The sequence below is a fragment of the Phoca vitulina genome, unplaced genomic scaffold (genome assembly GCF_004348235.1).
Source record: "Phoca vitulina isolate PV1807 unplaced genomic scaffold, GSC_HSeal_1.0 scaffold40, whole genome shotgun sequence".
Taxonomy (NCBI): domain Eukaryota; kingdom Metazoa; phylum Chordata; class Mammalia; order Carnivora; family Phocidae; genus Phoca; species Phoca vitulina.
In genome coordinates this window covers 579,434-638,597 of record NW_022589743.1, presented here as the reverse complement: position 1 = coordinate 638,597, position 59,164 = coordinate 579,434, and the positions used below count along the sequence as shown (strand labels likewise).

Sequence of the window (59,164 nt, the reverse complement as noted above, 5' to 3'; positions counted from 1 at the left end):
GCCCCCCAACCCCACCCCCCCCCCCCCCAGCAGCTGTTCTCAGGCCTCTCGCCTGTCTGATTTGCTTGTCTGGCCTCAGGGAGGGTGAGTTGGGGGGGAAAGCTAGGCCAGGGCAGTTTAGAGTTGGGGTGAGAAGCAGAGGGCCAGGGGAGGTCAGTGAAGAGGCTGTAGACTGGTGGGGGTCTGGGTATCCAGTGTTCCTTTGCTGCAGGCTGGTCTCTGGGCGGGGACAGGGGCACAGCGGTGCTGGTCAGCCAGGCTGACCAGGGAAGTGGTGCTCGGGCCCCACTGAGAGCCAGGAAGGCCCTGCCAAGGCTGTTGGCCTGGTTCCCTGTCATCACTGCCTGGCAGTTCCTGGTGTGTCTGCAGGTAAGGGGGAGGGGGGTCATACGCAGCCAGCCCCCCATGTCCAGCTGCTTTTCTCTGTGCCTGCACTTAGGGGCCACATGATTCATGGCTTATGAGGTGCTAGGACCAGGAGCTCTGGGACTCTCTGAATTCCAGAACCTTGTGTGCTGGAGTTTGGGGTGAGAGTAGGTAGGATTCTGGGGTATGGGAGGAGGCTGGGCTCTTCCTACTCAGGGAGACATCCTTGCCCCTCCTTGGCCCTGGACAGGCAGACTTGGCAAAGGCCTCTGGAGGATGCCGGGTGGTACCTTGGGAATCTGGGATTGCCTCGGCCATAGTTCTCATCCAGCACGATACACCCCCAGCGGCCCAGGCTTTGGGCACAGAGAGCCCCCACCCAGCCCAGCTCTGGTCTGCCTGGGGTGATGGGCAGGGGGCCAGGCAGTGGGGAAGATTTGGCCAGTGGGGGCTGCCCCTGTTGGCTGGGTCACCCCCCCCCGCCCCGCCCTCTTGGAGCTGAATAACAGGAGGGGAGGAGGGTAGTAACCCGGACATAGTATTGAGGGCAGACAGACAGAGCATTGATAGGAACAGACCCCCCTTTGTCATGCTGCTTCCCCCCCAGACAGGGGGCACCCAGAGCAGTGGGCTTCCGGGGCTCAGAGGGACTCTTCTCCCTGTCTCCAGGGGTCCCCCTGCTTATCTCAGGGGAATCCCCACCTGCTCTGTTCCAACATTTGCGATTCTTCTTTGCACACCCTGCCTTGGGTCCCTAGCCAGGGGATTGTTTAGGTGGAGGAGGGGCTGTGGCTACTGGTGGGGTGGGTGAAGGAGGGAGCGGAAGCAGAGGGGGTGGGGGAGTGGCCGCTTTGAATATCCTGTTGACCCCAGTTTCCTCTGCCCCCAGCTTGTGTCCTCTTCCCTCCCTCCTTACCAGGCCTTAACTCCTTCCTAACTTGGGGGAGATGGGGCCAGGCTGCCCTGTGGGGCCAGGGCTTGAGAGCCAGGCTGACTCCTGCCCCCACCCCCCAAGCGTAGTCCTGTCTACATGCAAATGTGATGGTTTATCCTCTGATCTTTCTGGTTTTGAAGGTGGGGTCCTGGGGGAGTAGGCAGAGTGATGGAGTGCTGGAAGCTCCATGGGCAGCTCATTGTCCAAGTCTGGCTGAGGAGTCCCAGCTTTCCTGAGACTGTCCCTGCCCCAGACTGAGAGTCCTAGTAGCAGTGGTGAGGCTGGGAGAGGCTGGGGGCGCGTTGGGAGTTCTTGAAGCAGGGTGGGCACGGGATTAGGGATGGCGACCTGGGTCTCTAACCGCCCCTCCCCTCTTCTCTCTCTAGCCATTGAGACCCAGAGCAGCAGTTCCGAAGAGATAGTGCCCAGTCCTCCCTCGCCGCCCCCCCTCCCCCGCATCTACAAGCCTTGCTTTGTCTGTCAAGACAAATCCTCAGGCTACCACTATGGGGTCAGCGCCTGTGAGGGCTGCAAGGTGAGTTGAGGGGGTCACTGGGAAGGCCAGTCCTGATTAGATAAATGGGATGCCCCCCCCCCCCCGCCTCGTCCTGGAGGATGCCGTTGGTGGGGGGGGGATGCCTCGGAAACTGCCGCTCTTGCTTCCTTCCCCGCAGAAGGTGGCAGAGCCTTGGCGGAGAGGAAGCCTGCATTAGATGATCAGGGACCCCCAAACTGGAGGTCCCCCTCCCCCCTGAGCCCCTCTCCCCGTCTCCGCCCTCCAGTAGGCAGGGCATACCCTCCCGCTCGGCTCCTGCTTGCCGCCCAGGTTATCACAGTGAGCTGGCTGCCAGCTGGCTCTTGGCCAGGGACCCAGGAGGCCTGCCCCCGACGGCCCTGCCTGAGCCTCACCACGGCGGCCTGGCGGAGGCAGGGAGGAGCCGGCGCCCCGCCTTGGCCTCTCCTTCAGGCAACCGGGCTGTGGGATCCCCAGGGTCTGACTGGCTTTCCCCGTGCCCGTGCTAGGCTCCAGAGGACAGATGTGGCTGCCACCTTCCCAGCAGCTGTGGGCCTGGCTTCTTCCCTTCTCCCCAGTGCCCGAGCCTCTGTATCGGTGTCTTCCCCAGGGACTGGGGCGCAGAAGCTGCTCGGCTTTGAGGCTTGAGGCACCGGGCTGCCCCTCAGCATGGAGTGGCTCTCCCCAGGTGTGGGGCAGAAAGCAAGGCAAAGCACAAGGCTTTGGGCTCTGTGTGTCTGTCTGTCCTGTCTGGTGGGTCCCAGTTTGTCTGGTTTGCTTGTCTCTGGTCAGCCCGCGTGTAGACCCTGACCAGCCCCGGCTGGCCTGTGATCACGCACCTTGGCCGGGTTCGTGAGCACGTGTCTTGCCGCCTCACTCCTGACCGTGTGTGCATCTCCACCTCCCCGGCCAGCCTGTGTATGGCCTTCTCTGGCCTCTTCTTCCTGTGCCCCGAGCCCAGGGCTGTGGGTTCCAGAACCCTGCCTCTCGCATCGAGTCCCGTCTGCCCCTTTTCCTGACTCACTAGCAGCCCTGAGGTCCTTTTCCCCGGGAGGGAGGAAGCTAGAACCGTGGGGATAGCCTGTGGGAAGACCGCTGCCCACCTGTCGTGTGAGGCAGGCCCTGGGGTTCTTCTGGGGCCGGCGGGGGGGCGGTATCCTTGTAGGTGGACTGTTTTCTTCACCTTGTCAGGCCCGCCCAGGTAGGTGATGGCCAAAGGCCCGGGGCAGCGGCTGGCCTGGCCCTCTGTGGCTGACCCGACTCCTTTTCCTCCGTACCCAGGGCTTCTTCCGGCGCAGCATCCAGAAGAACATGGTGTACACGTGTCACCGGGACAAGAACTGCGTCATCAACAAGGTGACCCGGAACCGTTGCCAGTACTGCCGGCTGCAGAAGTGCTTCGAAGTGGGCATGTCCAAGGAGTGTGAGTGCGCCGGGCCTGCGCGGCCTCGGAGGCCGGGGCGTGGGCACGGGTGGGTGGCGCGCCGGGCGGGAGCGTGCGCACGGCTGCGAGGGCCTGTCCGGCTGTCCCCGCGGCTGGCCAGCTGTGGTCCGTGCGCGGGCCGCCGGCAGTGTTGGCACGCGGTTGGCCGTGTGTGTCCGCTTCCAGGCCCTGCTTGGCTTTGGCCGGGGCCCGGGGCCTACCTGAGGGCCTCTGGATCGTGCCTCTGAGGGGAGGGCTTGTGCTGGGGGTGCCGGTCGGTATTTTTGTGTGTGTGTGTGTGTGTGTGTGTGTGTGTCTGGGGGTGTGGCGGGCACAGGGACCTAAAAGCCATTGTCTGGTGAAGCCAGGGCCCTAGAGTTGGAAGAGAGAATTGGGACTTCTCAGATCCCAGAGGAACTGGGGGTTTCCAGTTTGGGCTCAGCTGAGGCCCGATGGAGGGAGGGAGGGAGGAAGGGCGGGCTGGACAGGGAGACCCTCTTGTGTTGAATCATGGGTGTTGCTGTGGTGACCGGTGATTGATGATGTCAGAGATAAATGACGCTGACAGACGCCTCCTTGTCTGCGTGGCCGTTGCCATGGAGCCTGAGCCTTGGGGGATGGGGTGGGGGAGGGGGGCTGCAGGACCCCCTAGCCCTTTGTGGAGAGGGCAGTGGAAGAGGGAAGTGGGGAGGAGATGTGGGGGGGGGCACGTGGAGCCCCACATGGGAGCAGAGGGGCCCTGCAGCAAGCAACGCGCCACCTCCTGCCGCAGGAGGCAGAGGACGTGGGGTCTGGTGCCCAGGAAGTGCTGTTGAGTGGGTGACAACTTGGGACCCTTCCCTTCAGGGCCCAGCGCCGCTCCTCCCGTGGCTTCTGCCACCTTCCACTCCCAGAGCGTTTCAGTGCCGAGGGACCAGGGTGGGGACCCCCCTCCCCCCCCCACCAACTCCCCCTTTCCCTCCCTCCTCCTCCTCTCCGGCTGCTCAGTGCCCCGAGCTGAGCAGCTGCCAGTTCAATAGAATTAAAGCTTCCGAATGATAAACGTCTTGTCACAGCTGCAATTTTCTCTTCCCAAATTATCCCCCCCACTCTCCCTCTCCCTCCTCTCCCTTGCACTTTATTGAATTTGCAGAATCGACATGAGTGATCTCCAAATTATGCCAGCTCCCCCCCCCGCCGCTGCCCCCCCCCCAGCCGCTGCCCCCCCCCCCCCCCCCCCCCCCCCTTCCTCCAGCATCAGCAGCCGCCACCGCTGGTCTTGTGAGTGATTGCGTGTCTGGGATAATCGGCTGGTAACGACCCCATCGCTTCTTTAAAGCCGAGTGGTGTGTGCGGCTCAGCGCCCCTGGTGATTTGTCAGCTCCCCCAGCTAATGGGCCGAGAGATTCTGCCGCCCGGGCCCCCCGCTTTCAGGCTGGGGAGCTGCTCGGAGCCAGTCCCAGGGACCCCCAGGGAGGCTGCTGCCCAGGAGGGCTGGGGGCCAGTGGAGGCAGGAGCCGGCCGAGGGAATGGGGGCAGGGGAGGCGGAGCACAGGGGTGGGACCCTCTGCACACTTGCTTTCAGCCCCGGACCCCTGCACGCCCGGAGTGTGGGCCGGCGCAGACGCGTGGGGTACAGGGGCCGCGGGTGGCCACGGGGTGTGCGTGTGTGTGCGATGGTCACGTGCCGGGGCCGGGCTTGGCGTGGGGGTCAGGTGGGCGTGGAGGGGTGGGCCGTGCATGCACACCTTACCTGCCTATGCACTCGTATGTGCGCAGCCACACGTGCGCGCCCGCGTGCGCATCGCTGTGCGCGTGCGCGAGGCCCGGCCGGGTGACTTCGTTGGCAGCCACAGCGGCTCAGTCTGGTGGGAGGAGCTCGGGCGGGGATGGGCCGCTGCCCGCACCTGCTGTAACCCTGGCCTCTGCCCTCCACAGCTGTGAGGAATGACAGAAACAAGAAGAAGAAGGAGGCGCCCAAGCCCGAGTGCTCCGAGAGCTACACGCTGACGCCCGAGGTGGGGGAGCTCATCGAGAAGGTGCGCAAAGCGCACCAGGAAACCTTCCCTGCCCTCTGTCAGCTGGGCAAATACACTACGGTATGGTTTCCCCCAGCCTGGCAGGGCGGGGTGCCCCCGGTGCCACAGGGCCCATCCTGCCCCTCCTCACCCCCGCCTGGGCTTCGTGTCCTTTCCCCTCTTCTCCCTCCTCCTCCTGCTTCCTGATCAAGGAGCTCTCAGGAAGTGAAGCGGGTGGAGGGCAGGCCCGTGGGGGCGGCAGAGCCAGGCCGAGAAGGGGCACGTGAGGAGAAGGCCCTCACTCTCCCCCGTCCTCCCAGAACAACAGCTCAGAGCAACGTGTCTCTCTGGACATTGACCTCTGGGACAAGTTCAGTGAACTCTCCACCAAGTGCATCATTAAGACTGTGGAGTTCGCCAAGCAACTGCCCGGCTTCACCACCCTCACCATTGCTGACCAGATCACCCTCCTCAAGGCTGCCTGCCTGGACATCCTGGTGAGGGTCTGCACCCTGCCCACCCGGGCACTGCCCCCTGAGTCCTTGGAGGAGGTCCTGCCATTCAGATAGCCACCTTCCCCAAACACACATCTGGAATCGATCTGTCCAAATGCCCCCCACCCAAGTGCCCACCCTTCCCTTCCCCCATGTGACCACCTGTTCCCATAGCTCCTCAGCATCTGGATGTCCACTGCTTCACCCGTTCACCCACACACGCGTCCATCCACGCTCACCCCATCTTTCCACTGAACCTTCCACCCTACCACCCATCTGCCCATCTCTTCCGTCTAATAAAGATTCACCTAGGACCCTGTGTGGCCAGGCCTTGAGCTGGGTGTCAGGAAACAGAGGTGAACACGACACCGGCCCCTCTCTTGAGAACCTTCTGTGGGTGGAGGCAGCAGATATGTAAACAGGTTACCAGACCTTGCTGAATGCTGCTGGAGATGGGGGCGGGCTGTCCCTTCCCTGCAGGAGAGAGCCACAGCTGTGGGCCCTCAGGGCAGGCGTCCCGGAGGAGGGAGCACCCCGGGTTGTATAGAAGGGGCACGGGAGAGGGCCCTAACTTGGGGACAGGGTGTGACAGGCCCAAGGGTGTGGGACCAGCTGGATTCAGGGGACTGCAGGGCATTTGGTGGAGCAGAGGGTGGCCAGCCTAGAGGCAGGATGTGCGTGCTGGGAACTGTCCAAGTCAAGGCTGGAAGGACTCTGCTCCTTGACTTCCCTAATGGGCTCAGCCCACCTGTCCCCTCTTGGCCACTTCCAGGGTGGGGAACCTGAGAGGTGACAAGGCTGCAGCTTCCTGGTAGGGGTGGGGCGGGAAGAGCAGGGTGTGGCATTTCTGGGTAGTCCTCTGTTCCCATGCCCCAGATGCAAGAGTTTCAGCCCTGGATCAGGGTTTGAAATGGTTGGAGCTGATACACATTCATGGAGTTCTGCTGTGTACCCAGTCCTGGGGACTGGAGACCTAAATCTGCTCTGCAAATTCTAGTTTCCCTCTAGATTCTCTTCGTGGAGACCGGATGATCTAGATCTGCACTGTACAGCAGCGGCTTGCTGTGTGTGGCTCTTCAAATTTAAATGAATTAAGGTTAAATTTAGTTCAGTTCCTCAGCGGCACTAACCACATTTCAGGGGCCCAGTGGCTACGTTGGCTGGTGGCTACTATTTGCGGGGGGGCAGACCTAGAACGTTTCCATCATTGCAGAAGGTTCTATCAGACAGCACTGGTTTGGCCGCCTGCCCGGTGGTCCTGTGGGGGATGCTGGTACTGGAAGTGCTGGGGAGATGGGTCCAGTCCCTGAACTCGTGCATCCTCTGCTCCCAGATCCTGCGGATCTGCACGCGGTACACGCCCGAGCAGGACACAATGACCTTCTCCGATGGGCTGACCCTGAACCGGACCCAGATGCACAATGCCGGCTTCGGCCCCCTCACGGACCTGGTCTTCGCCTTCGCCAACCAGCTGCTGCCCCTGGAGATGGATGACGCTGAGACTGGTCTTCTCAGTGCCATCTGTCTCATCTGTGGAGGTGGGCAGGGGGCCTGGGACTGGGGAGCCAGGCCCAGGGTGGTGGGGCAGCCCCCGGAGTCTCTTCCAGGCAGAAGCCCAGGGTCAGATCGGAAGGGGGCCTCTGTTACGCCCCCTCAGAGGGGCGAACGGAGAACGCAGAGGGGCAGGGTCTGGTCTGCGGCCACACAGCAAGGGAGTAGGGGCGGACGCCTGATGTCTGTTTCCCTGTTGGTGGGTTGTGCCCCTTCCAGGGAGCTTAAGAGTGAGGGCTTGAGGGTCAGACCAGCCAGGTTCAAATCCTGGCCGGCTTGTGACCTTGAGCAGGTTGCTGAACTTCACTGAGTCCCCGTTTCTTTAAAATGGGGCAGTAAGGGTCTCCATCTCATAAAGTTGATGGGGGGTTAAGAGGGTAATAAAGAAGGCACGGTTTGCCTACAGTAAGGCCCAGTAGATGTTGGCCGCTGTTATTATTCGACTGTTAAGAGTTTTGACATACTGTGCTCGTGTCCATAATAACAGGTGGGAGTGAGACCTACCCGGGCATCCTCCCTTTGCCTGAGGATGGCACTGCCTGTCCCATCCCTATGAATTGGGCTGTCAGAGAGGGCCCAGACGACCCCCACCCCAGTTCCTCTCTGCTCACATTTAAGAGCCTCTTAGGGCCTTTCTCAACAGCACACAGACCCCAAGCACTGCCCTGTATGGGGAGGTCCCAGGAGCAGAGACGCTCAGCCTGTGGCCTGGGCAAGCGCGCCCCCCAGTGGCCGAGGCTGGGAGCGCGGCTGTGTGCCTTGCTGGTCCGGGGCAGAGCTGCTCAGGGGGCATCTGCTTCCGCAGACCGGCAGGACCTGGAGCAGCCAGACAGGGTGGACATGCTTCAGGAGCCGCTGCTGGAGGCGCTGAAGGTCTATGTGCGGAAACGGAGACCCAGCCGCCCCCACATGTTCCCCAAGATGCTGATGAAGATCACAGACCTGCGAAGCATCAGTGCTAAGGGTGAGGCTCATGCCCTGTGTGTATGCCAGAGCTGGACCCCAACACCTGGCCCAGGACCCCTGCCCGTGCCCAGAGTCAGGCCCCCCACGTGGGAGCCAACACCCCACGTCTTCGTGCCCAAGACGATGCCCCACTCATCTGGACTTCCCCGTGCCCAGGTGACCCCCTGCGTGGGAGCTCTGAGGGGGCATTGTCACCTTTGCGCGCTAGTTGAGGGCATGGCTCTGTAGCCAGACCGTGTGGGTGTGTGTGGAGCAGCTCTGCGCCTCAGTTTCCCACCTGAGGAATGGGGATCATGATGGTGTTTACAGAGCTGTGTTCGAGGCGTCAGGAGGAGAATCTGTGACGCACAGCACGTAGGAAGGGCCCCGGGTCCACCCCAGGCAGTCTGACCCCCAAGCCTGGGTTTGCAGCCACGGCTGCCCCTAGACCTGGGGGCCTAAGGGAGCTGGCTTATGTCCGAGAGCTGCGCCCCGAGTTCAGTCCGTAGAGGATGCTGATACGGGTAGAACTGGTCCTTCTACCCCTGCACCCTCCCTCCTGGAGCTTTGTGAGGCCGGGGGCCCGTGTGCTGATCTCTGCTCTTCCTTTCCGGCAGGGGCTGAGCGGGTGATCACGCTGAAGATGGAGATCCCGGGCTCCATGCCACCTCTCATCCAGGAAATGCTGGAGAACTCCGAGGGCCTGGACACTCTGAGCGGACAGCCAGGGGGTGGGGGGCGGGATGGGGGTGGCCTGGCCCCCCCACCTGGCAGCTGCAGCCCCAGCCTCAGCCCCAGCTCAAACAGAAGCAGCCCGGCCACCCACTCCCCGTGACTGCCCGTGCCCCGTGGACACAGCCCTCACCCCACGCCCTGGCTTTTCTCTGCCTTTCTACCAACCATGCGACCCCCACCAGCCCTGCCCCCCCCACCTGTCCTCCTTTTCCTCGGGGACAGGAGGGAGGAGGCGGCGACTCTTCAGAGGGAGGCCTGGGCAGGATGGACTGCCTGCTCCTGCAGCCTGGGCTGACGTCAGGGGCAAGGTCGTGAACTGAGTGAGGACCCCTGGTCCTGGGCCTCAGGATGGAGCCTGGGGGCCTTGCGTTCATCAAGACAGCCCTCTGCCCCCCTCGCCACATCTTCATCACCAGCAAATGCCAGGACCTGGCTCCCCCGTACTCAGAACCCACAAGCCATTGCCCCCCGGTCGGGAAACCCCCCCTGCCTCGGTTGGTGACAGAGGGGGTGGGCCAGGGGTGGGGGGGTCCCCCTGTACATACCCTGCCATACCAACCCCCAGGTATTAATTCTCGCTGGTTTTGTTTTTATTTTAATTTTTTTTTGGTTTTGATTTTTTTAATAAGAATTTTCATTTTAAGCACATTTATACTGAAGGAATCTGTGCTGTGTATTGGGGGGAGCTGGATCCAGAGCTGGAGGGGGGTGGGTCTTGGGGGAGGGGAGCGGCTCACAAGGGGCTCCCACACTCTCTCCATGTCCCTGCACCCCCTAGCCCTCCTCCCCAGCCTTTTTCTCCTCAGTTTTCTCTTTAAAACTGTGAAGTACTAACTTTCCGAGGTCTGCCCTCCCCTTCTCCCTCTGCCTAACCACTGGGCGGGGACAGTTTCAGGCCGCCCCCAGGAGGAGGGGGCCCGCCATGAGAGACAGGGCAGGGGGCAAAGCGAGGGGGGCCCTCAGAACATGCTCATGTGTGTTTCTCAGCCCTGTGGACTCGGCAGAGCTGCCTCTCCCTCATCTAAGCCCCCCAGCCCCCACTGTGAAGGGGCTGGCCAAGGAGTTCGAGCTGCCCCGTCCCCCAGCCTCACAGCCACCAGCACTGCCCACAGGGCCCCCAGACACACACACACACACACACACACACACACGCGCGCGCGCACACACACACACACGCAGTGGACCGATGGGCCAACGGACACACTTGGCCCGAGTTCCTCTGTTTCCCTGGCCTGCCCCCTGCTCCCCACCCCATCCCCGTGCCCCCTCCTTGCCCCGCAGGACGGGCCTACAGGGGGTTCCCTCCCCTCACCCCCTGCACCCCCAGGCTGGGGGAGCTGGTTCTGCCCTGCCCTCCTTGCCCCGGGGTTGGGGTCTCATCCCCCCAGAGCCCGCTGGTGCACCTGTTACTGTTGGACTTTCCACTGAGATCTACTGGATAAAGAATAAAGTTCTATTTATTCTACACATGCCTCAGAGCCTCACTGCCTCGCTGCCTTCTTGCCCCGTGTGGGCAGGGAGCTGGGGATGGGGGGCAGCTAGGAGCACCGGGACCAAGCTGCCTTCGGGGCCTGCCTTGCTGCGCTGGGGTCTTTGGTGGAACAAGATAGGCCTGCCCTTGGGAGGCCCTCTGTCTAGGGGTCTACATAGCCCGTGTCAGGGAGCTCTGGCTGGAGGTGGGGGGGGGGAGAGGAGAAACTGTTCCCACCTTCGGGGAGTCCCCAGTCTGAGGGAGGAAGCCAACCCCAGCTCTCTGGGAATCTTGGTCTGAGGGAGGAAGCCTGCCTCTGCCTTCAGAGAGTCCTGAGCCCTTGGAAGCCAGAGCTTGGGTCTGGGGGTCACTAAGTGGCAGAGGAGTTCTATTCCGGACTTGACCTTCAGGAGTGGCAGTTGGCATGGGTACCCAGGTCAGGAGCCCTTGGCAACCTAACAAGAACGTAGGATTGGGATGGCCTTAGAAAGCCAGCCCCTCCATCCCTGTGCGTCCAAGAAGGACTGTCTTGCCCTCCCCTGCCTACCCCTAAGCTCACTCTGTGGGCAGGAGGCAGAGAAGACAGCTTGCAAGGGAACTTGGTTGCTCCTGGTGGAGAGGATCAAGTGGGCAGGCCTGTAGTGGCATCAAAGACCAATTCTCTCCACTCTTCACACTACACATCAAGGCCCAGAGAGGGCAGAGCCCTTGCCCAGGGGCACACAGCGAATTCATCGCAGATGGGGGCCCAGTACCCAGGGTTCTCACCTCTCAGCCAGAGGTCTTTCCTGGAACCCTGATGCCCCCAAAGAAGCGTCAAGCACTGAGGTCTGAGGGCTCCAGGGAGGTGGCAGTGGAGGCTGTGTCTGGGGCGGGTTCTCAGGGCGCCTGGGCAGGAAGAGATTTCCCGGGCAGGAAGAGCTCCTTCCACAGGGGCCTGCCTGCCATTTCTATTTCAGCCACCAGGTGGCGGCAGCTCCTCACTTATCTCGCCGTCTGGGCGGCCGGAGTGTGCGCGGGGACAGAGGTTCTCGTCCTCCAGCAATTTTTTTCTAACATTTTCTTTATGTATCTGACGGAAATTTAACATAACACACCTACCCACGTGCTTTACAAAAATCACTATACTATCACACTGTAGCGTAGCAGCTGAAGGGAAAGGTCTATGAATTTCAGTGTGTTAATGCACACAGCTGCATGGCAGATAGGATATCGTCCTAATACATTGACATTTAAAAGAAGTGAGAAGAAAAAAAAAATAAAAGAAGTGAGAAGGTTGAAAGCCATTCTCTACAAGAAGCCCAGGAAACTTAAGGAATATGGGTGAATGTTGAAATAAAAGCTGACAATGTATAATAAAACCATGCCCCCCCCAAAAAAATCCACAACCCCCTAATATTTTACATGTAGAACAGAATCAGGTTTGTTTTTTTTTTAAGATTTTTTTATTTATTCATTCGAGACACAGAGCTAGAGAGGGAGAACATGAGCGGTGGAGAAATGGAGGGGGAGAAGCAGGCTTCCCGCCCAGCGGGGAGCCTGATGCGGGGCTCCATCCCAGGACCCCGGGATCATGACCTGAGCCGAAGGCAGACCATCTGAACCACCCAGGCGCCTCCCCCCCCCCCCTTTTTTTAAAGATTTTATTTATTTATTTGACAGAGAGAGACACAGCGAGAGAGGGAACACAAGCAGGGGGAGTGGGAGGGGGGGAAGCCGGCTTCCCGACGAGCAGGGAGCCCGATGCGGGTCTCCATCCCAGGACCCTGGGATCATGACCTGAGCCGAAGGCAGACGCTTAACGACTGAGCCACCCAGGCGCCCCCTCCCCCCCGCCCGCTTTTTTAAGTAAGCTCTGCATCCATCGTGGAGCTCGAACTCAAGACCCCAAGATCGAGTCACATGCTCTTCCGACTGAGCCACGGGCGCCCCCACGCGTGATAATTCTGTATTGCAAGAGGGCATCTTGGCATTTCTAGTCTGTGCCTACCAAATGCCAAGAGGGTCGCCCTCATTGTGGCGACTAGAGCAGTCGCCCCGAATTTACAGAGTGCCCCCCCACCCCGGGGTAGTACCTTTGACCCTGGGGCTTGAGGTTGCCCTCTGAGGCTCACAGTTCATTGCTGATGAGCAGTTTCTTAACCACGGCACAAGTGACATTTTGGGCCCAGGAATTCTTTGTTGGGGGGGGGGGCGCTGTCCTGTGCATTGTAGGGTGTTTAGCAGCATCCCTGGTCTCTGCCCACTGGATGCTAGTTGCACCTTCCCCCCAGCTATGACAACCTAATATGTCTGCAGACATTGCCAAGTGTCCCTGGGGGGCAGAACTGCCCAGCTGAGAACCCCGCTGTGGAGTCTGATCACTGAGGTCTGACATGTGCTTTGCACGGTGTCCGGTTCCCTCCTCCACAGGAGAGACTGACCCAAGGACGGTGACTGGGGTACAAGCTGGGGAAGGCAGTGACTAAGTCTTGGGCCTATGGGAGCGCAGGGCATTTAACCAGGCCTGGGGCAAGTTTCAGAAGGCTTCCTGGAAGAGGTGCCCCCTCCCAGCTGAAGGTCTAAGGGGAAGAGTTAGCCAGAGGTGATAAACAGAGGTGATAAATAGCTTCATGTGATCAGAAACTGTCACCAGCTCTGTGCTTTAACCATTTTGGTTGGTATGCTGGAAGAAGTAAGTTGGAGAGGCTGGGATGGGCTCGGGCCAGGTCTGGTTCAGGAGCTGGACTTGACCCTGAGGGCGACGGGAGTGAAGGATTTCAAGCCAGCCAGTGAGCTGTTTGGATTGGAACTGCAGGGAGCAGAGCAGAAGCTGTGGGAGCACTCCAGGTCACCGGGGACAGGGCTGACCTTGGGCAGTCCCCAAAGGGTGAGAGCGGATAAGGGGAGGAAATGCTTAGGTGGTAAAATGGGAGGACCAGGTGATTCACAGGACATGGGAGGCGGGCAGAAGAGAGGTTTTGGCAGTAGAGGGTGGACGTGGCCTGGGTGGATGAAGACAGCAGCACGGAGAGGGGAAACTAAGGCAGTTGGGGTTGCATTTGAGGTGCTGGTGACCCTCCCTCCTGTCCTTTACTCCACTCCAGCCACATGGGCCTCCTTGCTGGCCTCAAACAACCCTCAACGTATTCCTGCCTCAGGGCCTTTGTACTTGCCATTCCCTCCACCCAGAATGCTCTTCCTGGAGCCAGCTTCATGGCTAGCTCTTTGCTACTGTCTGTTCCAGTGTCACTCCCCAGCGATAGTAACTGTCTTGCCTTACTTTAAACGATACCTGGCAGTATATTCTATTGCCTGCCCCTCCAGTGGTTTTATTCACCACTGGAGCCCAACATCTGGATCTGCTCTGTTCAATACAGCAGTCACTAGCCACATGCGGTGACTGAGTCTTAAAAATGTGGCTGGTCCTGGGCGCCTGGGTGGCTCAGTAGGTTGGGCATCTGCCTTTGGCTCAGGTCATGATCCCAGGGTCCTGGGATCGAGTCCCACGGCGGGCTCCCTGCTCAGTGGGGAGCCTGCTTCTCCCTCTCCTCCCCATGCATGCTCTCTGTCACTCTATCTCAATCTCTCAAATAGATAAAACAAAATCATTAAAAAAAAGTGTGGCTGGTCCAAATTGAGATGTGCTCTAAGCATAAAATACACACCAGATTTTTTTTTAATATATATTTTTCAAGATTTTGTTTATTTATTTGACAGAGAGAGACACAGTGAGAGAAGAACAAAAGCAGGGGGAGTGGGAGAGGGAGAAGAGACTTCCCGCAGAGCAGGGAGCCCGATGTGGGGCTCGATCCCAGGATCCCAGGATCATGACCTGAGCCGAAGGCAGATGCTTAACGACTGAGCCACCCAGGCGCCCCAACACACACCAGATTTCAAATACTTAGTACAAAGAAAAAATAAATATCTCTTTAATACTTTTTTTTAATATCGATGATGTGTTGAAATAACATTTTGGATGCAATGGGTTAAAGAAAATATGTTATTAAAATTAATTTCATCTGTTTCCTTTTACTTTTTTTAAAAAGATCTTTATTTATTTATTTGACACAGGGAGAGAGACAGCGAGAGAGGGAACACAAGCAGGGGGGAGTGGGAGAGGGAGAAGCAGGCTTCCCGCGGATCAGGGAGCCCGATGCAGGGCTCGATCCCAGGATCCTAGGATCATGACCAGAGCCGAAGGCAGACGCGCAACGACTGAGCCACCCAGGCACCCCTGTTTCCTTTTATTTTTTAATGTGGCTACTGAAAAATTTAAAATTACACATGTGGCTCACATCCTATTTCTATCGAACAGCGCTGATCTTGAACATTGCCTGGCATATAGTATGTGCTCAACAAATATTTCTTGAATGAATACATCTGGAAAGCAGCTGGATATCCACTTCTGAGTTTGTTGGAGGTCCAGGCTTTGCACACATAGCTGACCACCATCAGAGAAATGTCGCACACCACGTGCGTGGATAAGCCCTTGGGCCTCAGGGACACCTTCAGTCCCTCATGAACGCAAATTGACGAAGCACCTCCTCTGTGCCAGTGTGGAGAGGCGAGCAATGCCATCCAGCAGGCGAGCTATGCCTGGGGAGGCAGGGGTGCCGCGGGGCGTCTAGCTCCGCCTTGGGGGTGGGAGCTGTGAGGGACAGCATCTATTTCTTCCCAAATGAGACCAAAAGGTAGGTAGGTATTAGCTAGGGTGGGGAGGGGGTTCTGCAGAGAGGCAGGCTCCTCCAGGCCAAGAAACAGCATGTTCAAACATTTGGAAGGAGATGGGTCACTGTGCCTGGCAGGAAGATTAAACTCAGTATGGTGTGGAGCACAGAAACCGTAGGAAGCCCAGGCCATGGGGCTGGGGCAGGACTGGACAGGGCGGGACTTCAGAAGCCTCATTCGGGTGCTGGACTTACCCCAATGACAGGGAGCCCCCGAGGGCGTAAGCAGGAGGACTAGGAGACAATCAGCCAGGTTGGGTGGTGGTGGCCTGCTCAGCAGGGTTGGATAAAGCCCAGGGCAGGGTCAGATGGTGGCCCCTGGATGTCACTTAGGTCCTGGGTGATCTTCGGGAGAGCAGCCCCACTGGGGTGGCAAGGGAAGAAGACAGATGGGGGCGGAGAGGAGGCAGGAAGGGGACAAGAGGAAGCCACGTAGGTTGCTCTCTGTTTTCCCCCAGGAGGGAAGATGGTCGTGGCTGCAGGGAAATGCAGGGCCGGGGGCACGTTTTGGGGCGGATTTCTTTCGAGGATGGAAGGAACTTGGCCATGTTTATGGACTTGGGGAACAGCAGCAGGGTGAGGGAGTGAAGCTAGGACAGAGTCCTGCCTTCTGACCCTACTGCCCACCCCCACTCTACTTCCAACAAAAGGGACCGCTTGGCCACCCTGCCCGGGCCACACAGTCGAGGGTGTGGATGGTGCCCACAAGCCCTCCACACCGAGTCCTGCGCAGGGTGAAGGGGCATCTCTCTCCTCCCTGTGTGGGCTCCATTAAGCGGGGAGAGCTTCCTACAATACCCCTGCAGGTAAGGGGGGAGCCATTGTGCCTGTCGCTGGCACCTTATCAGATCTCTCTCTCCCCCCCCCCCCCACGCAGTCACCCAGGGCATTCAGATGCATGCACATATAGAGCCCACACAGGGCATACACATGCACACACCGCGAGCCCACATAGGATGCACCTGTGCGTACACACATGCACACACACAGCTCACACTATACATACGTGTACACGTGTGCACACACATAGCGAGCCCGCACCCGGGCCACACCTCAGTCTGAACGAGGAGAGGCCCGCGCGCGGGAAGCTGGTATCACGATGACTTTTTTCTGAGCACCACCCGAACCCCCACTTTCCTCCCTGCTAGGTCCTCCTGTGCCCTTCCTCTCAGTCCCGGGCCTCCTTCCCCGCCGCCTGGGTCGGGGAGGGCATCCGGACCCGCCTCCGTTCATCCCCCGGCCCCTCACCCGCCCCACCGAGAGCACCCGGGAGGCGCCCGCGCAGGCTCGTGCGGCCAGTTCCCGCGGAAGCCCCCGCCGCCCGCCTCTAGACGGCCAGGTCCTGGCGGACGGTGGCCAGGGACGCCTTGCTGCGGCCGCCGCCGCCCTCGCTGTCGCCGGCGGGGGCCGGGTGCGCGTAGGCGGGCGGGCCGCGGGGGTCGGGGCGCGGGCGCCGGGCGGGCGGGACCGGGGGCGGCGGGAGCAGCTGCCGCGCCTCCTCGCGCGCGCGGTGGCGACGGCGGCCGGCGCGCGGGCGGCCCTTCCAGAGCAGGTGGCCCAGCTCGGCCACGCTGAGCAGCGCCGAGAGCAGCCCCACGGCGAAGTAGAAGAGCACGAAGACGGTCTTCTCGGTGGGCCGGCTCACGAAGCAGTCCACGGTGTGCGGGCACGGCGGGCCGGCGCACGCGAAGTGCGGGGCCACGCGGAAGCCGTAGAGCAGCGCCTGGCCCGCCAGGAAGGCCAGCTCGGCCAGCAGGCGCAGCGCCACGCTCAGCAGGTAGCAGCGGCGGCGGCGCGGGGGCGGCCCGGGCCCGGCGTCCGCGCCGCCCGCCTCCTTGCCGGCCCGGTGCACCGAGTGGATGACGAAGAGCACGGGGGGCGCCGAGAGCAGCAGGATGTGGAAGAGCCAGAAGCGGTAGTGGGAGACGGGGAAGGCGCGGTCGTAGCACGTCTGGCGGCAGCCCGGCTGCAGCGTGTTGCACACGAACTCCTCCTGCTCGTCCTCGAACACGGCGCCGCCCACCGTGGCCAGCACCAGGATGCGGAAGATCAGCATGACCACCAGCCACAGGCGGCCCACGAGCGGCGACTGCAGCTGCACGGCGTCCAGCAGCGAGCCCAGGAACGCCCACTCCCCCATGGCGCTGCGGACGCGGGGGCGTCAGAGGCCGGCCCCAGCAGCGTCCCCCCCCACTCCCCCCCAACCCCGGCCCATGGGATGAGGTCAGCTGGCCCTCCTCTAACTTTGGGGCGAGGCAGGGGCTCAGTGAGGCCTGGGTTTAGCTGGGATTTGGTGGGAACTCGGGAGTCGGGGCTGGGGTGGGGGGCAGGAGGCGTTAGGAGATTCTCCACTGTGGGTGCCCTTCTCCTTGGGACCGACAGGTGCGGGGGAGGAGCCCCACCGTCGTGCTCTAGCTCTAGACCCCATGGGCCTGCTTGGTTGGGCCGCTGGCTCCTCCAGAGTCCAGATCTGTAGGGTGTGAACTTGGACATCAGGAGGGGCAGCCACCCATCGCACTGTAGAAGCAGAAACCCAGGGGTGCCCTTATGTGCTCCAGGATGCTTTCCATGGGCAACCATGGTGCCTCCAACCCAGGACTCCAGACCCAACTTGGTACCCCTGGGAGAGCTGGGAGCCGGTAGACCCAGAGGGACCTCACCTCCTTCTTTCTCTGCCCACCATTTCTCTTGCCCTTCTTATTGCAGTGAACTCCTCTCAGAATTGGGGGGTGGACACAAAAGTAGTCCCACTTCCTTAACTCGATCCTTTGTTCCAGGTGTCCCCTGCCATCCCACCGCAGAGTGGTGGGAATACGGGCCCAGCCCTCTCCCATCTCCTCCCTCGTGTCCCTCAGCTTCCAGGCTCCCACATCTCCTGAGAACCTCCCCCAACACACACACACACACACACACTCACATGGGTCCCACAGCCCCCTGGCGCCCCCCAGACCCTCACCTGACCCCACTCACCCTGGAGCTGGAGCTGAGGTGTTAGAGCTGAGGGAGGGATCCTGGGAGATGGCTGGGACTTGTTCCTCCTAGGCCCTCTTTCATTTTCCCTTTTGGATTTGGCCAGGACGGATGACAGGACAGAATGGATGAGAGGGGCTTGCTCTCCCCTTTCTCTTAAAGGGACAGGGTGGCCCTGTTGGCTGGCTCCACCCTTGGGAACAGACACAAGGCCATGCCCCTTGCTGGGCTTTGCCAGCCCTCCCTTTCTCCCTAACCCACTCCTACCCCCATCCCACTGCTGTGTCTCCTTCTGGGAATGGGGGAGGGGGTTAACCAGAACCAACCGCTTTTGAGGGGACAGGTTATGGAAGCCCATGGAACAGACTCCCTCAAACTGGAAGGCGTAGATCCACTATCAACTGACTGCCACCTTTGAGGCTGAAGAGAGGTTTGGTGCTGAGTTGGGGGCAGCAGCTCTGTCACTGATGGCCTTGGACAAGTCACTGAGCAATTCTGGGCCAGTCTCCTGGCTTGTCAACTGAGGATGCTGGGCCATCTGACCCCCAGGTTTCCTTCCAGCTCTTTGTCTTAAAGCGAAGGTCCCAATCATATTACGGAGAACAAAGAAAACCTGTGTCCAGAAAAAAAAAATCCCATATGGAAACCATTAAGGCATCAAGAGTGGTCAGCATTGGTGGTTAAATAAAAGCTTTTTCTTTCTTTCTGCTTTTCTATAATTTCCAGATTTATTATAATAAGCATGTTATTTTATAATGGGAAAAATAGACTTCTCCTAGAAGGCTCTGAATCACATCCTATGACTCTAGGTGGCAGGAGAAGCTGTCCCTTAGGGGAAGAGTTAGGATGACTCACGCTGACCTGAGTGGCCAGGGAGGGGACGCTCCCAGGTTGAGACATTTTGTTCGTCCCCTGTAGGCCTTTCTAGGAATCCACCCAACACAGACACCATTCCCCTCCACCTGTGCACCTGGTCTCTACCAGGCTCAGTGCTGAGCCCGTCACACAAATTAGCACATTTAATCCTCTTGATGACCCTGGCAGGAGGGAAGCTGAGACTCGGAGGGTCTCAGCCACTTGCCTACAGTCACACAGCATGTAAATAGCTGGTCCCTCTCTCATGCCTGGCTTGACTGGCTGGGAGCCCATGCGCTTGAGCCCATCATGGCACTGCTCTCCCTCTAGCCTGCTTGGGTTTCCCAGGGCCCGACAATTTCCAGGGCTTTTGTTGGGTCTGGTGGGCCCAGACACTGGAAGTGGACCATGCCTGCCCGGCTCTGAGTGGGGAGGCCCAGACTCTCCCCCTCCACGACATTTCCTCTTCCCTTCAGCCATGGGGGCCTATATAATTTTCCATGTGTTGACAGGGACCCCCTGACCTGATTTCAGGAAGGGGTGGGAAACGAGCCCTTCACCCACACTGGCTCAGGGGCCCAGCCCAGCCTGGAAAAACCCTAGGTTAATGATGGATGTGCCGGGGAACCCTGCCCACCGTCATGCAGAGTTCCCTTGGGAGTGGGCCTGGCTGGGGAGACACTGCCTTGGACAAAGTCCAAAGGAAAGCATGTGCTGGGGCCCCACATTCCAAAAACAGGATGTGGGGTGGGGGCATGGCTGACTTTCCCAACCCTGACCTCTGCCTGCTCCTGGCAAAGCTGCTCCCCGACCCCCAAACCCCAGCCCCAGGTATGGGGGCTCAGGGACACACCTCATCTCTCCTGGCTGTCCAGGATTGGTCCCTGCCCTGTCCTCATGGCCCCTGCTGGGTCAGGCCACCGGCCTAGCCTGGAAAAACCCCATCAGACTGTCTGCCTGTTGGGAGCAGAAAATGGCAGAGGTGGTGGGCTCGGGTGGGGCAGGAGCATGGTCTCGCTGTGCTGCCCCCAGCCCCTGGTGCCACAGGGCCAGACACAGGAGACCGTCCAATCTCTGGGGCCCAACCTCCTGCCCAGATAGTGCTGTCCAGCCCGAGAGGAGGTGTCACTGATGCTGCCCAGGGCTGGTGACACATGGCCCCATTCTTGGCCATACTTAAGATCTGGAGCTGGGCTGAGAGGCCCATCCTACACAGGGTCACGGTCAATCTCCGCCCCAGACACTTCACCCTAGCCGGTGGGACTGTGGAGCCGATTCCCGTTCTGTCGCACATGGACACACACGGGCCGCTACTGCATGGTTGTACCCGGTAAGTGCCATCATCAAGACACGACTGTATTTTCTCTTCCCTGTGCCCCTCTAACAATTTTTAGTCTTTACAGAAATGTTGCCTTTTAGTGAGGCCTTCCCTAGCGGCCCTCACTGGAATTAACCCCCTACTTCCCGTCCCCTTTCTCAGCTTTGTCTCCTTTGCACTGATCACTACATAACATACTCGGTATTTTTTTATTTTGATTTTTTATCCTGTGTGGCACCTGTCTCCTCCATTAGCATGTCAGCTCCATGAGGGCAGGGCCTCTGGTGCTCTGTTCACTGCCCTGGGTCACCACCTACAACAGTTCCTGGCACCTGGTCTATGCTCAGAAAATATTTGTCAGGTGGATGAATGAAGTGGGGTGGGAGGGCTGCAGAGGGTGCGGATCGGCTGTGCCCCGAGACCATGAGAACGCTGGTGGGTCGCCTGCCTCAGTTGCTCACTCTGATCTCCTCTAAAGCTTGTGATCACTTAAATGGCCGATTTGGTCCGAGATCAGTAATCAGAATGTCCAGTCCTGCGTAGAAATGAAAACCCCAAAACGGGTTAATGGTACAATTCCTCCCTCACCTTCCTCCCCCCTCAGCCTGGGTGGGAACGGTGCTGGCCTCCGAGGGTGGGTGCGTTGGTTTCCGGTTACCCTGCCGCACCTCTCTACCACTCCCCACCCCTTCTGCTGCATAGTGTCTGACCCTTCAAACCCTTTCCGGGCCTGAAAAGCCTCCGGACGGGCGACCTTCTGTTCACAGGTGGTCCCCGCTCCTCTCTTCTCCCCCGGCCTTCAGTCTGCGGCTCCCAATACACCCCTCCGGCTCTGCCCCCTCACCCACGGGGACCCGCTAACCTGCTACCTCCTCCCTTGGCTCTATCATTATTTAAGATTAGGTTCGGCTGTAACAGAAACAGCAAGAACAGTGGCTTAAACAAGAGAGAAGCTTGTTTCCCTCTCATTTGAAAGGAGGAGGCCGGTGGGCTGTTCAGCGGTGGCGGGGCAGCTCTGTGCTCCAAAGTCCTTAGGGGTGCAGGCTCCTCCCCACCCCTCCCTGGGTGTGGCCCAGTTCCCCCCGATCCTGTGCGCCACACTCCAGGCAGCGCCTGGAGGAAGGGATGAAGGCGGGAGAAATTAAGTGCTGGGACGTCTCTCAGAAAGTCCCGGGAGCTGCCACGTGACCGACTGCTCACATATTATTGGCCAGGATGGCCTTCCGCAAGGAAGGCTGGGAAATGTAGTCTTTTTTTTAAAAACCCCAGGTGGCCTTGCACGCAAGAAAGGGGAATTTCACCCTCACTGTCACAGATCTGCTTCTGTTATTGGCCCTCTCCGCTGAGGTGGGGATTCAGAGAAACTCGGTTCCCTCAAGTCTGCCCCCGCCAGCTGAATAGTTGTATTCAGGTTCTCAGCGGTTTGGATGATGTTCACCCGCGTAGGTGGTGATCTTTACTCAGTCTACTGATTCAAATGCTAATTTCTTCTGGAGAGGACACCCTAAGAGACATCCCTAAGAGACATCCCTATCTGGACATTCCCCCCCCCCTTTTTTTTTTTAAAGATTTTATTTATTTATTTGACAGAGAGAGACACAGCGAGAGAGGGAACACAAGCAGGGGGAATGGGAGAGGGAGAAGCAGGCTTCCCGCGGAGCAGGGAGCCCGATGCGGGGCTCGATCCCAGGACTCTGGGATCACGACCTGAGCCGAAGGCAGACGCCTAACGACTGAGCCACCCAGGCGCCCCTGGACATCCCTTAATGCAGTCAAGTTGACACATACAATTAACCTTCACATGTTCCTCAGATTTGCAATGGTGCTGCACCTGAGTGAAAGACACCCGAGACTGATTCCTGGAGTAGTTCAAGTTCAGCGTCATATCAGAACTGGAACCCACATATTACTTTTATAACCTGAAAAAAATTATGGTTATTTTCATTTGGAAGGTAGACATGTAACATTTACTATTTTTGTAAACTATAGGAAGATGCAAAAAAGAAAAAAAAATCACCCAAATCTCATTCTCCAAAGAAAAGCAGATGACGTTTTGCAGCAACTTACAGTTGGCCTTTCATTTTTTTTTTTTTTTAAGATTTTATTTATTTATTTGACAGAGAGAGACACAGCCTCTCTTGGGAGAGGCTTTTTTTTTTTTTTTTTTTTTTTAATTCTGATGTTGCTTTTATTTTTAAAATCTGGTTAAAAATATATTTTTAACATCTTTACATTGAGAACATTATAAGTATCTGACAGTTCAGCCTGAGCTGGGCGGGTTTTAAGGCTCTAGCTTGGTGGTGCACTTGAGTGTTGAAGCACCTTTGTTTCTGCCTGGACTCATGGCCTGCAGGGCCGGGTCCCCCAGGTCAAGGGTAGATGGAGCCAGCTCACTTCAGTTTCTGACAGACCACACAAGACCATGCAGCTTAGGTTTAACAATAAACTAATTAACAAACTAATTTAAATAAACATTCTAGGAGTTTTGAAGACCCTAATCTCCTTTCCACTCCCTCAGCACTGTATCTGTAGTTCAGCAAGATCCCTAATGGATTTGTAAGTACAAGTTTGAAAATTACTGGTTTATATTTGAGCCTCACGCTGTCTAAAAGTTAACTTTTAAAAATATATTATTTTTAAAGATTTTATTTATTTGAGAGAGAGTGAGCGAGGTAGAGAGCACAAGCAGGGGGAGGAGCAGAAGGAGAGGGAGAAGCAGACTCCCCACTGAGCAGGGAGCCTGATGCCAGGCTCGATCCCAGGACCCAGGCATCATGACCTGAGCTGAAGGCAGACGCCACCCAGGCGCCCCTAAAAGTTAGCTTTTTATTGCAGTATTTATACACAATAAAATGCACCATTTTATAATATAATTCAATGAGTTTTGATATATTATATAGGATAGTTTTTGTATCTTTTTCTCCCTGCTACCCAACAGGACTTTCCTGTTGTTAAATGCTCTGGGAAAATATGACTTTTATTGACTGTAATACATGGTAAGGGTGTACCAGTTTAACCAGTTCTTCCATTGTAGGACACTTATTCTGTTCCCAGTTTTTCACCAGTGTGAATAATGCTACAATGAATGCTTTTGGACACAAACTTTTTGTTTTTTGGACTTCAGAATAATTTTCCAAAAGTGGAATTACTGAGGAAAGACACACTGGGCAGGTCAGGACAGATATCCATCATTCTAGGAGCCAAAGTTAATGACTTAAAAAATTTTTGTCTTTGGGTTTTAGGAAAAAATGGCCAGAAATCACTTAAAAAAATTCCCTTGCTGCAGGAACAGTGGGCTGCAATGTTTTGTTTTGTTTTTTTTTTTAAAGATTTTATTTATTTATTTGACAGAGAGAGACAGCGAGAGAGGGAACACAAGCAGGGGGAGTGGGAAAGGGAGAAGCAGGCTTCCTGCCGAGCAGGGAGCCCGATGCGGGGCCCGATCCCAGGACCCAATCCCAGGACCCGATCCCAGGACCCGATCCCAGGACCCGATCCCAGGACCCTGGGATCATGACCTGAGCTGAAGGCAGTCGCTTAACCAACTGAGCCACCCAGGCGCCCCTGCAATGTGTTTTAAAAGAAAAGCCTTAGTATGCTTATTGTATTATTTATCAATGGATGTATTTTGAATTTTGAATTTTCTCAATATTCTTTTGTAATTCTGATTGGTGTAATATGTATTTATCTAAGCAATGCTTCATGTGTAGGAAATAACTATTCTATAGAGGGTCTAAATGTACATAACCAGGTTTATTAGCACTAGAATTTTTATCTTCTAGAATGTTAATTGGTTTAAGGAATGAAGTCAAGAGATGTATTCATTTGGAGTCTTAGTTAACAAGTGCTTTACTGATCAGGAGCAAACTTCTACTTTTAAAAGATAAATGTTTTGGACTTTTTTCTTTCTAAAGAGGGTTTGTTTGCTTTCCTTCTATCAACAAATGTGTACTTACCAGACAGGGACTTCACCTCTGATTTGTAAACCTTCTTTCTTCACGTCAATCAATAATGTATATGATCATTCTTAAGGAGTACCTTGTATTCCTCATTGTACCAAATTTGTTTAAACTAATTTTTTTTTAAAGATTTTATTTATTTATTTGACAGAGAGAGGCACAGTGAGAGAGGGAACACAAGCAGGGGGAGTGGGAGAGGGAGAAGCAGGCTTCCCGCCCAGCAGGGAGCCCGAAGCGGGGCTCGATCCCAGGACCCTGAATCATGACCTGAGCTGAAGGCAGATGCTTAATGACTGAGCCACCCAGGCGCCCCTAAACTAATTGTTTTATCCGAGGTCTCTTGTTGTTGGACATTTAGGTTATTTTCAATTTTATTAGATACTTCAATAAGCATCTTTGCATGTGGCTTTTCTTGAGATAATTGTAGATTTACATGGAATTTTTTTTTTTTTTTAAAGATTTTATTTATTTATTTGAGAGAGAGAGAATGAGAGACAGAGAGCATGAGAGGGAGGAGGGTCAGAGGGAGAAGCAGACTCCCCGCCGAGCAGGGAGCCCGATGCGGGACTCGATCCAGGGACTCCAGGATCATGACCTGAGCCGAAGGCAGCCGCCCAACCAACTGAGCCACCCAGGCGCCCTACATGGAATTTTTTTTTTAAAGATTTTATTTATTTGAGAGAGAGAGAGAAAGAGCATGAGCTGGGGGAGAGGCAGATGGAGAGGGAGAGGCAGACTCCCCGCCAAGCATTGGAACCCCCCAAGGGGCTTGATCCCAGGACCCTGGGATCACGATCTGAGCCAGGAAGGCAGACGCTCAACCAAGCCACCCAGGCACCCCTTACATGTAGTTTTGAGAAACAAGAGATCCCTTGTATACTTCGCCCCACTCTCCCCTAATGGTAGCATTTTGCAAAATCAGGTGACTAGGATATTGAGATTTCCTGTTTCTGTGCGTTTACGTGACTTTTTACACATGTCCCAATTCTTATCTTTAAAAATTTTTTGAGAGAGAGGGAGAGAATGTGGGGGTGCAGAGAGAGAGAATCTTAAGCAGGCTTCACACCCAGTGCAGAGTCTGATGTGGGGCTCAACTCATGACCTGAGGTAAAATCAAGTCAGTCGCTTAACCAACTGAACCACCCAGGCACCCATGTCCCAATTTTTCTCTTGAACTACATTTCTTAAAGTGAGAACTGCTAGGACAGAGCTTGACCTTTTGGCCTAGATTCTGATTCAAGGGCTCATTTTTCCAGATCTTTGTCAACCCCTGGGGCTAGGTTTAGGATATCCCTCTGAAACTCAACATTACTTTTCTTTTGGTACATTTTTAAATGGTTTTGTTTTTGACATGTCTGTTTGAACTTAAACTTTGGTATAAGATGTGAGGAAGGGATTGGATTTATCTAATATTTCTTTTTTTCTAAATGATTGGCCAGTTGCCCTAACGTCATTTATTGAGATCATCAAGTAGTTGTCCTGATTATCAAAATAGTCATTAAAGGGATCATTAAAAAACCAAAACAAAACAGCACAAAAACCACGCATATTTGAAACTACTTGCTCATGGCGGGGCAAGGCCTTCTGAGTGTGAAGGAGATGAATAACTTTGTACCCATGTATAAAAACCTGGGAAAAACCTGATTGCCCTTGATTAGGTCAGGATGCTTATCTCTTAGACCTATTACTATGGCCAGGGGCTGTTAGGTAGGTACATCAATAAAATGATCAGAATTTCCCTTTCCTCAAAGGGAAGTAAAGACGGATATATTTTAGAGTAAGGAAAAGGGTATACTGCAAGGGGGAAAAAGGGTAATCAATGGGTTGCAATGTTTAGAACATTTTATTAAGGTAAAAAATTGTTGAAATTAAGTGAAATAGAAAAACATAGTAAATATTTACAAAAACACTGAAAACACCACTCAACTCACACACATGTAAAAATGCAGAAATATCATAAAAAGTTTGTAAGTTGAAAATTATGGAGATTTCTCAAAATGGATATAACCGCTCACTGCTGAGTATGGATGGCATTGATATAAGATCTTTGAATGAATGTTGTCCCCGACTTTTTTGCAATCCAATCCTCCCTAGAAATTTGTTCTTTGGGAGATTCAAACTTGGAGACAGCCCGAGGGGACAAGTCAAGAATTGAGATAGTCACAACACTAATTTTCTTCACCCTATTGACTGTGTTGAGGTTATACAGAGACAGCCAGGCTATTTTTCTTCAGCCTCTGCTAATATTCAAAAGGCTATGGAGAATATGAGCAATTTCTCATTGCTTGAGCAAAAATTCAGCACATAAAAGGCTGAGTGGGGAGTATTTGTACTAGAACTATAAAGTTCTATCTGATGGAAAATTACCTATAAAACTAAGGTAAAACAGAATTAATCATGCTCTATCTCTTATTTACTGAAAGTATGAAAAGAGGCAAAGTAGACGTTTATAACAATTTTAGCTTAATGAGTGGTCAAGAAACTATGTTATGCTGAAGTGACCACACAACTATCGCCAGAGTCCAGAAGAACTTAAAATCAGATTCGAAAGACAAAAGAAAAGACACTCCAAACATGGACAAAGCAGAGAAGAAAACAATGCCCACGGTGGTCACTACTTAGACAGTATTATAAAACGGTAATAGATACTTGGGCTCTACATACTTCACTTTGATGGTTCTGGATTAAAACTACCTTCCCCAAACAAAATTCAGAGGGGAGGAAATTAAGGGACTCAGGTTACTCTAAAACCAGTCTTGGACTCAATAAGACCATTACTTAAAATTATCCCATTTTAGAACAGATCATCTTCGTCTGATTCTTCGAGGTACTTTATAGGTTTCTTTGCCCGTCCAGATTTGGCCCGAGGAGCCACAGCTGAGTCTAAGTCCAGATGGAAGTCTTCAGTCTCCCCCTTGGATTTCTACAAGAGGAAGTCCAAGTAATTTGCACAATGTTAGTCTGACAGCAACATTTCACTGTAAAAAATATATCAACAGACTACAATTTAATGAGTTTCCCTCCTTCTAATAAGTAGTAAGAAATAGATCTAAGGCAACTCTCATTGACTAAGTGGCATATATATATTTTTTTTTTGAAGATTTTATTTATTTGTCAGATAGACAAAGAAAGAGAGAGCACAATCAGGGGAAGTGGCAGGGAGAGGGAGAAGCAGGCTCTCTGCTAAATAAGGAGGCCGATGTGGGACTCTATCCCAGGACCCTGGGATCATGACCTGAGCTGAAGGCAGACACTTAACTGACTGAGCCACCCAGGTGTCTCATAAGTGGCATGTTTTTATTTATTTTTAATTTTATTTATTTATTTACTTGCTTACTTTTAAAAGATTTTATTTATTTATTTGACAGAGAGAGAGCGAGAGAGGGAACACAAGCAGGGGGGAGTGCGAGAGGGAGAAGCAGGCTTCCTGCTGAGCAGGGAGCCTGATGCGGGGCTCGATACCAGGACCCTGGGATCATGACCTGAGCTGAAGGCAGATGCTTAACTGACGACTGAGCCACCCAGGCATCCCAAGTGGCATGTCTTTACATATAACTTTGTTACAACTAGTAAAAGCTAAATGGATTATGAGATTCACATTTCTTTCCTTTTTTTTTTTTTTTTTAAAGATTTTATTTATTTGAGAGAGAGAGAGAAAGCACGAGCCAGGGTGGGAAGGGAGGGGCAGAGGGAGAAGCAGACTCCCCAGTGAGCAGGGAGTCTGACGCGGGGCTCGATCCCAGGATCCTGAGATCAGGACCTGACCTGAAGGCAGACATTTAACCATCTGAGCCACCCAGATGTCCCTACATTTATTTTCTTAAAAATGTGTCAGATTATTAAGAGCAAATCTTGGTTATGTATTTTAAAACACCTACAGCAAAAGGACTGGCTAGGATAAATACCTTGTTTGTGACTGTTTTAGAAATCATTTTCTCAAAATTAGAGTCGGAATCATCAGAAGTGGATGGCTTCCTTTTGCGGCGAATTTTGGTTTTGGGGGGATCAGGCTTTTGAGGCACATCAGAATTCAAGCCTGGATCCTTTTTGGTTCCTTTTGGTGCAGCCCTTTTTTTGGCACCTGTACTGGAGGTGGAAGACTGACCTGCAAGTCAACACAGGCATTCATCATGTGTCCACTCAGATGAATTTTTCTCACTGTGAACTTTTTTTAGCAAGCTGTTGATTGCTTCTATTTAATACAGGAAAAAATCTAATACAGCCGAAAATACATTAGAGAATCAAAGTATTCTTAAGCATCTAACTTTTTTATAGGTTTATGTTTTACATTAAACTTCCGCACTGTTTATAAACCCTGTCCCTGTCATAGAAATGAGCTAGCTAATGCCTTGCATTTTGAGAAATATGCTGATTTTAAACCTTTTGACCACCAATTTTGATTATAAAGATCTAAATATTTGCTTCCATTTGGAAAAGGCTTAATTCCACTATTAATAGTAACTTTTGAGAGTAAAAAAATTGAAATCGACTTGTGGCAGCCAGCTACTTAATCCTAATACGAACCCATCTCAAAGACTGAAGCTCACTTTTTGCTGCCGTCTTCTTCACTGCCACCTTCTTTTTAGAAACCGGGTTTAGGATTTCAGTGTCCGCTGAGAAATCAGCAGCAGGAGAGCCTGCAGGAAGTGGTGCACTGTCCTTGGCCTCAGCAGCGTCGAGGTCCATTACTTCAAACGGGAAGGAAAATAGTACATATAAGCAACACAGAAAAATCTGTTTCCTGCTCTAAATCCCCATTTAAACACCAAGTCCGTGACTCTTCTAGAATATTTAAAACATACTCTTATAACTTTGATCTAATTTCTGGATTCTGCATCAGCAGTTATTTTTTGTACCTCTAGCACTCAGCACAGTAAACAGCAAGCACGTGATGACTTTCAGTATATTAAGTGTAGAACCCCTTTCTGTGCAAAACTAACCCTAATGAACAACAGCAATATAATGCTAATAAGAACCCACATTTATCTTCCAAAGCAGGACTTAGATAAGGTAGTCAGATTAGAACCCAGCTGGACCCGTTGGTCCCAGTGAAGCAGACATCTCACTACTTTTACTTAAATACATACCTGACATGGCACTTTTCTGCAGCTTCAGTTCTTTGGTAGTATGTCTAGAATAAAAAAACCAAAAAACATCCTGACAACCAATTCTAAATGTGTCAAGTAACAAAGACTATGTCATTGACTACTGGCAACAATCATGATAAAATCCACATTAGAGAAGATACTCACTTCGGGGAAGCTTTGGTCTTAAGTGGACTAACATCTGATGATGGGACAAAATCCTCATCTTGAATTTTTTCATCAAAATCTGAGAAATCGTCATCTGAATCCAAATCCACTGTGAATTTGGTTTTTGCTATAAAAAACATACATAGACAAAGAATAAAAGAGGGTAACAGAAATATTTAATCCACAGATTGATACAACATTTCATGAAGATTTAAGCTTTAGTTTAATCTCCTAAAAGATGCTTTCGTTTTTCAAAAACTTAATAATAACTGCTCTAAGATATAACAATTTCTGGGATTAATGCCTTGAAATACACTGGCCACTCAGATCTTTCAACACATTCAGCACTTTTCCTTACTTGCTGCTCTCCGCGGCTCTATCTCTCGTGGAGGGACATCAAAGTTACTTTCGTCACTGCTCATATCTGATTCTGAATCAGACCAGGGGTTTCTCTTCTTTCCTTTTTTGATTGGTTTAAATGGCAATGTAGTTTGCTTCTTTGTCTTGGTACCTAGAAGCGAGATGGGAATGAACCAACTTTACATGTTCTTTGACTCACTTTTCTCCATCTATCATCCATCTGTCTTTCAAATATTTATTGAGCTCTGTGCTAGTATTGAGAATACAGTGGTGAACAGAAACAAACATAGTCCCTCTTCCTGTGGAGTTTATAGCTTGGTCATCTAATCCCATAAATAAGTTGTTGTCACCTCTACAATGTACATGCACCCACACTGATCTCACCTTTCTCTCAGTCCCTACAATGGCTAGTATATACTGCTTTAATTTTTGTTCTTTTTACATTTATTTATTTATTTATTTATTTATTTATTTATTCAACGAGAGAAAGCACAAGCAGGGGGAGGGGGAGAGGGAGAAGCAGGCTCCCCACTGAGCAGGGAGCCCGATGCGGCACCCGATCCCAGGACCCTGGGATCATAACCTGAGCCAAAGGCAGACGCTTAACCATCTGAGCCACCCAGGCGCCCTTAATTTCTGTTCTTCATAAACCTCTTGAAGGTAAAATGCCATGCTCTCCCACTTCTTGTGCCCACACATTATTTGAGAGTAATCAAACTCATGGGAACATGAAGGCTCAAAATACTCAACTGATTCATTGGTTTTATATGCTAAAAGATCACTAGCTGGGTTTAAAGTTAAAGGTGTGCTGCATTAGAAGGTCAATCTATGGGGCGCCTGGGTGGCTCAGTCGTTAAGCGTCTGCCTTCGGCTCAGGTCATGATCCCAGGGTCCTGGGATCGAGCCCCACATCGGGCTCCCTGAACTGCGGGAAGCCTGCTTCTCCCTCTCCCACTCCCCCTGCTTGTGTTCCTTCTCTCGCTATCTCTCTCTGTCAAATAAATAAATCTTTAAAAAAAAAAAAAAAAAGAAGGTCAATCTATAATTTTGCACAGTATAGCATACTTTTATTATTTCTTCAGTTTAATACTAAGATGTTTCTATTTATTTTATTCATCTTTGTATCCCCCACAGAACTGGGCACACATTATCTATTAAAAGTAGACACTCAAGGTTAGACTTATAGATCAATCAATGGAATAGAGTGGAGAATCCATAAATAAACTCTAATACTTATGGCCAATTGATTTTTGACAAGGGTGAAGACAATGTAATAGGGAAAGAAGGTTTTCAATATGGTGCTGGACAACTGGATATCCACATGGAAAAGAATTAAGTTGGACTCCTTCCTTATGCCACATACAAAAATTAATTCAAAATGGATCACAGATCTATAAGAGCTAAAACTAAAACTCTTAGAAGAAAACATAGGGTGGGGCGCCTGGGTGGCTCAGTTGGTTAAGCGACTGCCTTTGGCTCAGGTCATGATCCTGGAGTCCCGGGATCGAGTCCCGCATCGGGCTTCCCGCTCAGCGGGGAGTCTGCTTCTCCCTCTGACCCTCCTCCCTCTCATATGCTCTCTCTCTCATTCTCGCTCTCTCAAATAAATAAATAAAAAAAAATCTTAAAAAAAAAAAAAAAAAAGAAGAAAACATAGGGTAAATCTTCATGACCTTGGATTTGGAAAAAGATTAGACATGATACCAAAAGCACAAGCAACAAAAGGAAAAAAAAAAGATAAATTAGACTTCATCACAATTAAAAACTTGTGGTTCAGGGGCGCCTGGGTGGCTTAGTCAGTAAGCATCTGCCTTCGGCTCAGGTCATGATCTCAGGGTCCGGGGATCGAGCCCCGATGCCCTGCATCGGGCTCCCTGCTAGGCGGGAAGCCTGCTTCTCCCTCTCCCACTCCCCCTCTCGCTGTGTCTCTGTCAAATAAATAAATAAAATCTTAAAAAAAAAAAACAAGGGGTGCCTGGGTGGCTCAGTCGTTAAGCGTCTGCCTTCGGCTCGGTCCTGGGATCGAGCCCCGCATCGGGTTCCCCACTCCGTGGGAAGCCTGCTTCTCCCTCTCCCTCTGCCCCAACTTGTGTTCCTGCTCTCGCTGTCTCTCTCTGTCAAGTAAATAAAATCTTAAAAAAAATAAAATAAAATGAAAAAAAAACCCAAAACAAAACAAAAAAATTTATGGTTGACACTATCAAGAAAATAAAGAGATAATCTATAGGAGAAAATATTTGAGAATCATATATCTGATAAGGGACTGGCATCTCGAATACATAAAGAAATCTGGGGCGCCTGGGTGGCTCAGGTGGTTAAGCCTTCAACTCGGTTTTGGCTCAGGTCATGATCTCAGGGTCATGAGACTGAGCCCTGTGTGGGGCTCTGCGCTCAAGGTGGAGTCTACTTCAGATTCTCTCTTTCCTTTTCCCTCTGTTCCTCTCCCACTTACGTACCTGTGCTCTCTCTCTATAAATAAAATAAAAATCTTAAAAAAAATTAGAACACATAAAGAAATCTTACAACTAACTCAACAACAAAAGATAAATAACCTAATTAAAAAAATGGGCAAAGGGTCTGAATAGACATTTTTCCAAAGAAATATAAATGGCCAATAAGCACATGAGAAGATACTCAACATCATTAGCCAACAGAGAAATGCAAACCAAAACCACGAGATACCACTTCATATCCACTAGGATGGCTAGAAAGAAAAAAAGTGACAAGGAGTTAACTGTGCTGGTGAGGATATGGAGAATTGGAACCTTCACACATTGAGTGTAAAATGGGGCAGCTGCTCTGAAAAACAGTGTGGCAGTTCCTCAAAAGGCTAAACATAGAAAAAATCATATGACCCAGCACAATTCCACTCCTAGGTATCTACCCAAAAGAAATAAAAACATTAAGTCCATATAAAAACTTGTATACAAATATTCATAGCAGTGTTTACAAAAGCCAAAAAGTGGAAACAAGCCAAATACCTATCAACTGATAAACAAATAAATAAAATGTGGTATATCCATACTATGAAAAACTATTCGGCAATAAAAAAGAATGAAGTATTGATACATGTCACTATATAGATGACCCTTGAAAACATTATGCTAAGTGAAAAATACCAGGGACAAAAGACCAGATATATGATTTCATTCATATGAAATGTCCAGAATAAGTAAATCTAGAGACAGAAAGTAGATTAATGGTTGCCTAGGGGGAGGAGAAATTGGTAGGAAATGGGGAGTGACCATCAAGGGGTAGAGTGTTTGTTTTGGGGCAAAAAATGGTTTTAAAACTGTTGAGTATACTAAAATGATTGAATGGTACAATTTATTTATTTTAAAAAGATTTTATTTACTTATTTGAGAGAGAGAGAGAGAGAACAAGCAGGGGGAGTTGCAGAGAGGGAGAAGCAGGCTCCCCACTGAGCAGGGAACCCGACATGGGGCTTGATCCCAGGATCCTGGGATCATGACCTGAGCCAAAGGCAGACGCTTAATCGACTGAGCCACCCAGGTGCCAATGGTATACTTTAAATTAATGAACTTGGTATGTGAATATCTTATTAAAAAAAGTAGATACTCAGTAAGGGTATAATCAAATGGTTAGTAGAATTTTTTTTTTTTAAAGATTTTATTTATTTATTTGACAGAGAGAGATATAGCGAGAGAGGGAACACAAGCAGGGGGAGTGGGAGAGGGAGAAGCAGGCTTCCTGCCGAGCAGGGAGCCCGATGTGGGACTCGATCCCAGGACGCTGGGATCATGACCTGAGCCGAAGGCAGACACTTAACGACTGAGCCACCCAGGCGCCCGGTTAGTAGAATTCTTAATTCTATTTAATTTATTGAGTGCTACTTATATCCCAGGCATGGTGTTTAACTTTAGGGATAATACAAACATGACTAAGATGTGCTCACTATTCTCAAAAAGCTTTAGTTTTATAATTGGCTAGAAAGTGGAATTTAATAAACTGAGTGTGTTTTCTTTAGATCCCACTAAGGAATTCAAATTGCCAAATTAACAAACTATTTCAAAATGATCTCTTCTAAAATAAATCATATCCAAGGACAATATCAGGGAGGTTCAAGTAAATTTTAGACATAGTATCCCATCATGTTACTCACTAAGGACTTACTAAACATCTACGCGGAATGTACTGGGTAACAGACACAATTTTTTTTTTTTTTTAGATTTTTATTTATTTATTTATTTGAGAGAGAGAGAGAGAGAGAAACAGCATGAGAGGGGAGAGATCCAGAAGGAGAAGCAGGCTCCCCGCTGAGCCGGGAGCCCGATGTGGGACTCGATCCCAGGACTCCGGGATCATGACCTGAGCCGAAGGCAGTCGCTTGACCAACTGAGCCACCCAGGCACCCCCTAGGTAACAGACACAATTTAATCTCAACTCTATACCATTTTACTTAAAATATTTTAATACCGGGGCGCCTGGGTGGCTCAGTTGTTAAGTGTCTGCCTTTGGCTCGGGTCATGATCCCAGGGTCCTGGGATCGAGCCCCGCATCAGGCTCCCTGCTCAGCGGGAGGCCTGCTTCTCCCTCTCCCACTCCCCCTGCTTGTGTTCCCTCTCTCGCTGTCTCTCTCTCTGTCAAATAAATAAATAAAATCTTTAAAAAAAAAAAAAAAAACTTTAAAATATTTTAATACCTGGTTCTCTTTTCTGTTTTTTCTCCAACCTTTGTTTCAGACCTTCTAGTTCGATACTGTCTTCTGGAGGGCTCCCTTCAGTGTTTTCATTCTAAAAGAGAGCAAGACAAAGATGGTCAAGTTCTGCTAACTTATTATTTGGAATAATGTAAGGTCAAATATACAAATATATATCTGGTCAAAGAGTGATTTTTTTTCTTTAACTTTTGCTTAAGAGCTCTGAATAAAGGTATGGGTATGACTTTTTCAATATACTTAAACATTAAAAAAAATATATCAGGCTCACAGGAAAGCAAAGTTATGATTAGATATAGGATTCTCTAACCCTAACTGCAAACTATGGGATTAGAAATTTTATATCATTTGTTCAATTTTTTTTTTTTTTTTTTTAAAGATTTTATTTATTTATTTGACAGAGAGAGACACAGTGAGAGAGGGAACACAAGCAGGGGGAGTGGGAGAGGGAGAAGCAGGCTTCCTGCGGAGCAGGGAGCCCGATGCGGGGCTCGATCCCAGAACCCTGGGATCACGACCTGAGCTGAAGGCAGACGCTTAACGACTGAGCCACCCAGGCGCCCTCATTTGTTCAATTTTAAGCCAAAATAAGTTTTAAGTATTTATGTATAACTTTTCAAGAGTAGTACCTTAATTTTCTTTTTAATTTTCTTTTCTGCCTCTGCTTTCATCTCTACGGTCACTCGGGGGATGACTCTTCTCCCGGACGGAGAAGGCAAAACTTCAGCCATTTGTGTTTTTTTCCCCTTTGCTTTCCCCCCTTTCCCAGGAAGTCCTATTTGTTCTTCTTGTTTTTCCTTTGTTTCAACAGCCTATAAAAGGGGTAAAAGAAAGCAAGTTTATTTTTTTATTTTTTTTTAATTTTTTATTGTTATGTTAATCCCCATACATTACATCATTAGTTTTAGATTTAGTGTTCCATGATTCATTGTTTGTGCATAACACCCAGTGCTCCATGCAGAACGTGCCCTCCTCAATACCCATCACCAGGCTAACCCATCCTCCCAACCCCCTCCCCTCTAGAACCCTCAGTTTGTTTTTCAAGAAAGCAAGTTTATAAGTCAATAAAGACTACAAAATCTAGGCTACTTTATAGGAATAGAATAAAAGGCCAGTTAAACTGATTTCAATTTATTACATCTTAAGATAAATTTTTTTCTTTGATTTATGTATGTATGTAATCTCTACACCCAGTGTGGGGTTTGAACTCACGACCTTGAGAGATCAAGAGTTACATGCTCTTCTGACTGAGCCAGCCAGGCACCCCACATCTTAAAGTATATTTGTGATAAGCTGTGCCAAAACTAAGTATGCCATCAGTAATAGTGAAGATATAATTAAGGCCCACTTTGACAAGTGTGGACACCAAAGATTGGGTTCTACTCTTGATTCTACCATTTAAGCTTTCTGAAGATAAAAAGGGGAAACTGTGTTAGGGATAAAATACTTAGATACATATACACATATTTGTAAACTCAAGTAAGAAGTGAAAGGATGGGATTCCACTTGCACATCCATACCGAAGTATAATAATATAAAACTGCATGTTAAGCATTTTAGCTTAATTTATGAAATGCTTTTTCTTATCTTAAAATAGTGTTGGAAAACAAAGCATATTAGTGAGATTTAGGTAACAAAGTATCTTCTGAAACTACTGATTAGCTAGCCCTGAAGGTAAACATCTTTGTCCTTTTAGATTGACTTGGGAGACTGTGTTGGTCTTTTTCCATATTTAAGTAAATATTCTTATTCCATACTTATTCCCACTAAGTCAGAAATCAACTCCTACCCTTTCCTCTCTTTGTCCAAAAAATTCTAGGCAGTATGCTTCTGGCCATCATTTACTTTATTCTAACAATCTGTTCTTTCATGTGTTATCTTGGAATGTTTCCTTATGCCTCTTGTATTCTTTCTATTGCTAATTGTGAAATTTCTTTTTTTAAAGATTTTATTTATTTATCTGAGAGCGAGAGAGAGAATGAGCACGAGTGGGGGGAGGGGCAAGCAGACTCCCTGCTGGGCAGGGAGCTGGACTCGGGGGTCGATCCCAGGACCTTGGGATCACAACCTGAGCTGAAGGTGGACGCTTAACTGACTGAGCCACCCAGGCGCCCCCAATTGTGAAATTTCTTGACAAAGAGGTATATTGCTAGAATGTACTATTTCATTAATAAAAACTCTAACATTGGCAATTATAAACTACACACCTCCAGCTCTTCAATAAAAGCAGCCAAGTCTTCTTTCCACAAATCTGATGGACTCTTTCTCTTTAATGTTTCTAGCTCTTGCTCCTTCATAAGATAGTCAGAAAATTAAGAGTTAATTTACAGGCATAAATAGCACACAATTTTCATGAAGCACAGTTTGTCTTTCACCATTTGAATAACTGAGCAATATGTTACCCTCCACCAACAACTCACTTTTTCATTTCTCAGCTTGCACAGTTCATCCTTCTTCTCCTTGGTGAGATACCAAAGAGGCATATCAAGAAGGTAGTTGAAGGTTGGTCCAGAGTCTCTTACAGAGTCACTCTTTTCAGCTTCATTTTCATTGTCACTCTCTTCATTCTCTTCTTCATCTGGTACCTAGAGAAATTAAAATGTAGCTTTAACAGGAATTATGAAACAGAGACATTAGGTTATATACAGTCTTCAATAACATAGAAAATGCTAACCGAGAAATTACCTTTAGCTGGGCTTCTTTCCAAGCCTTCACGGGATCTGAATCATATCCCCTCTGAATCAGAACTTTAATTAATTCTTTCTTAGGCTTATTTTCTATTAAAAAATGTAAACAGAGATAATGGTTTTGAGCAATATTTTAGGAAAGGAATAGGTTTTACCATATTAATTCAAAAGATTAAAACTAAAAATTGGGGCGCCTGGGTGGCTCAGTCGTTGGGTGTCTGCCTTCGGCTCAGGTCATGATCCCAGGGTCCTGGGATCGCCCCCCAAGTCAGGCTCCCTGCTCCGCGGGAGTCCTGCTTCTTCCTCTCCCACTCCCCCTGCTTGTGTTCCTGCTCTCGCTATCTCTCTCTCTGTGAAATAAATAAATAAATAATCTTTAAAAAAAAACAAAACTAAAAATTAAACTGTCTTTGTCTTGCATAAATCTGTACATCCTGGTTTAGAGAGAAGTCTTTTTCCTAAACCACTGACAAATGTAAATTACCACAAGTGGGACAGTCAAATCACATGAAATTGTTGACCTAATTATAATCTTAAAAGAACAGAAGACAATCAAACCTTTTTTTCTGATAAGTCTCTACCTCAATTATACTCCCTTTTAAAAATTTTAACATTTGATTGGGCAAGATTTCAGTGCCACCAACCGAAACATTGATTGGGTTGCAACACACAGATTGCACCCATTCCCTTTTTCTAGAGTACCTCTCTTCCAATGACTATTGCAGTCAATTTATTACACTTTGAGGGATATTAAGTTACTAGCTACAAGATATTTCAGAATGAATTTCTGAGTACCATCTTTTACCAATTAACTTGACACAGATTACATGTTTAGGCCCTCTACATTTTTATACTCAAGAAGACTGCATAGTGCCATTATTCCTTAAATTCCTGTCAACAAGACACAACTTTTACTTTCTGTTCTTTGAAGGATGTCCATTATCACTCATTTTAGCTTTGCCTTAGGCAATAATTCTATGAAATTAAGGGGTGGTTATGCTAGTGTTATTAGTTTTAAAAAATATTCACGAATTTGAACATGTAACTATTAAGTTAAACATTTTTGTGTACGACCAGAAAATTATTCTGTGATCACCAGGAACACGTGTTGCCATGTTTTGGAATTTGCTACTATAACCCATAAGTTTGTTGCCTAGCTTTCCTAGTTAGCTCTGGCCAGGGTTGAGCTATTTTTTTTTTTTTAACTTCCTTACAACCCAGCTTTTATCAAAACTGTTTCCTTCCTGGTCACTTAAACCCTGACTTAGTTGCTTCTAGAATGTCTTAAAAAAAAAAAAAAAAATTCCAAGACATGACTCTTTCAGTCTTCAGTACACAATTTAGTTGTAATATAAGCCATTTATAATCTTCCTTCTGGCCTTTTTCTCCCCTCTCAGACTTAACATCTCTTCTCTTGATCACTTTACACAGGTTACCTTTCAATCTCTCTATTCTCTGTCTAAATGTCAACTAAATCTTGATTTATCAAGATGTTCAATCTAAGAAAAGCTATCTTTTCCAAACTGTAAATGACTGGGTATTTAAAAGAAATGCTTGTATAAGTGACCAGCTGAACTAAATGATTTTGCCCTCCCTCCCCACCATTACTCTTCCAAAATGTTTAAAGTTTGGCATAGCTGTAGTTTTAGTACAGACAGTTATTAATCCAAAAACATACCAATGATTATTTTGCCATCTATTTTCTCTAAGATAAAGCGAGCCTGATTGTTCAGTTTAGCAGATTCAGCACCAAGCATTCCTAGAAGCCATTCTTTTCTTAATCCATAATATTTAAGCCTGAGTTCAAAGAAGTCTCTTAGAATATCCAACACTGTGTCGTATTTCTTTAAACATCCTACATGGTCAAAAAGCACCTAGGAAAGAAAAACAAGATTATAAAGCCAAGAACAGATAAATTGGCTAAACTTTAATGGTTTTAGAGAAAAGACTTTATTCTTCAAAAATATAAAAGTATTCTAGGATTTCCTTTTAAAATTGATATTAAACTTTAATATAAATTGAAACATGAGTACCTCTCATAAAATAAGACATACCATAGAGTTGCATGTGAGACTAGTTTGGAGTTTGAATACTTTGTGTAGTCCCACTCTCTCTGCCTCTGCCAGTTTCTCTTCAGTCATTTTCACAACAAACTTCACAGTAGTGTCTGTATGGTATTCCCTATAATCTGTTATGAGAGGTGGTGTCTTCTCAGTTCCATTCAACATAGGTTCTAGAACCTGTTCTTTATATGTCTAAAGAAAGATATAATCCTTTTGTAAGTGTCTAAAATACAGGCTTAGGAGTAGTCAACAAGTAGTAGTAGTACAAAGTGTTTCCCCGATCACAAAAATCAAAGAAGAAATCCACAATTACTTACCTGGGTCCATGTTCTGATAGGAAGCTCTGAGATTTCAATGGTTGTGGAATTAAGAATAGCCACTTCACCACTAATCACATATTGATTTGGAGCCAGCTCTTCAATAGTACCCTTGAAGTTCTTGTAACTTGGAAGCTAAATTGGTATTTTAAAGAAGAATAGGTTTTCTAAATGTGACACTAAAAAATAGAAATCCCAACAGCATTAAACAATAAATCTAACGAACATTAAAGTATGAAATAAATTTTATATGTGTCCTCTTTAACTATATAGTCTACTGAATTGAAACCGGAGAAAAATGAAGGATGCTTATATACACAGAATAGTTACCATTGGCAAAGGTTCTTCTCCATCCATCAAACGCCTGATATTATTTACAACTTCACGAATATCAAAGTTGGGGATTTTGCAGGACCACCCAGTACCGATTCCTTCAGCACCATTTATCAGCACCATGGGTATAATAGGAATGTACCATTCAGGTTCAACACGTTGATTGTCATCATATAAAAACTTCAATGTGTGATCATCTTTTGGTGGAAATAACAACCGAGTCAAAGGGCTAAAGAAAACAATCAAAGAATGTTATTTTACAAAAATACTGACTTTGATACTTAACTTGTGAAAGGACATGTGTTATCTTATATCTATGCATGAAAATTACTTTGGCTTTACTTGCTGACTAACAGTATTTATTTAACAGTATTTAGCACTTTGTATGTGCCAGGTACCACAGACATAAAGTCTCTAAGGAGCTCACATTCTACTACAGGAGACAGACAATGCACATACATTTTTGTCAGGTGGTGGGTAAATGCTAAGAAGAAAGAAAAAATAGGTAAAAGTGATTGAATGATGGAAGGTGCTAAGGAATGGTAACACTTTCTGAAAGGATGACATTAGAGTGAAGAAATTGAGAATGAGCCACCATGTGGTTATCTGGAGAAAGGGTATTGTAAGCAGAGGGACCAGTGAGTAAAAAGCCCTGAAGAGAGAGTGTGCTTCGCGTCTCTGAATATAGGCAGAGGCCAGGTGTTTTTGAAACAGAGACAGTATGAGATGGAGTCAAAAGATATGGGGAGTGGGCACATAGATCATGTAGGTCCTTTAGATTTTACTCTAAACGAAAAAGTTGGAAGGTTCTGAACCAGAGTGATCTATTTGAAAAAAATTAGTTGGCTGCCATAAGAAAGCAGGATGGTAGACTATATTATAGTACTTTAGATAACTGGGGTGCCTCAGTAAATATTGAGAGGGTAGTCAGCTATGAGATTCAGGGTTGGAGCTGTTGAAACTAGATGGATGGGTAATCATCTACGGATGGCAAGTGAGTGTGGCTAGTGGAAAGAGAACTAATGAAGGAGCTTTGGGGCAGGCCAGTAGTTAGAGGCTGGAAAGATGAGAAGGACCCAGCATAGACGACAAATAAGGAAGAAAGCCAACAGTCTGGTATCTTGGAGGACAAATAAGAGTTTCAAGGAAGATGAAGTGATTAGCTAATGCTGCTGAAAGGTTGAATAAAATGAGAGTAGAAAATTGACCATTCATAATGTACTTTCCATAGACTTATAAAGAGTAAAATTTCAACTGTGGTATTTAGGAAGAATTAAGCTCTTCTTTACTCTGACCCCAAGTCTACAGCAGGGTTTCTCAACCTGGGCATTATTGATATTTTGGGTCAGATAATCCTTTGTTATGAGGGATATCCCATGCATTGTAGGGTATTTAGCAGTAGCTCTGGTTGCTGCCCACTAGATGTAGCACAGCTCCCCTAGTCACGACAATCGAAAATGTTTCCAGACATTACTACGTCTCCTGGGAGATGGGGTGGTGGTGCAAAATCTACCCTGGTTGAGAACCACTGCTCTGCACGATGGAAGTGAAGAAAATATAAGAAATGGAAGTAAAAACATTTAGTTTGGCAAGGAAACAATACTTTTAAGAAATTCAGGCACGGCTATCAAACTAAAATAGACTTTAGACTTTCTGCTTCTTGTAAGGAGTAGCAAAATTAAACTTAAGTGAGCTAGTTTTTAAAAAGTTAATACTGTAAGCATCTACATCAAAAGTACATTTTCTGATTAACTGCATTTTTATATTTTTTGTCAACTAAATGTCACATTAGTTCAAAATTGGAAATGGCAATTCACTAGAAATTTTTTTTAAAAGTTGAATATATTTTTTTTATTATGTTCAGTTAGCCAGCATATAGTACATTATTAGTTTTTGATGAACTCACTAGAAATTGAAGTTATACCCACCTGAGCATTGTGAAGATGTATCGAGGACTAGCAGAATCCTTGCCACCATGCAGCCTAGTACCAAACTGACCAATGGGCTGCAAGAGGTTCAGATTATTGCTACCCACAAAATTCTGAGCCAAATTGATAATGGTCATCATTAGTGACATCTGGGGGTGAAAAAGATTCGTTAATCTGATCTGTAGGCTTCTAATAATATATGTCCATTATTATGACTAAGCCTCACTATAATCCTATAAGGTTTTATGAGATATAGATGTTTATTGACTCTTCCCAGATAATTACATGGCAGATGTACCTAAACTCAAGACTTCTGGCTCCAAGTTCAGGGGTCTTGCCTTCCAATAATTTCTATCAAGTCCTATTCAACCTTGAAGGCATAGCTCTTCTCTTCACCTCAGCAGAATGAAATATTTCCTCTTTGTGTTATAACACTTTGCTCATTTCTTTCCTTTTTTTTTTTAAAGATTATTTATTTATTTATTTGTCAGAGTGAGAGAGAGCGCTAGAGAGCACACAAGCAGGGGGAAGCATCAGGCAGAGGGAGAAGCAGGCTCCCTGCTGAGCAAGGAGTCCCATGCGGGACTCAATCCCAGGACGCTGGGGTCATGACCAGAGCTGAAGGCAGACGCTTAACCGACTAAGCAACCCAGGCATCCCGACACTTCGCTCATTTCTATTCTAGCATGCATCACTTTATTCTATAGTGTGTGTGTGTGTGTGTGTGTGTGTGTGTGTGTGTGTGTGTGTTGGCTAATTAAATTGTGATTATACCTTGAGTAAGGAACACACTTGTTTTTATATACCTGGTACATGGTAAGCATTTGACAAATGTTTGTTGTGTGAACATTTACTAAACGCCTACTATGTTTTTTTTTTTTTTTTTAAGATTTTATTTATTTATTTGAGAGAGAGAATGAGATAGAGTATGAGAGGGGGGAGGGTCAGAGGGAGAAGCAGACTCCCCGCTGAGCAGGGAGCCCGATGCGGGACTCGATCCTGGGACTCCAGGATCATGACCTGAGCTGAAGGCAGTCGATTAACTGACTGAGCCACCCAGGCGCCCACGCCTACTATGTTTTGATTGAAAGCAACAAGCAAGACGATCATTACATTTAAAGCTCTAGAAACCTGTAGGCAACCTAGTTCTTTAAAATAAAATGAATGCAAAAAAGCAATTAATCAAAAAATAAAAAAGGAATATATGTTTGTATAAAATCAAACAACTCAGAAATACAAAAAATTGGCAAGTTGTCCTTTTTAACTGACAGATTTAACCAAAGTTAACAACCTGGAGCACACCCTTCTAGGTATTTTGCTTTAAGTACTGGTCTGGCTCTTTTTCTCCCCACTGACAATGGACTATGGATATTCTCAATGTTAGTACACACAGATTTACTTCAGTTATATAATTGATTCCAGGCATAGATGTGTCACAATCAACAACAATTTTCCAGTTGATTGACATCTTTAATGTCTAAATTTTAGCATCACAAAGGTATATTAAACATCACTAAATATCTTCGAACATAGATCCTTACAGACTTATGAGTCTCCTTACCAGAATATTATTTTTAGAAATAGATTTGTTAGGTTAAAGGATAAGCACATTTATAGTTTGACAGATTTTACCAGACTTCACCAAATTGCCTCTACTATGGATGAACAAGTGTTCATCTCACCAAGTACTCTGTTTGGAAAATAATTTTGCAGGTATCATTGCTATAATGCTTTCTGGAAACATTACGGATTGTGTGTTTACCTCACCATGATGATAAGAGGACATCTCAGCCACTGACCCAGCTAACTGGGCAACTTTCACCTCTCGCTTGTCATTCCGTTTGAAACAGGTAAACAAAACCTTTCTTTGACCTGGTTTCAAGCCTTCAAAATGAAAGAAGTACAAATATTAGTATACTCAACCTAACCATTTATGGACATTGATTTCTGTGTACGATAAAAACAGGCTAACATATTGGAACTTACCATCCACCATAGATGGGATAGATCTCTCGTTATCAGAATTTGAGAACAGGATAAGTTCCTTATTTATGAAGTCATTGTATGTCAGATATGTGGTAGTTTGTCCATACAAGTAATCCTGAGGGACCAAAGAGAGTTATTACATGATCTAGTTTAAAAAAGATCATTGATTTTAACAATGCTTAACATCAAAAATAAAGAAATCTTTCAGCATATCAATTCTATGATAATTCTTAAGTCCCTCAAAGATAAAGAATTATGTAGAAGTATTTTACAGGTTTTAAAGATAAAGCAAATTTAATTGCTGCACAATTAGGAAAAACTGCATTGCCTTTTTAATTTTTCAGTCCCCATACATTTATGCAGCAGTCTAGATAAGCACATTCATATATAATTATCTATTATTAAATTTTTTACTGAAGCAATTAGTCATTGTGTTGTAAGATATATAAGATTTTTTTTTTTTAGATTGAGAGAGTGAGCGAGCAAGCACGTGAGTGGGGGTGGGGAGAATCCCAAGCAGGCTCCTAGCACAGAGCCCCATGAGGGGCTCGATTTCATGACCCTGAGATCACAACCTGAGCCAAAATCAAGAGTTGGACATGCCCGACTGAGCCACCCAGGTGCCCAGATATATAAGATTTTTACCTCAGGAAGGCCAAGTAACTTCCGTTGCCTTCTATCCTCCATGAAATGAGTTAACCATTCCTTTCGATCATCTATCTGTTTCTTGCTAAAGGCCTACACATTAGAGATAAAAAAGATGTCACTGGTACGAACAATCTCCCAAAATCTCTTGTATAAAAACTAAACAAAAATAAACTCAGTTTCCTAAAACATGTCCCTTTCTCTAGGACATGCTTACTAAAAACATTCTATATTCTATAAAACATTCTATTATATAAAAATTTATATGTTTCAATTGACTAGCTAAAGTAGTGACTTACAAAACTAGAATGTATGTATGAAACAGAACTCAAACTGACCAGGCTGATGGCAGCATCATCTTCAGGACCAGAATATTTGAATTGAATACGATGTCTTTTCATATCTGCAAAGTATTCTTTAGCTTCTTTTGATGTGCTGGTGCCCAAACCTACACAACCAAGAATATCAAGTTACTCCATATAATCTTGTACAATGGTATATAAAAAATGAGAAGTTCTATATGGGTTTCCTTACAAACCTTTGTAGTACTTGACTTTCCATTTTTTATGATTTGGAGTAGAACTCTTCCATTCTTCAAATTCAGGAAGGCTATAGAACGCCATTTCTTGTTTGTTTTTAGACACCTATGGTAAAGAATATGTTGCTGTGGTTTTGCACACTGCTGAGTCCCCTGTATACCATATAACACTGGGGTTATATGCGTATAAAACGTTGAGTAAGGGCCTTAAAATATCCATTATGGTAATTTAGAAGTTAATATACCTTTACAATGGGAGTGATAAATTCTTCCAGAAAACGATGCCGTAGAAGAGAGGGCCAGTTGTGATGGATAAAATTAATCAGCAAACCTTTGATATGGGAACCATCTTGGTCCTAGAAATATGTGGAAAGCCAAAACACAAAAGAATTATTTTGAAACTAAAAAAAAAAAATTATGATTGACCTACTGGTAATTTCTCTAAAATTTTTCTTTTAAAAAAAAGAAAAAGGCTATTTAAATCCACTCACTTAACCTGTATATGTAACACACATGTGATGAATAAAGCTCCAAGTTAAGTAATTTCCTTCCACAGCAGGAAATGCAACAATTAAAACATGTTTAATTTAGTGTAACAATCTAAAATATTTGAAAGCAAATCTGACCTGATCTGTCATAATCATTATCTTTCCATAACGAAGAGTCTTCAATGAATCTTCATCTTCATAGTTTTTCTTGTACTGAAGACCCACAATCTTGATGATATTGTTAATTTCGGCATTTTCCATGATCTGAAATAGACATATACCAAAAAAGGTAATGTTTTGTTTATAAATTTGAAAAGAAATAGCAGAGTATATGTTGTTTGGGCTTTCTTGAGCTCCAGTATTTTCAGTTATTATTAGCCTATATTTTAGTCAGAAAGATCTGTTAAGATATGCTACAATGTACCCAATTTCTTAAAATAAGAACAATAAACTGAAACTTATTTCATAATGCCCAGTGAAGGGAATGAAATACAAGCATGAAATCCTGCATTATAAAACTGGGTTTAGATTTTAAAGATGGTTCTACCTGTTTATGAGAAGCTTCTCGAACATTGAGTATTTTTCCTCTAAGTGGGAAAACCCCATATTTGTCTCTCCCAACTACACCAAGGCCTGAAACAGCCAAAGTTTTAGCTGAGTCTCCCTCAGTCAGGATAAGTGTACACTCACTGGAGTTTCGACCCCCTAAAATAAAAATACACAAATTAATATTGGCACATTTAGTTCAACCTCAACTCAGACGTGCTATCAATAGTTTTGTGATAAAAACACTAATAGATATTAGAACTAATGTTCATAGTAAAAAAAAAAAAAAATCCTAGTTTCTTAGACGATCTTTTTTAAAAGACTTTATCTCCACATCCAACATGGGGCCTGAACTCACAACCCTGAGACCAAGAGTTACATATTCCAATGACTAAGCCAGCCAGGCACCTCTCTTATGCTAATTTCTTGTGACATTTATACTGTTGCTGAACACTCATTTGATCATATTATGTTAAAAATATTTGTTAGTGGGTGCCTGGGTGGCTCAGTTGGTTAAGTATCTGCCTTCAGCTCAGGTCATGATCCCACGTTCCTGGGATCGAGTCCCGCATCGGGCTCCCTGCTCAGCGAGAGTCTGCTTCTCCCTCTACCCTTCGCCCCTGCTCGTGATAGCTCTCTCTCTCAAATAAATAAATAAAATCTTAAAAAAAAATTTTGTTAGTGATGGGGTTTAGAACACACTACCCCAAAACAGGGCACTTGGCATATTGAATATTTTAAGCTGAAGGAGTTTGAGAAAATGCTAGAAGCAAGTTCTCTCTGACCTCATTCCCCAACTTTCTACCCTGAAGCAGGTCACGAGGCCCTCATGTGAGAAGTGCCCTCCATATACCACAGAGGAAGGGAACATTCTTATCTTTCAGAGTGACACTGAAAAGAATGTGAATGAACAGGCCTCACTGAGCTTCCCCCAGTTTACTATACTTAGTTCATACTCTGCCCTTATCATATCTTTCCACTCTTCCTCACACCTGACAAAAACGCTCAGGTTTAACCACTTCTTTGGGTCTTCATTTTCCTATGAAAACTCCTGTGTCAAGTAAAGTTTATATTAAATAAATTTGTATGTTTTTCATCATTTAACCTGTCTTTGTCAGTTTCATTTTCAGACCCAGACAGGAACTAAGAGGGTTAAGGAAAATTTTTCCTCCCCTACATTAGGTAATAGATCACTACATATTCTTTTTTTCTTTTTTTTAAAGTAGGCTCCACACCCAGCATGGAGCCCAAGGCAAGGCTTGAACTCACGACTCAAGATCAAGACCTGAGGTGAGATCATGAGTCAGACTTTTAACCGACTGAGTCACCCAGGCACCCTAGATCACTACAAATTCTTATTTTATACTCTTAATAGTCATCTCAACATTACTGTAACAGCCAAAAATTAGAAATGATCTAAATGTTCAATAACAGGGAATTGGTTGATTATTAACCATATAAAAACATTCTGTTGAATATTACATGTTAAGTGGGAAGTATCCACGGTATGCTGTTAATGAATAAAACAAATACCTGAACCACAAGATTTAAAGTTTAGAAGCATTATTAATGTGTACCTGCATCATTGGCATCATCGAGTTTGGGAATTCCCTTGATTCTGTTATGTTTTACAGCTGAACACTTCTTGTTTAATTGGACTTGGGCCTTAAACTTCACCCAGTTTAGTATGCTTTCCACAATACCACAGCCAGTTGCCTGAAAATGAGAAGATTCATGTTAGGGAAGAAGCATCTAGAATACAAATGAGCTCCTATAAAAATAATTCAAAGTTTTAAAGGAGGTAAAAAATAATAATAATTTTCAGACTGAGTATGAGGATGACATGTCTTCCTGTCTTAGGTTATCATAACTGAGGGAACTGGTTCCCTTGAGTTCATTCATTCAGTAAATATTCACTAACTACATATTTACGTTGTGCTAGGCACTGAGATCCATGTTGGAGATTTAGTGGTTAAAACAAATTGGTCATGGTCGTTGTCCTCATGGACTTTAACAATAAGGAAGATAGAAATAAAATGAGAAATTCTGAGTGTGATGAGTGTTATGGATAAAAGTATGCTACATCTAATAACATATGTCCAGGGAGAAGGGTAGAAAGTAAAGGCTTTCCTGAGGAAATGACATTGAAGATCTAAAGTAGCTAGCTAAGTGAGAAGCATTTCAGGCAGAAGGATTACCAAGTGGAAAAGCTCTAAGGAGGGGGAAGAGTACTAATGCTTCTGAGTAATTTGAAGGCAGTAGGACTGAAGCTTAGACAACACAGGAAAAAGTGGTACTGAGATGAGGTTGGAGATGGCAGGATCTTGTAGGCCACATTAAAGAATTTGGACTTAAAACATTTTTCTTTTTTTTAAAGATTTTATTTATTTATTTGGCAGAGAGTAAGAGAGCACAAGCAGGGAGAACAGCAGAGGCAGAGGGAGAAGCAGGCTCCCCACTGAGCAGGGAGCCCTATATGGGACCCAATCCCAGGACCCTGGGATCATGACCTGAGGCAAAGTTAGATGCTTAACTGCCTGAGCCACCAAGGCACCCAAAACATTTTTTTTTTTTAATTTTTAAAGATTTATTTGAGAGAGACAGAGAAAGAGTGTGTACAGTAGGGGGAGGGGCAAAAGGAGAGGGAGAGAATCCTAAGCAGACTCCCCCATGAGCACAGAGCCCAACGTGCAGCTCTAGTGCAGCTCCATCTCACAACCCATGAGATCATGACCTAAGACAAAAATCACAAGTCAGATGCTTAACCACCTGAGCCACCTAGGCGCCGCCCCTGAGTCATTTATTTTTTTTAAAGATTTATTTTTAAGTAATCTCTATACCCAGCATGGGGCTCAAACTTACAACCCTGAGATCAAGAGTCACATACTCCACCGACTGAGTCAGCCAGGCGCCCCTGGACTTTTTCTAAGAGTGGAAGTTACCAAAAGACTTCAAAAGAGAATGAAGACAAAAACGTGTGCTTTAAGACAAAAAGATTACTCAAGAGCATTGCAAAGAAAGGACTGAAATGTTATGAACATTAAGAATCGTTACAGTAATATAGAAAAGAGATGACCGTGAGAGGCTACTGAGGTATCCAAAAGATGAATCTTACTGATTGGATTAGAGGAGGCATGGGGTAAAGAGAAGGCTCCCAGGTTTGTTTATGCAACCTAGTGGTTGGTTGGGGCCTTTTACTAAGACCGGAAATAGTTTTGTTTTTACGGTGTGGGGAAGCTCCTTGTGTAGAGGTGAGTATGGAAAGAACTAATTCAGTTTTGGATGTGTCGACTGGGAGCCAACTTTAGGCAATGTTTAGTAAGCAGTGAAATGGGCTGAATGGTGACAAGGTAATGGGGAAATACAGGCATATGGATGGTAATTAAGGCTGTAGTAAGTCCAGTGAGGTGAAAAGCTATTTCTTTTTTTTTTTCAAAGATTTTATTTATTTATTTGAGAGAGAGAGAGAGAGATCACGAGCAGTGGGGAGGAGTGGAGGGAGAAGCAGATTCCCTGCTGAGCAGGGAGCCCGATGCGGAACTCGATCCCAGGACCCTGGGATCATGACCTGAGCTGAAGGCAGATGCTTAACCGCCTGAGCCACCCAGGTGCCCCTCATGAAAGCTATTTATTTCCTTTTCAGAGGCAGAAGACATGTAGGATGAATCTTGTTTTTTGCGGAGCAGAGAAGGGCAATGGACAATAAAGCAAGGTGCTTCTATTTCTTATTTCCCTGTAAGTATTTACAACTTTTTTTAAAAAGATTTTATTTATTTGAGAGAGTGAGCAAGCGAGAGAGAGTGAGTGAGCATGAGCAGGGGAGGAGTAGAGGGAGAGGGAGAAGCAGACCCCCCCGCTGAGGGGCTCAATCCCGGGACTCTGGGATCCTGACCTGAGCCGGAGGCAGACGCCCAACCGACTGAACTACCCAGGTGCCCCAGTACTCACAGCTTTGATGAATTTTTCACTTAATTGGCATGTCGATCCAAAGCTCTTGACTTGTAAAGTCATGTTTTCTTTTGTCTGAGAGTCAAAGGTTGGGTTTTCAATTAAGGCATTCACAAAAATCCACATGTGATTTTTCACCTGCAGGAAAGGTTGATATTACATAGCTAAAAACTTATGCTTTATTTATAGCCTTTCTCTTCTTCCTTGACTTTAGAAAAAGAAAACTGTGCTAAAATACCATACCTGATGTGCTTTTACTGCAACACCACCCTTGTTCTTCTTCTTCACAACATCAACAAGTTTAGTCACAATCTGATCAGCTACATAATCAACATGTCTGCCACCCTAATGGGGAAAAATAACAAACTGTAAAGCTCAGGATCCTCAAAATTATAATAATGATCAAATACTAAAAAATGTAATTTAGCTTTCTTTATGCCAGGGCAGCCAAATATTCAAGCTCATTGTATTTATGAAAAACAGTAACACTTCTATGTAAAGATAAATCATGATTAATACAAAAATAAAATTACCTTGGAAGTAGCAATGCTGTTGACAAAGCTAATTTGCTGAAAGCCTTTTTCACTCATTGTTAAGCATACTTCCCACCTGGGGTTTACTTGTTCGTGGATAATTTTCAATGGATTGCCAGTTTCATCTACCTTATCCTTCAAATACATATCTACATAGCTACGGAATCCTTTTACCTGTACAGGAATTAAAAGTTATGGTATTAGAAAAAAGTTATAAAAAGTATTCAATGATAGACCATGAGGATTTTTCAAAACTAATGAAATGATGTTCACTGATGGGCATAAGAGAATGGTCATTAAAGGGCACAAAAGGATTCATTTAGGAGATTGTTTGAGAAAGACATTTCTTTAGTGAGTTTAAAAGAGCTAAGTAAAAAATGTGGCATACTGTTTTCTTTTCAGGAACGTATCTGAGAAGTGGTAAAAAAAAAAAAATATGGGAGGAAAAAAAAAATCAATTTTGCCTCTGACAATGATCATATCAAGTCCCTCATTGCCCTTAACACCCTGGAAAATGCTTACTGGCAGCTTATTTCCATTGAGAAAGACTTTGACATCTTTGGTGGATCCAGCAATATCATATGCTCTTCTAACCATTAGTGCAACAATATCTTTATCTAGGCTTTGCATTTTAAACTTGGACAAGTCAGGCTGGAAGGTAATACATGTATAATCTTCCCCATTAAAGGGTTTGAGTTCCATCTCACCAGCTCTCCCCATGTTATCCATCCATGTCTGTGGAAGTAAAAAATAGGAAGATAAAAAATTCAAGTCTTTTCACAACAAACTAGAACTAAACACAAATTTATAAGTCCTAAAAAATAACCTAATTATGTTCACGAATAGTTTTCCATGATTTAATAGCCTATAAATTACGTTAAATTAAACCAACCACTAATGCTGTTATAAATTGCTAAAGTACAATTATAATTGAGGCACAAGATATTTATTTATACTTGCCTGTTTGAACATTTTCTTGTATTCTCTACTGGCTGTTTCCACAGTAAATTTGGTACTGAATATGTTACACAATTTGGCCCCATAGCCATTTCGACCACCTAAGCAAATAAATTTAAAATACTTTGTTATCACTGGAAATGCTAATCAATTATAGAGATTCATTCCAATATTTTTAACTTTTATGTCACAGTCATTTAAAAGATGTGTTTTCAGCAACAAATATGTTATTTTCCTCCATACTCTACCTGTTACTTTCTTTTCATCATCATCATAGTTACTAGAAGTTAGGAGCTGTCCAAAGATGAGAGCTGGGACATACATCTTCTCAACTTTGTGTTCAACAACAGGAATACCTTTCCCATTATTCCATATACTAATTAAATTGTTTTCCCTAAGAAAAGAAGAATGAAACTTTTATTGTAAAACAAATGGTAAACTAGTGCTTGATATTTTTTATACTTAAATATCATTATTCTTAAAATACAGAAATTCACAAGTCTCAATTTCTTTGACTCTTTTTCATACATATCTTCTGAAATTCAGCATCAACTACCTTTCCCACCATGCTTAGTTCCTGACATTCCTGAAATAGGAGCCAAGAGGGGAAAAAAAAATTAATCCTTTTCCAACACCTGGGCAGACACTGATAATGTTGAAAAAATATGGAATTTTAAAATGTTAGGATAAACAAAGGGAAATGATTTATGCCCAATGGAAAGGAAAAATTTGGAAACTATTATTTATACTGCTTTCTTTTTTGTTTTGTTTTTTAAGATTTATTTATTTGAGCACGAGTGAGCGAACGCATGCACATGAGTGGGATGAGGGGGTGCAGAGGGAGAAGGAGAGAGAATCCTCAAGCAGACTCCTTGGAGGGAGGAGCCCTACTTGGGGCTCGATCCCAGGACCCTGAGATCATGACCTGAGCTGAAATCAAGAGTCTGACACTTAACCGACTGAGCCCCCCAGGTGCCCCTATTATACCACTTTTCAGACGATCATCTATCTGTACTGTCCTAGCTCCCTTAGCTTTCTCACCCAACAAAGCACATTGCAAAATAAATATGAAAGGGAAAAACATTACCAATTGTAAACTTCCCTGCTCACCAAAAAAATGCTAAAAATTTATTTGGACTTATTTCTTAGTTATTTTAAGTTAATTCTCATAAGCTAGTATAGTTTAGTTATAACCAGACAAACACTATGGATCTTATTCCAAGTAGTGCTCAGTATTATCTACAAAAAAGACTAAAACTAGCTCAACATTTTTTTAGACTATGGTATCAAGCCCTTAGAAGCATTCAGTACATCATTAACACACTTCCCCAAAGAAGCTAAAGCATAGTTTATGTCATAACTGATCAGGCTAATAAAAAGGTGAAACAAGCACCCTGAGTACCCACAAAGGGACACCCAGCATTTATAACCAGAAATGATGGATCCAATTATTCTCTATCACCACCTGCTGGTTTACTATTTGAATAGCATCATGAGAAAAAGTAAAAGCTCTAGACTCCAGAAAGCTTAGACTGAGCAATTATTGGAGATGCTTACTGAAAAATTTAGGGATGAAGTGTCATATGTCTGTAATTTATTTTGAAAGGACTCAAAAAATATAGATGGAGCAAATATGGCAAAGCATTGATAACTTGGATCTAGGTGGTAGGTATCATAGATTGTTCATTTTAGCATTCTGCTTTTCTGTGCTTTTGCAGAATTTCATTTACTAAAAAGGCCAACGTTAGTATAAATCAAAGTAAATGTAACTAACAGTGACAATGAACTATAACAAACAAAAGACCATGTAAGAGACTTACGGGTCAATTGTGACTCTAATACAAGACATTTTTGGGTCCCTTTGTTTGTTGTCTGCAGCATTGACTGAAAGAAAATACACATTGGTAAGAAATTAAATTTAAAAAAATTAAGATATAGAAAGAAAAAAGTCATACTAACGAGGCGTGAATTTAACATTTATTCACAGTACTATTTCTAGGAAAAAATTCAACTTGTTAGACTCCAGTAAACTGCCTCACCTTGCCAGCTATTGTTTGAAAAGATAGGAGCTCTGGTTATAGAGGGTTTGCTAGAAATGATACTTCTTATGAAGGATTTGACCAGTAGATCTTTATGTGAAAGAATTTACTCACCTAGGATCTCATCAAAGATTTTGTACAACCCAGGGACAAAGGTGACTTCCCTATAGTTAATGCCAATATCTTCATCGTAAACCCACATTTGCTAGAAATAAGGCAAAGAAATATAGTTACTTTTACCCTATATTTATTCTGTTTTATCATCATTACTATAAAGTCTTCTGGATTAAATACAATATACATACGATAGCTTAGGCCAGTTCCCGTGACATTCAGAGTACATGGAATATATAGAAAATTCACCTGGAAAAGTATACATTTTAACTACTTCGTAACTGCATTTAATTACTTGGTTTTACCTGGGTCACTAATTCCACAGAGCCAATGTAGGTGTCTGGGCGGAGCAAAATATGTTCCAGTTGGGTTTTCTTTTGATAGATTCTTTCAATAGACAGTCTTTTCTTAGCATCTTCATTTTTCTTTGTTTTGCTGATTTGCATATTTTCATTTACAGGCTAGCAATTTTAGAAAATTGTAGAAAAGGGATGTTTAATCGGAGGTTTATTAAAAACTATAAACAAAACACCCACCGTAATGATTTACGCATTATGTGTCATCACACATAGTGATGTGTAATCACAATCTTTTACCAGGTATTGGTGCAGTTTACATCATTTTGTACCAACACGGCAATTTAAGTTAACTGCAGCCAAGTTCCCAGGTGTCAGTTTGAATAAACGTATATTATCTCATCCAAGTGCATGTGACATGGAACTATTTTCCTTGAATGTTTTAGATGTCATCAATAAAATACAACCCACTTCTTTCACACATTCCACAGATATTTACTGAGTGCCTGCTATGCCCCAGGTACATAACAGATTCTGGTCAGCAGCAGTTTGGGAGCCCATCGATTCAATCCTTTGAATCGTTTTGAACACAGGAAGGACATATTTTGAGCAAGTCGGGCCTGCCGGCTCCTCACTGGGAACATCGTGCCATGCTCTGCACCTTCCAAGGTCAGGGGCATTCAATCCCATTTTCCACCGGAGGGTAGGAAAGTATCTGACTGTGCTGCTTGAAGTCACACGCGGGCCATAATAAAACGGGCCAGTTGAATACTGGCCCTAGAGACAGTAAAACGGAACCCAACACCCCAGAAGCCAGCCAGCGTAGCCAATATTTCACTACTAGCACCATAAAGGGGGGCCATCCACTTCACGATCACTCCGAGCCCAGGAGACCCGGGGCGACGCGGAATACCCGCTCCCAGCCGGCGGCGAACGGACCACAGCCCGGGAGCCTAACCCTTCACCGGCAGCCAGAGGGATGCGGGGCAGCGCTGAGCCTCCACGACCCGCCCCTTCCTCGAGCTGTACCTGCAATGGTGACACCTCCATAGTGACGGTCGTGAAGGGGCTCGAGAACCCTGCAAGCGACTAAACCGGCGGGACCGTCGAGACCACCGCGTAGCAAGCCGCTTCTCCACAGACGCTCGTCGGTTAGAAGAGCTCTTCCAGTCGCAATTGAACCTTCCTGTAGCCCGCCCAAACCAGATAAGCCAATCTCTGACTCGCTCTCACAGGTTCCGTCCCGAGGAGCCAATCGTAGCTGGCTTTTTATATTCACCAATGAACGTCTGAGTTGTCCGGGGGCCTGTTTGAACAAACCAATTACGCAAAAGAAGGCGGGACTAGAAGGGTTTCAAAAGGCACCACTCGGAGTCGTCGCGGACAGACTGACAGGAAACCTGGCCAATGAGGAGGGGCTTATTTGTTCTCTCGGGGCCGACAACTCTGAAGAGACTCGCGATGGCAGCGGGAAGGGGTTTTCTGAGGTGCAGGCTGGGGCAAAAGGAGGAAGGAAAAGAATTACTCAGTAGCTGCTAACTTAGTTCAGATTCTTGAAATCTAGAAACTGTTTTCCGTCCTGAGGCTTTTTAGCGAGAGGAACGGGAGTCCTAGCTTCATTTTCCTGAGGAAATTTTTTGAGCGCCGGCTTTCTGGACTGGCAGCCTGGTGATTTGGTGTAGCGAACAGATTCTGGCGTCTGCCTCAACCTCCCCTCCCAAGAATTTATTTTCGAAGAAACGGAAGTGCTACAGCTGTGGTTTTGGGATATAATAGTAGGGCGTGGAGAGGCCACGCAAAATAGAGAGCAGTATTCAAGTCCCCCAGTAGAGGAGTAGTTTGTAGTTACCGCCTCAGGAACGGGGGATGGGGTTTAGGGGCCATTCTAGGACAGACAGTTTTTCCTCAGAAAGCCAGTAGGATGCCCTGCTGCTTGTTACTTTTCTTTCCTTTGTTAAATTCCCTGAATTCTGCTGTCCAGAAAAGTTGTTCACATTTGACGAGAACATGCCAAAGACCGAAGTTGTTTTTTTTTTTTTTAATTTTTTATTCTGCCGTGTAAATGTTTGAATGGGTTTATTCTGTCCTTGTCAATCCACAATGTTAAAATGACAAAAGAATGCGTTTCCCCCCACCCCCTTACAAGATGCTTGAAAAAAGAACTGCTCGATTTGAATGACTAGCTAATTCTGTCATCTGAACCATCTCCTTCCAATCATTATTACCTGAGTTTCTATCCCTGCTGGGCAGTTTGCCAGTCGTGCGGTCTTGATGGAGGCAGGCTTTTTGGTGCTTTTGTTTTCTCTGCTGAAAAAAGAATAAAAATAACAGTAGTACCTCAGGGGTGCCTGGGTGGTTCAGGGGGTTAAGCCTCTGCTTTGGCTCAGGTCTTGATCCCGGGGTCCCGCCTCCTCGGGCTTCCTGCTCAGCAAGCAGTCTGCTTCTCCCTCTGCCCTTCCCCCCGCCCCCCTTGTGCTTGCCGTCTCTCTCATACTCTCTCTCAAATAAATAAATACAATCTTAAACAAAAAAACCCCACAAAAAAAACAGCAGTACCCAAGAGTTGGGTGAGGATTACCCGAGATAAATGTAAGGTGTTTAGAAGAGTAGGCTAACAGTATCAGAATCAGGAAGCAGGAATCTTCCTTAGGCTTGCATGACAATTTGTGGCTTTAATTCTTTTTTTTCCCCGTCTAAAAGAAACCAGAGGTCAACCAATTGTTAAATCACCCCAGCATATCCAATGCCTACTCTGCTAGCAAAGCTCCAAAGAGGGCCAGTGTGGAGGTTGGGGGTGGGGGGATGAGGGGTCGGGTGGTGGTGGTGGTGTGACAGGAAGTCGAGCATGGGAGGTAGCCTATGGGCTAGGGTGATTTTTTTTTTTCACCTGGCCTCCAGTAATTCCAGGTATTTCATTCCACTCTCCTCACTGCATGTGTTGATACAGATAGGCAACCTCCAATGCACAGGATCACCCAGGGTCTCAGAGCAGTTGTAGGGAAGTCCACCCAAACCAGGAGCTTCTGCCCATCCAAAAGGCTGAGCAGGCCTGAGCTCTAGGGCAGCCTCTCATTCTCTGCACTCTCCCCAGAACAGAAGATGACTCTGACAGACACCAGCCATTCTACTTTCTGCCTCCTCGAACACAGAGACCCCACATGGTAGTGGTAGGTGGGCATGCTTCCTCAAGGATGGCAGCCCAGCCTCTGCCTTTCTTGGTCTCTACCCTGTAGCTCATCCTAGCCTGCAGTACCTTGTAAGACCCATCTGGGGATGAGGCAACAGGAATTTAATAAGCAGCTCCAGTCCTATTTTCTGGGACTCTGCTGTTGAGCTGGACCCTGATTATGTGAGGCTCTGTTCCAAAACCCAGAAACAGAACTGTGGAGTCAAAAGGACTCTGGAGTCACACATGCTTGAGTAAAGCAAAGCAAAACAAAACAACAACAACAACAAACCTCCCTGAGCCTCAGTTTCCCCATGTCATCATCCTTTATTAAAAGTACAGAGGGCTAAATGAGACATGGAAGCACTTAGGACAATCTTCTAGCCCTCTAGCAGGATGGTCTTGTGGGGGGTGGGGGTGGGGTGGGGGCTTCTCTTTTGGACACAAGCTGTTTATCAACCCCTCTCCTTTCCAGAGCCTTTCACAGAGTGTTCTACAGGACTTGTTGGGAGCCACGGAGGGAAGTCTGAGATGGGTGGGCCTGGGAGGCATTGTCCACAAAGAGGGAATTTCAGGTGCCTGCTAGCCACTACTCCTGGGAGGCAAGAAGGGGTTGGGAGTCAGTTCCAGGGGCTTTGATGGACTGAGGGGGCAGCTCCCATATCCTCATTACCTACCCACAACTTTGCTAGCTACTTGTACCTTGCCCCCATCCCTACCCCTACCTGGGGGCAATATTAAGCACTAGAGTCAGATTCCTGGCCACAGTACTTGGCTGGGTGTATTACCTTGGCAAGTCACTCAGTCTTACTGTGTCTCCATTACTTTACCTAAAATGGGGATAATGAGAGTACCTCCACATAGGGGAGATAACACATGGGTAAAGTTCTTAGTGCATTGCTTGGCAAATAATAAATGCTCAAAATATGTTAGCAGTTATTACCTCTACTCCTTTTCAAGACCATCCCCCCCTTCCCTTTTCGATTCTCCCAAGTCCTCTCCTCCAAAACCAATTCAAAATTCCCCTTGTTCAGGGAGTCTTCTTAGATCTTTTTTCAGGCTTCCTTCAGTTGTTTGGAATACATTTGCAAATGCGGATTAGTTCCTTTGATAAATATTTTTTGGTTTTCTTATGGGTATTTGTGTTTTTTGTCTCTCCACTCAGCAGCAGGGGGAGGGGGTCCTAAAGGAGCTGTGTCTCCATCCTCCACCTGGAAGTTCCTCTTGAAAGTGAATTATTTCTTCCGTCTAGCTGGCTGAGTGAATGGGGCTGGGCTGAAAATGTGGCTCTGGATTTGGGGGATGGAGCTGGTTAGGCTAGAGCTAACTGGGAATTCCTGAATGAGGCTGGGCTGGCCCAGGGTCGGTGGTGGTTAGGGCTGGGCCAACAGACCCTGTTTACCTTGAGGTTAATGACTGCAGGGTCCAATCAGTCCTTTTTACCAGGGATACCAGCTTTGGGTTGGAGGAGGCCAGGAAAGCCCAAAATGTCCCATAGAGCTCAGCGTCTCCCTGCTCGTGGCACTGCAGGTCTGTTTCTTGGAACATTAATGGCCCCAGGCAAAGGGATAGTGAGGGCCACCAAACAGAGCTGGGAGGAGAGCAAGGGAGGCTAAAGTAGGGAGGAACTCAAGACCAGAGATTAGTCCCCAATAAGTCCACTCAGGGGTTTCCCTCAGCAGTCTGGCAGTCCAGTATCTATCAAAATTTAAAAGTGTACATACCTTTTGATTCAGTAATCTAACTTCTAGGAATACCTGACACACTCCTATAATTGTGTGTGTACATAAAATTATTACAATATTGTTTTTGTTGGAAAAGAACTGGCAGCATGGAATGGAATGATATTGTGAAAATTAGTAAAGGGCATCTGACTCTTGGTTTGGGCTCAGGTCATGATCTCATGTGTCATGAAATCAAGCCCTGCATCAGGCTCCACATGGGTTCAATGGGGAGTCTGTGTGAAGATTCTTTTCTGCCCCTCCCCAACTTGCACTCATGCTCTCTCTCAAAAATAAATAAATAGATCTTTAAAAAAATAGACACATA

General features: G+C 46.9%; 3 protein-coding genes across 5 annotated transcripts in view; 1 reads left to right on the top strand and 2 right to left on the bottom strand.

Annotated features, from left to right (window-relative positions):
- The window catches only part of RARA (retinoic acid receptor alpha), a 45,284-nt gene extending 34,896 nt beyond the window's left edge, over positions 1 to 10,388 (top strand). For 2 of the 3 annotated variants that reach the window (XM_032429069.1, XM_032429070.1), the window contains 7 exons: positions 1,687 to 1,835; positions 3,096 to 3,237; positions 5,155 to 5,315; positions 5,555 to 5,731; positions 7,062 to 7,266; positions 8,085 to 8,243; positions 8,842 to 10,388. In XM_032429069.1, coding sequence (XP_032284960.1) covers positions 1,687 to 1,835; positions 3,096 to 3,237; positions 5,155 to 5,315; positions 5,555 to 5,731; positions 7,062 to 7,266; positions 8,085 to 8,243; positions 8,842 to 9,059 — 1,211 coding nt within the window. In that variant the 3' untranslated portion in view covers positions 9,060 to 10,388. The remainder of the gene's footprint in view (positions 1 to 1,686; positions 1,836 to 3,095; positions 3,238 to 5,154; positions 5,316 to 5,554; positions 5,732 to 7,061; positions 7,267 to 8,084; positions 8,244 to 8,841) is intronic. The other variant, XM_032429068.1, reaches the window with a different exon arrangement.
- Positions 10,389 to 16,466: 6,078 nt separating this feature from the next.
- Positions 16,467 to 17,279, bottom strand: GJD3 (gap junction protein delta 3). Its single transcript, XM_032428477.1, has one exon. The coding sequence runs from the start codon at positions 17,277 to 17,279 to the stop codon at positions 16,467 to 16,469; it is 813 nt and encodes a 270-aa protein (XP_032284368.1).
- An 8,786-nt stretch (positions 17,280 to 26,065) lies between these two features.
- On the bottom strand, positions 26,066 to 55,098 carry TOP2A (DNA topoisomerase II alpha). Its single transcript, XM_032429222.1, has 35 exons — positions 54,979 to 55,098; positions 53,959 to 54,114; positions 53,654 to 53,744; positions 53,321 to 53,384; positions 51,749 to 51,894; positions 51,504 to 51,601; positions 51,066 to 51,278; positions 50,544 to 50,717; positions 50,254 to 50,355; positions 50,011 to 50,148; positions 47,640 to 47,778; positions 46,064 to 46,221; positions 45,655 to 45,780; positions 45,274 to 45,384; positions 45,029 to 45,134; positions 44,829 to 44,938; positions 44,491 to 44,583; positions 43,846 to 43,960; positions 43,622 to 43,743; positions 41,860 to 42,008; positions 39,929 to 40,160; positions 39,599 to 39,733; positions 39,273 to 39,473; positions 38,897 to 39,092; positions 37,217 to 37,308; positions 36,952 to 37,116; positions 36,739 to 36,822; positions 35,161 to 35,343; positions 34,517 to 34,607; positions 29,852 to 30,004; positions 29,494 to 29,620; positions 29,329 to 29,372; positions 28,789 to 28,929; positions 28,147 to 28,346; positions 26,066 to 27,164 (listed from the first exon to the last, which is right to left on the bottom strand). The coding sequence occupies exons 1-35, from the start codon at positions 54,997 to 54,999 to the stop codon at positions 27,036 to 27,038; spliced, it is 4,605 nt and encodes a 1,534-aa protein (XP_032285113.1). The 5' UTR covers positions 55,000 to 55,098; the 3' UTR covers positions 26,066 to 27,035.
- Between the last annotated feature and the right edge of the window lie 4,066 nt (positions 55,099 to 59,164).

Excerpts from the sequence above, each read along its gene's own strand:
- GJD3 (XM_032428477.1), bottom strand. The coding sequence starts at position 17,279 with ATGGGGGAGTGGGCGTTCCTGGGCTCGCTGCTGGACGCCGTGCAGCTG.
- TOP2A (XM_032429222.1), bottom strand. The coding sequence starts at position 54,999 with ATGGAGGTGTCACCATTGCAG. Across the intron at positions 39,093-39,272 it reads GTCTCACATGCAACTCTATG|GTGCTTTTTGACCATGTAGG; the intron begins GTATGTCTTATT and ends TTTCTTTCCTAG. Across the intron at positions 37,117-37,216 it reads GGAAAGAAGCCCAGCTAAAG|GTACCAGATGAAGAAGAGAA; the intron begins GTAATTTCTCGG and ends TAATTTCTCTAG.